Source organism: Podarcis erhardii, assembly GCF_964252035.2.
Source record: "Podarcis erhardii genome assembly, chromosome: 1".
Taxonomy (NCBI): Eukaryota; Metazoa; Chordata; class Lepidosauria; order Squamata; family Lacertidae; genus Podarcis; species Podarcis erhardii.
In genome coordinates this window covers 84,203,953-84,265,288 of record NC_138497.1, presented here as the reverse complement: position 1 = coordinate 84,265,288, position 61,336 = coordinate 84,203,953, and the positions used below count along the sequence as shown (strand labels likewise).

The following is a 61,336-nucleotide window of genomic DNA, read 5'->3' as shown; positions in this document are numbered from 1 at the left end:
CCTAACCCACATGTAGATTACTTGGCTGATGACTGATCAACCTGCTTCTGAGCAAAAGGTTGCTCTAGCAGCTTCTACCCCGCCATCAAGAAATTACCTGGGATATCATTATTTTCTTTCTCCAGTGGAAGTTTCTACTGGTGCAACTGCTCCAATTTAAGTTCAAGAGTGGACTGTATTCCTCCAAGAACCTATAGAATGCATCTTACACTGTTTGATAAGGAAGTATCCTCTTAGCTTGAATTGCTACAGACAAAGTGGAAGACCTGAAGTTGCTGCATTGACAGAAAAAGTTCAGCATGTACAGCATGACATAGTTCATAAAGCTCAACATCATCTGATACAAAATGGTCTAAGAACATTGACTTCCAGTGTAATAATTTGCATTGGGTCTAGTTATATACGAAGGTGCCATGAGACCAAGATGCCAACAACTGTTTCCCCTTCAGGTAAACAACCCCCTTAAGGGCTAATTAGGACTCAATAAGAAGAGGAAAACTTTCAAGGTCTTGCACCTGGTAAAAATATCAGGCCTGTCAAAATGGAGCAAGGCACTCAAGTGAGGTGCCTGAGTAGCTCCATACATGCTATGGATACTATGGAGTTTATAGCTTTCTGAATGAGTGGTGCTTCTTCCCATGGCACCTGTCCTTCTGTGATACCTGTTGCTCATCTACTATTACTCCCAGAATGCCATGTGTCTTATTATCTGAGAACAGGACCATCTCCTTCCCTTGGGGCACAGCCCAGTACTTTGCTGCCCTCTCTATCATTCTCGTCTCTTACATCTTATCTGTCCTTACAGTGAATCCATGGAATGTCAGGCTTCGGGAGAGCAGCTTCCTCCTCCCTTTTTCTGTGGATAAGCCGAACAAAGCAAAAATAGTCTCTTATCATTCAAAGAGATTTTAAGGAACCCAGCTCAAGAACAATGTGTCTATCTCAGAGGAAAGGTGCTCCCAGTTAAGGTTTCTACCCACTTCCCCCATAGTCACTTCCGCTGCTTGCAACCACCGTGCCTTTTGTGCAACTACCTTATTTAATCTCCTGGACAACTGGACACTTTCCAGCAAACCAGAGTCTGTTAACTCTCTCTCACACACACTGTTCTTCTTCTTCTAGCTGTCACCCACAGTTCCTCCCAACCTTTGTCTTCTGAACTATGTCCCTCTGCAAACCACTGTTCCAAATCTATACTGTCCCACTGCTCCTGGGAAGATTCAGGATCCTGATCAGCAGCGGGGGGGGGGGGGGAGTTCCCACCATTCCTCATCTGTGCAGCCCTCCTCAGCACAGACCCTGACATGAAGCCTTCTTCTGTGTATGTCTTTGAGCAAGACAAATAGGTGTCTGCGTTCTACACTCTAACGCTCTTCATGCTCTTCATGCAGTCCCCTGATCTGCAGTCTGAGGAACAAAAGCATTACAAAAGCTTTCAGAAAACTCATGAACAAGGAGCAGAATTCCATCTTAAACTGAGATCCAGTGTTACTACTGATTCTCTTTTTGTGAGCTCAGTTATTACAGTGAGACTAATTATACAGTTTTCCAAATGATTTCCTTTCACTTGTAACTGAATAAGAAAACAAGAGAGTTCACTCACAGAGTTTTTGTATGACATTCAGTGAGCAATTTGGTGCAAATTAAAACCAACTAAAATGTTGGATAGTTTATCAAAACTCAAGTCCAACGTACAATGTAAATCTACATGGTAGCAGGCAATTTTAAAAGGGTGTTGTTGCCAGTAAATAAAATAAGCAAGTAAAATCTATTTATCTTTTTTCAGTAGCATTGCTAAGATTGTGTAAACAGAACTCCCTCACAGGGATAACTGCAACAGAAAACTACATAAGGTTTATTGTGTCGTAGAAAAAAAACCATGATTCCTGGTATTAACAATGTTTTTGACTCCCAATTTAATAATCTGTCCTGGGCTTTGTTAAATGCACTGGTGCCATGAGAACAACATGCCAAAAACTGTTTCCCCCTCTTCTTGTAAATAAACTCCTTAAGGGCTATTAAGGACTCTGTAAGGATATGAAAACTTTCAAGCACTGGTATACAGTGTTGTATTCATCTAACATATACCAAGAGTAGACCCACTGAAATATATAGGCCTAGATTCTTAATGCCCATTGATATCCATGGGTTTACTCCAAGTAGGACATACACTGGATGCAATCTACACCTTTTCTATTGTACTCTTGATCATATTTTCATAAATGGTTTATGTACTCCATACATACTTTTCGGTTTAATTAGATGAAGACTCATTCACCCCAGCATTCTGTCTCCCGCTTAGAGGTGCCAACTTCCAAGGGAGAATGGGGGCAGAACATCAGGTCATTGGGAGGAATCAGGAGGTGAAGCTGAACATAGCAGCAGCAGACCCTCAATGGCCAGTGGCCATTCCTCCTCCTCTTGCCACCACAACTGCCTGGGAGCTGCTTCCCTGCTCCTTCTCCTCCACAGCAGTAGAAGGAAAAGGTGCCAACCACTGATATCATGTCCCACTCGGCTCTGCACTTAGCCTCCTGCACCCCCTTTGAATATTGGGGACCTGGCCCCCTCCCTAAAAATATTGGGGGGGGGCTCAGCCTCTGGGAGATGCCCTCCCACATGAGCCAGCCTGCTGCTTCTGTTAACAGGGAATGATAGTGTTGCACATCTTCCTGTTTCTTGTCCTTGATGTATATTGCTTCTGAACAAAGAGGATTGATTTAGCTATCCTGGATAAAAGTAATTAGGGTTTCTATCCTCTATTCACGACCCAACTTTACCCAGTGATTAGATACCCTCCATGAATTTACCCAATGTTAGGAGAATAACACCACATTACTTTACATGATTGTTCCACAATACCAGAGAGAATGCATGTGAAGGACTGTGAATATCTAGTTATTTATTTCCATTTATTTAGAATCAGTATATACTGCTTTTCAATGACAAATGTACAGTACTTAACGGAATTTATGCTTTAAAAGTGGACAACAAATTAACACATCCTAAAACATATTACTCCACTGTTATCTTTTCCCTTACTCAAAGAGGATATTCCTTGAGACTTGTAGGCTCTACTGGATAGATATTTTTGGCTGTTTAATCAGACTATATGGCATATTGGAAAGAAGCCCAGGCAATTTTTCTGCAAAGGAGCCCAGTTTCTGACCCACTGTAATCCTTCCTTCCCTTTCCCTTTTGCTTTCCAGGTTTCAGTCAAACTTCAACCAGATGCCAGATACATAACTGCAATCATGCAGCAGTCAATATTTATATAAAGCTTACTGTACAAATAGTTCATATTGTTAGCGAACATACTTCTCCACTACCCGTCCCAAAGCACTCTTCACCTCCTTGTTCCTCAAGCTGTAGATGAGGGGGTTTAGCATGGGGATTACCACCGCATACAACAAAGAGGCCACTTTGTTTCCTTTGGTTGATGAACTAGGTTGGAGATACATAAAGAAAAAGCTTCCATAAAGGATGATGACAGCCATCAGGTGAGAGGAGCAGGTGGAGAAGGCTTTTTGCCGACTCTCAGCTGAACGGATTCTCAGAATAGTGACAACAATATAAGAGTAAGAGATAAGGACTGTCAAATGAGTGACCACCAGGTTAAAGCCCACAAATGCAAACATCGCATACAAATTTACACTTGTATCAGAACAGGAAAGTTCAAAAACTGGGGGACCTTCACAAAAAAAATGGTTGATGACATTAGGGCCACAGAAGGATAAACGAGTTATACAACCTGTGTGTATCATAGCATTGACAGATCCAGCAATGTATGAACCAGCCACCAGGCAAACACAGACTTTCTGAGACATGGTGATTGTGTAGGTGAGTGGGTTGCAGATGGCCATGTAGCGATCATATGCCATAGCAGCCAGGAGGTAACACTCAGTGGTGGCAAAAGTTACATAGAAATAGAATTGAACTAGACACTCAGTATAAGTAATCACTTTATTTTCCCTTAAAAGGTCTATCAGCAGCCTGGGACTGATGGTGGTTGAATAGCAAAGGTCTAAGAAGGACAAACTACTAAGGAAGAAATACATGGGGGTGTGAAGGCAAGCATCGGCCCTAATTAAGAAAAGCATCCCGAGATTCCCCACAATTGTAATGCCATAGTTCATGAGAAACAATGCAAACAAGGTAGCAGCCAACTCTGGACTGTCAGTAAATCCCATGAACACAAACACCTTCACTCTACTGCTGTTCCTGTCAGCCATCTCCCCCCCCCCCCCGACAGAATCAAGGAAAACAAATGAGGATGAGTGAGGAATGGGACAATTCTTATTAGTTTGCTATCAGAAATAAGGGAATCAGTCTTTTCAACTATATGTATTTTCTTACAAATAAATAAAAGACAGACAGAGAGATTTTAACCCCTGAAAGATGTCAGGACTATGAGATTTAATGCAAACAATGCAAACTAGATTGCAGCCAACTCTGGATGATCATTGAATCCCAAGAGCACAAACACCTTCCCTCTGCTGCTGCTCCTGTTGGCCATCTTTTTCTCCCTGATGGAATTAAAGAGAAACAAAATAGGAAAACTGCTTAGTAGTTTTCTACCTGAAATGAGCTGAGCATCCTTCACAGTTATATGGGTTTTTAAAAAGAGAGAGGTTTTAATCCCTAGAAGACGGCAGGATGGTCTTAAAGGATGGTCATTAAAGGATGGTCATTGGTGGAGAACAGAACTTCATGTAGATGAGTAGTGTAGAATTTCCATCTCTCCAGCCTCAGAAATAAAACAGAGTCACTACATTACTTGACATAGTGTTGCAATAAATAGCCTTACACAACATAAAAGCTTGTAACTTTAGGAAGGGCAAAGTGGGACTCAGCCACACCCACACCCTAACCCACATGTAGCCAACTTGGCTGATGACTTCAACCTGCTTCTGAGCAAAAGGTTGCTCTAGCAGCTTCTACCCCGCCATCAAGAAATTACCTGGGATATCATTATTTTCTTTCTCCAGTGGAAGTTTCTACTGGTGCAACTGCTCCACTTAGGTTCAAGAGTGGACTCTGTATTCCTCCAAGAACCTATAAAATGCATCTCACACTGTTTGATAAGGAGCTTGAATTGCTACAAAGTGAAAGACCTGAAGTTGCTGCACTGACAGAAAAAGTTCAGCATGTACAGCATGACATAGTCCATAAAGCTCAACATCATCCAATACAAAATGGTCTAAGATGGTTGACTTCCAGTGTAATAATTTGTATTGGGTCTGGTTATATACAATGGTGCCATGAGACCAAGATGCCAACAACAACTGTTTCCCCTTCAGATAAACAACCCCCTTAAGGGCTAATTAGGATTAGGCAAGAAGAGGAAAACTCTCAAGGTCTTGCACCTGGTAAAAGATATCGGGCCTGTCAAGTTGGATCAAGGCACTCAAGTGACCCTGACCTCCCTGCCAATTTGGATACAATAACGGAACTGGAGGCCCCTCGACTGTCCTCGGGTCCAGTATGGGGCCACTTTGGCCGGATATCCCCAGCCGATGTAGACAGACTCCTCTGAACTGTAAAGCCCACAACCTGTCCTCTTGACCCATGCCCATCCTGGCTGATTAGAGCGTGTCCAGACGAGGTGCGGGCCCCCCTAGGGGATATCATCAATTTGTCCCTTGGCACTGGGACATTCCCAGGGGAATTGAAGGAGGCAGTGGTGCACCCGCTCTTAAAGAAAACATCATTGGATCCTTTAGATCTATCCAATTACCACCCGGTTTCGAATCTTTTGTTCCTTTTTTTTAAATAATATTTATTACTTTTAAAACTTACAAAAAAGAAAAAGAAGAAAGAAGACAAAAGAACAAAAAAGAACAAAAAAGAGAAAAAACAATACAATACAATATATAAACTATACAAAACACAACCTTAACACATTAAACTAAACACAATAAACTAAACAAAACAATACAAAAACAATTTAAAAGCATACATCATACCTTTTCCATATTCTATCTTTCATTCCCTTGTTTCATCGACCTCCTCTCACCTTCCTTTTTGTATTCTACTTCTATTAGTTGTCTCAGCAATTCCTTTCCCTCTTTCTCTATTTTCTGTCATATAAATGTCTTAACATATTTTTAATCTTATTTTCCATTAAAACTAGTATACTTATTTAAGCTTAACTCCTTAAAACATTTCCACTAAGGCCATAAAATTGCATTCCAACATTTTTCTATCACTCATTCATTTTACAATATTTCTATATATAAACTTTAAATTTGCCAGTCACTTCCGTCAACTCCATACAGTCCATCAACCTGGAGATCTTATGTCCGAGGCTCTTAACTCTTTTCCACGTCCCTTCTGCAGGTCTTCTTCATATTCTTTGATGCTAAAGAGCAGATCTCGGGGAAACTCCGACCTAACAATGCTTTTATTCCTTCTCGACAGGTCAGCCAAATTTCCATAGTTAAAGCTAAGATCCATAAAGTATTTCAGGGCATGTTTCAAGATTCCTCCAAATCCAAAGGCCCCCAGAACTCCAATCTCCTCCTGACCCAAGTCCATGTCCCAAAAGTCAGTTAATCCCTGCATGGAGGGATCTTTCCAACTTTCCTTTTCCAGTCCAAGCCGGGCTCTGATCCTCAAAATCTGACTTTTTCTAGTTTCAATCATAAAAGGCCTCAACTTATAGTCCTCAATTTGCCTCTGTAAGGCTGAGGCTCCCACTTGTATTACTTTAGGTTCGACAACAACAACTTTCTCCTTTTCCACAATTTGTCCTGCTAAAGTAAATTCCTGTACCAAATCCTGAATAATTTCTGTATTGGTGCTCACTTTTTGTCCCAAATTAATCACTTTTTGTCCCAAGTTATCAATTTTAGTAGTCAAAACATCCGTCTTCTTTTGTTCCTGGGTAAGGTGATTGAGAGTGTGGTTGCTGAACAGCTTGGTGGGTTTCTGGATGAAACATCGGCTCTGGATCCATTCCAATCCAGCTTCCAGTTTGGACCGACTCTCCTGGTATGTCCCACGGAGGACCTTACGGTCTTCAAACAAAAACATCTTGGAGGTCCCAGGCCACAGGGAGGTTAGGCTGGCCTCAACCAGAGCCAGGGCTTTTTCGGCTGTGGCCCCGATCTGGTGCTAATTAAAGCCCACTAAAATGTTGTCTACTTTATCAAAACTAGAGTACAAGTTACCATTTAAATCTACATGATAGCAGGCAATTTTAAAAGTGTGTCGTTGCAAGTAAATAAAATAAAGCAAGTAAAATCCATTTATCTTTTTTCAGTAGCATTACTAAGATTGTGTAAAACTCACTCACAGAAAGGAAGGAAGAATGGCCTATCACTGAAGGCAGTTGATTCAGCAACTATTGCCACTACCTAATCAATAGCCATTCTTCACTCCCCATTCCCAGGGGGCTATCTGAAAATAATATCCCACCCTCCCCAGCCGAAGCTGGGCTCAGAGCGGCTAACATCAAATGTATAATACATTAACATAAAATCAGACAATCAATTAAAATACATCTTCAAATCAGATCAGGATCAGAATAAAATCCAATTTGGATGGCAACCCGCAGATTAGGGTTGGGGACCTTAAATGCTCACCAGGTCCAATTGTTTGTGCTGAACTTAAATGGGCCTGTGAGAAAAATTGGGAGGCCACTTTCATGCAAGTTCTTATGAAAGGGGAGAGGGAGTCAGACTGAACCCCGACCAAAGGCCTGGCAGAACAGCTCTGTCTTGCAGGCCCTGCAGAAAGATGTCAAGTCCCGCAGGGCCCTAGTCTCTTGTGACAGAGCGTTCCACCAGATTGGAGCCACAGCCGAAAAAATCCCTGGCTCTAGTTGAGGCCAGCCTAACCTCTCTGTGGCCTGGGACCTTCAAGATGTTTTTATTTGAAGACCGTAAGTTCCTCTGTGGGACATACCAGGAGAGGCGGTACCATAGGTACGAGGGTCCTAGGCCGTATAGGGCTTTAAAGGTTAAAACCAGCACCTTAAACCTGATCCTGTACCCCACCGGGAGCCAGTGCAGCTGGTATAGCACCGAGTGAATGTGATCTCGCAGCAAGGACCCCGTAAAGAGTCTCGCTGCGGCATTCTGCACCCGCTGGAGTTTCTGGGTCAGTCTCAAGGGCAGCTCCACGTAGAGTGAGTTACAATAATCCAGTCTGGAGGTGACCGTCACGTGGCTCATAGTGGCTAGGTCAGGGCGAGAGAGGTAAGGGGCCAACTGATTAGCTTGGCAAAGATGAAAAAATGCCGCCTTTGTTGTAGCTGCAATCTGCACCTCCATGGAAAGGGAGGTGTTGAAGATTACACCCAAACTCTTAACGGACGGTGCTGGCACTAATTGCACCCCCGCAAGAGATGGGAGTTGCCCCCTCAATCCCATATCGTCCCTTCCCAGCCAAAGGACCTCTGTCTTTGAAGAATTTAACTTCAACTGGCTCCCACGTAACCATCCAGCCACAGCTTCCAAACATCTGATCAGTGTGTCTGGGGCCGAGTCAGGATGGCCATCCATCAACAGATAGAGTTGGGTGTCATCAGCATACTGATGGCAGCCCAGCCCAAAACTCCGGACAAGCTGGGCGAGGGGGCACATAAAGATGTTGAAAAGCATCGGGGAGAGTATTGCACCCTGAGGCACTCCATACATCAAGGAGTGGCGCAATGACAGTTCCCTCCCAAGCGCCACCCTCTGTCCCCGACCAGAGAGAAACGAGCGCAGCCATTGAAGGACTGTGCCCTGGATCTCCACGTCGGCAAGGCAGTGGTCCAGGAGTTTGTGATCGACCATGTCAAAGGCTGCTGGCAGATCTAGAAGAATCAGCAGCCCCGACCTGACTCGATCCGGCTGCCTACGGAGATCACCTGTTAGGGCGACCAGAGCCGTCTCGGTCCCATGACCAGCACGGAAGCCAGACTGGAATGGATCCAGGCCCGATGTTTCATCCAGAAACCCACCAAGCTGTTCAGCAACCACTCTCTCAATCATCTTACCCAGGAATGGAAGATTTGAAACCGGGCGGTAATTGGATAGATCTAAAGGATCTAATGATGTTTTCTTTAAGAGCGGGCGCACCACTGCCTGCTTCAATTCCCCTGGGAATGTCCCTATTTCAGTGGCTAGTGCTGTAACTAAGAGGAACTAACCACAAATATCCATCTGGAGCCTGTTAGCAAAGAGAACCTACTTCATGAGCTAGAGGGAGCGTCAGCTGATGAAGCATCTTGACCCCACCCAGGTGACAAAATGTCAAAGTGAGTTAAGCAGATGTGCTAGTTCAGCAGCACAGTTTTCTTTTTCCCTACCATTGCATGAGGTCAAATGGGTTTTGTGGGGTTGAAATAATAAAAAACCTGTTTATCAAAATCCAGGAGTTTACAATATGGGCAGCAAGGTCCCCTTCATAAAACCGTCAATGCTGAAAATAACTGTAACAACAGATAACAACATAGGGTTTATTGTGTCATAGGAGAAAAAAGATTTCTGGTATTATCAGTGTTTTTGACTCCCAATTTAATAATCCGTCCTGGGCCTTGTTAAATGCACTGGTGCCATGAGAACAACATGCCCCAAACTGTTTCCCCCTCTTATTGTAAAAAACAAAACAAAAACAACCAACTCCTTAAGGACTAATTAGGACTCTGTAAGGAGATGAAAACTTTCAAGCATTGGTAATATCTGAAATATATTGGTTGGTATCTGAAATATACTCAGAGTCGCAAAGTGATTTCATGCTCTTTATTCAGCTCATAGTGATGAGGAGGAATGAATGAATGTCCCCTCAAAGTATCTGCTTTATATACATTATTTACACAATGGGCTGCACATGATTGGCTAATTCCAGAATTCTACTGTAAGCCAATCAAGTTGTGGATTCACTTCTATCTGGAGCATGATTGGGTGGCTCCTGCCAACCAATCATAATGCTGCATTGTTCTAGGACCAATCAGACTGCTGCATTCTGAATCCTATTGTTCTAGGACCAATCAGACTGCTGCAGTTTGGATCCTATTCAACTCAGTACATAACAGTATCCATCCAACATATACCAAGAGTAGACCCACTGAAATATATAGGCCTAGATTCTTAATGTCCATTGATATCCATGGGCTTACTCCAAGTAGGAGAGACACTGGATGCAATCCGTGCCTTTCATATCATACTCTTGATCATATTTTCATGAATTGTTTGTCTGCTGTCATGAATACTTTTGGGTGGAATTAGATGAAGACTCATTCACCCCTGCATTCTGTCTCCCACATAGAGGTGACAACTTCCAAGGGAGAATGTGGGCCAACATTGTGCGCATAACATCAGCACTTTGGAAGGAATCAGGAGGTGAAGCTGAACATAGCAGCAACATGCCTTCAATGGCCAGTGGCCATTCCTCCTCCTCTTGCCACCACAACTGCCTGGGAGCTGCTTCCCTGCTCCTTCTCCTCCACAGCAGTAGAAAGAAAGGTGCCAGCCACTGAAGTCATGCCATGCTCGGCTCTGCACTTGGCCTCCTGTACCTCCTTTGGTTTTTTGTTTTTGTTTTTTTCAAAAAAAATTATTAGTTTTCCAATTTTACAATAAACACAAAAGAAAAACAGACAGACAAAACATATAACTTAACTGTTAAAATCCCAATTTAAATAACATTGTTGGGTGACTTCCTCAGATCCCCCCTAACTGTGTTTCCATAATAATCATTTTAGCAGTTTTCCGATATCCACATTCAAATACAACTAACTTATTCCATTAACATCTTTCTTTCTTTTCATAATGTTCTCACTCCATAATGTTATTCAGTTCCACCTATTTTATTCCTAGGCCAATTTGGTACTTACAAGTAGTTCTACTTAAATTACGTTAGAGTATCTAGCCAAATAGTCCTTAAATGTCTTCCATTCTTCTTGATGCTCCTCTTCTTTCTGTTCACAGATTCTTCCAGTCAGGTCGGCCAACTCCAAACAGTCCATCATCTTCATCTGCCATTCCTCCACTGTTGGTATCTCTTGTGACTTCCAGTTTTTGGCTAACAAAATTCTTGCTGCAGTTGTGGCATACAAAAATAATCTAACATCTTTTTGGGGGCAGTTCCAAACCTATTATTCCAAGTAGAAAGGCTTCTGGTTTCTTAATAAAAGTATATTTCAACATTTTTTCCAATTCATTATATATCTTTTCCCAGAAGTCTTTCACCTTTGGACACATCCACTACATATGGTAAAAGATACCTTGTTTTTCTTTACATTTCCAACATAAATTATCACTCATATGGTAGATCTTAGCTAGTTTCACTGGGGTTAAGTACCATCTATACATCATTTTCATTATATTTTCCTTTAACATCGTACATACAGTAAACTTAACCCCTTTCTTCCACAACCTTTCCCAATCTTCAAACATTATATTGTGTCCAACGTCTCTTGCCCAATCTGTACCTCCTTTGAACACTGGGAACCCGGCCTCCTCCCCAAAGATATTTTGGGAGGGCAAAATGGCTTGGCCCCTAGGAGATGCCCTCCCACATGAGCCAGCCAGCTGCTTCTGTATACAGGGAATGATAGTGCTGCTCATCTTCCTGTTTCTTGTCCTTGATGCATACTGCTTCCGAACAAAGAGGATTGATTTACCGTATTTTTCGCTCTATAAGACACACTTTTTCCCCTTCAAAAATTAAGGGGAAATGTGTGTGCGTCTTATGGAGCAAATGAAGGCTCCTTGGCTTCAGCGATAGCAACACGAAGCCTCCGAAGCGCAGAGGGAGAGCTCCCCCCGCGCTCCGGAGGCTTCACATTGCTTTCGCTGAAGCCGCCTGAAGCTGCCGAAGCACAGCACGAACTCCTGCTGCGCTCCGAAGGCTTGCGGATAGCCGCCTGAAGCCTGGAGAGCGAGAGGGGTCAGTGCACACCAATCCCTCTTGCTCTCCAGGCTTCGCTTCGCTGGAGAGGCGCTGCACAGTTTTCCCTCTCTGCGCAGCACCCCTTCAGTGAAGCGGGGGGAGAAATGGAAGGGGCTCTGTTTCTCCTGCTGCTTCACTGAAGGGGTGCTGAGCAGAGAGGGGGAGAATTTTTTCCCCCTGTTCTTCCCCTCTAAAACAAGATGTGTCCTATGGTCCGGTGCATCCTATAGAGCGAAAAATACGGTAACTATCCTGGCTAAAAGTAATTGAGGTTTCTATCCTCTATTCATGCCCTGATAAAATTACCCTCCATGATTTTACCCAATGTTAGGAGAATAATGCCACATTACTTTACACGATTGTTCCACAATACCAGAGAGAATGTATGTGAAGGACTGTGAACATCTAGTTATTTATTTCCATTTATTTAGAATCAGTATATACTACATTTCAATAACAAATGTACTTAACAGAATTTACACAGGAAAACTAGACAACAATTTAAAACATCTTAAAGCATATTTCTCTACTATTATCTTTTCCCTTACTCAAAGAGGATATTCCTTGAGTCTTGTAGGCTCCACTGGATAGATGTTTTTGGCTGTTTCAGACCAGATGGCAGATTGGAAAGGAGCCCAGGAATTGTCTCCACCTAACTCAGTTTCTGGCCCACTGTAATCCTTCCTTCCTTTCCCTTTTGCTTTCCAGGTTTCAGTCAAACTTCAACCAGATGCCAGATACATAACTGCAACCATCCAGCAGTCAATATTTATATAAAGCTTACTGTACAAATAGTTCATATTGTTAGCGAACATACTTCTCCACTACCCGTCCCAAAGCACTCTTCACCTCCTTGTTCCTCAAGCTGTAGATGAGGGGGTTTAGCATGGGGATTACCACCGCATACAACAAAGAGGCCACTTTGTTTCCTTTGGTTGATGAACTAGGTTGGAGATACATAAAGAAAAAGCTTCCATAAAGGATGATGACAGCCATCAGGTGAGAGGAGCAGGTGGAGAAGGCTTTGTGCCGACTCTCAGCTGAACGGATTCTCAGAATAGTGACAACAATATAAGAGTTAGAGATAAGGACTGTTAAATGAGTGATCACCAGGTTAAAGCCCACAAATGCATACAGCACATACACATTTACACTTGTATCAGAACAGGAAAGTTGAAGAACTGAGGGAGCTTCACAGTAAAAATGATCAATGACATTAGGGCCACAGAAGGATAAACGAGTTATACAACCTGTGTGTATCATAGCATTCAGTGACCCGGCAATGTATGAACCAGCCACCAGGCAAACACAGACTTTCTGAGACATGGTGATTGTGTAGGTGAGTGGGTTGCAGATGGCCATGTAGCGATCATATGCCATAGCAGCCAGGAGGTAACACTCAGTGGTGGCAAAAGTTACATAGAAATAGAATTGAACTAGACACTCAGTATAAGTAATCACTTTATTTTCCCTTAAAAGGTCTATCAGCAGCCTGGGACTGATGGTGGCTGAATAGCAAAGGTCTAAGAAGGACAAACTACTAAGGAAGAAATACATGGGGGTGTGAAGGCAAGCATCGACCCTAATTAACAAAAGCATCCCGAGATTCCCCACAATTGTAATGCCATAGTTCATGAGAAACAATGCAAACAAGGTAGCAGCCAACTCTGGACGATCAGTGAATCCCGTGAACACAAACACCTTCACTCTAGAATCATAGAATCATAGAATCATAGAGCTGGAAGAGACCACAAGGGCCATCGAGTCCAACCCCCTGCCAAGCAGGAAACACCATCAGAGCACTCCTGACATATGGCTGTCAAGCCTCTGCTTAAAGACCTCCAAAGAAGGAGACTCCACCACACTCCTTGGCAGCAAATTCCACTGTCGAACAGCTCTTACTGTCAGGAAGTTCTTCCTAATGTTTAGGTGGAATCTTCTTTCTTGTAGTTTGGATCCATTGCTCTGTGTCCGTGTCTCTGGAGCAGCAGAAAACAACCTTTCTCCCTCCTCTATGTGACATCCTTTTATATATTTGAACATGGCTATCATATCACCCCTTAACCTCCTCTTCTCCAGGCTAAACATGCCCAGCTCCCTTAGCCGTTCCTCATAAGGCATCGTTTCCAGGCCTTTGACCATTTTGGTTGCCCTCCTCTGGACATGTTCCAGTTTGTCAGTGTCCTTCTTGAACTGTGGTGCCCAGAACTGGACACAGTACTCCAGGTGAGGTCTGACCAGAGCAGAATACAGTGGCACTATTACTTCCCTTGATCTAGATGCTATACTCCTATTGATGCAGCCCAGAATTGCATTGGCTTTTTTAGCTGCCGCGTCACACTGTTGGCTCATGTCAAGTTTGTGGTCAACCAAGACTCCTAGATCCTTTTCACATGTACTGCTCTCAAGCCACATGTCACCTATCTTGCATTTGTGCCTCTTATTTATTTATTTTTACTGCTGTTCCTGTCAGCCATCTTTCCCCCCCTGACAGAATCAAAGAGAAACAAATGAGGATGACTGAGGTATGGGACAATTCTTAATAGTTTGTTATCAGAAATAAGGGAATCAGTCTTTTCAACTATATGTTTTTTCTTACAAATAAGAGAGAGAGAGAGAGAGAGAGAGAGAGAGAGAGAGAGAGACTTTAACCCGTGGAAGATGTCTATGAGACTATGAGATTTAATGGATTGCCATTGGTGGTGAACAGAACTTAATGAATTATAGGAGGGTGGTATTGAATTTCCATCTTTCCAGCTTCAGAATTCAAAGCACTGCCACTACATTACTTAACAGAGTGTTGTAATACACAACATTAAAAGGTGGTTGATGGAGGGAGTGCAGAGGTTTCCTCAGAAACACCTGTATCTGTGGACAACTTGCTGGTTTACCAACCCTGAGTCATTATTACGCACAACAAACTAAACCCGTCTATAAGGTGTGGTCACCATAGGTGCAGATCTTATTCCTTTAAAAATAGCTTCTGTTTGAAATATATTGATAGCACTTTATTTTTGAGAATAGTTAAGTCCAAGCATTTGCATGCACATTCATGAGCACACACTGAAATGTATTTGCTGACGCATTCCAAATATGCAAGTCTGAGCATGATGTTGTCCTACAATATATTTCTGTTTTGTAAATAGGTGTGTGTATCTATAGAAAAAAACATTCTGATTGTTTTGGTTATAGTGTCCAGACAGAAAATATTGCCACTATTAATTGCCAATTGTAAGTTAAGTTTGAGCTTTCTGCCCTTACTCAAGAAGGAGAATAAATTATCAGCTTCTTTTTAGGTATGAGTATGTTGTATGTATTGTGACCTTTGGGGTATACAGTGGTACCTCTAGTTGCGGACTTAATCCATTTTGGGGTGCCGTTCGCACCCCGAAAAGTCTGCAACTAGAGCGCCTCTTCTGCGCATGTGCATGGTGCGATTGAGTGCTTCTGCGCATGCATGGGTGGCGAACCTAGAAGTAAACACTTCTGGGTTTGCCAAGTTCATAAGCTGAAAGTCCGTAACAAGAGTGGAACGCAACATGAGGTATGACTGCACTGTTCTGTGAGAACTCCTAGATGGAGAGCCCTCCAATTAGCCGATATGGAAAGCCCTGAATAGCCTTTTGGTGAGCTGTAGAGACCTGGGATCCCAGAACCTACAGACCTTAGGGTAGCTGCCCCATGCAACCTTTAGACTGCACTCCATTCTTTGTCTTTCTATCAGATGGGACCAGCCCTGCTCATCATGAGGAAAAGTAGATAACCCAGCCCACCACCTCAACTTCAACCCCAAACCCCACTGGCCCCTTTCTCCTCTATCAAGAAATGGCCACAGTCTTCTTCCACACTCTCTTTTTCCCTGACTTCCATTCAGGCTTCGAAGCCATTGAAAGGAGACTGAAAGTTTAGAGACTTTTAGCACCAGACCCACCTTACCCAACTGCAGCCCATATTGACTGATTACTAGTCAAGCTACTCGTGTACAAGTTGTCAGTCTAGCATCTTCTACTCAGCAATTAAGTTACCTGTCATATCATTTTTCCTTTACTTGTAGCATCCAGTGGAAGTGCCTACTGGTGAATCTGCTGTTTTTTGGGTTCAAGAGTCTTCCTCCAAGGTCCTCTAAAATGCACTTTACACTGTTTTATATCCAAGCACAATGTTAGCTCAAATAGCTGCACACATAGTGAAACATCTGCAGTTGTTGCATCAGTGGAATGAGTTCCACAGGCACAGCATGGCATAGTGCATAGAGCTCTACATCATCCAATAAGAAATGGTCTCTTGTATACTTCTGGTGCCTTATATCTCTGAGATCTGTCTGCTGACATCTCGAGAGACCACTAGGTAGGCTATAAACAATTACATGGGTGGCAATAACTACACAGTTTTCTATGATAAACATGTTTTCCTTAAAACAGAAGTAACAACCTAGTCCCAGAGGATCAATTCATATTTAGCAGGAGCTTATCCAGGCAAATATCTGCCCACACTTCTTTTCTACATGCAACAATCTAGCATACCCTTTGGTTGCTCACACTATCAGATCATAAACATGTTTGTTGAGAAATAGGACTTGGAATGCACATTGTGCTTCCACCTCCTCTGGATACCATTATGACGGAGGAGAACATGAGAATTTATTTACCCTCTAGCCTGTAGTCTAATCTTTTACAGACTCTGTCCCATAGCTTCCAGCCTGTAAAGAAGTTGTGGAATTGTTTACACAACATGTGAGGCCATGGTGTGTCTTTGGACAGAGAGATGGTCACCCTTGGATCTGGACCACTGGACCAAAGTGGTTCCCCATGCCTTTCTTAAAGTACAACATTTGGAGAAGTTGTATGAACAGCAAGTGTTTTGGAAGCAGGTGCCTTTATCTGTTTCAAAAATAGCTTTTGTAAAACACAATATTTATTTATACCCAGAAGGCACTTTTGACCTCCTGGTTCTTCAGGCCTATAAAAGTGAAGCAAGTTCATCAACTGACGCAACTTACTAGTTCCATGCTGGAGTTTGTAGCTTTCTGAATGTGTGAGGCTTCATACATGCATGCATATACAAATGCTCACCTGAGGCATAGGAGGCCAAAGCCACTGATTTCTTGTGACAATTTTTTGGATGCCACCATGTTATCATAAAATGTGTCCGAATAAAAACAGCTAGATTACTGTTTTATAATGTTAATTGCTATTATGGGGTTGTTTCCAACTATCCTATACCCAGAGTAGATCCACTGAAATGTATGGGCCTAAGTTAGTCATGTCCATTGATTTCAATGGGTTTGCTTTGAGTTGGCCTGACATGGGATACAACCCCTGGTTTTTATGTCATTTTCTTAGTTATATTTTCATGATTTTTGTGTATTGCCCTGGGTTCCTTTGCATTGAAGGGTGGGTCATAAACACAACAACTATGATGACGTTTTTCTATTGTTATGAGTTGGGGGGATGTGTTGTGTAGTATGCCTGACTCCGCTTCTAATTCCTGGATGGATTCAATTTCTGGAATAGCCAGGTTAGCTTTCTGGAGAGGTAATTGCCCACTAGGTATGGACCATTAAGGTAACAAAGGAAGTGGTTTTGTGCCAGACAGAAAATGGGTGGGGCCCCCTCCCTCAATGGTTGGGTGTGTGAGTTAGAAAGTAGAAGCTGGCAGGCTGGACAGCTGGGAGACAGAACCATGCCTGATTTCTGCTGGAATTCAAGGCTCTGGCTATGGAAGAAGCAAGACCATCTTGGGGTGTTAATGCTGTGTACCCCTCCATCATAGGCTCAGATTGTGTGTGTATATACACACACACACACACACACACACACACACACATATACACACACCATATATCATAAAGACACTACAGTCCCCAATGTTGATCATTCCGAAGGAAATCACACACTGAGTAAGTGCCTGGAGCCCCTGGAATCAGAGATTGGGGTGGCATGAAACAGAATCTTTTATTGGAAATCAACCATAACAATGCAATTTCCATGACATATTGTCAGTGTTGTGCAGACTCTGCTGTCAAAAGCATCAAAAGCCTATCCCAAAGTAACTCAGTTTCCATACCAAGGGAATAAGGATTCTGCAGCCTCCTCCAATTCTCTCCAGTGGCGTTTGTAATTTCACAAGACTAAGGAGTTAAGCTAAGTTGCACTGATATCTGCTGTGAACTGTGGCCAGAACAACTGGATGCAAACATAGGAAAGGGTGGACACTGAGTTATGTAGTGGCGGCTGGCTCTCTCACCCCACAGCTAAAGAACGTTAATAAAGTCTGCATTGGCATTAGGAGAGTATTTTTATCACAGTTATCTATTAAGCCTTATTCCACACAGAGAAAAGTGAACCCTCCTTGCTCTCACCTAGCAGTTTCCTCCTCTTCCCCCAGCCTCCCACGCAGAGAGATCCTTTCTATGCTGCCTCTCACACAGCTTACTTCATCTTGAATAGTTTTATTTATTAATGTTTGCTAACCTGAAAATGTGGAGTTGTCACCTTTTTCATGTGTGAGAGAAGGCATGAACTAGAAAGCTCATGAAGCTCAAGTCTTTGTTGCTTCCTTTAGTTCTTGAGTTGACGCACTCTACTCCCCACTCATGGCCCCAGGAAACTTCTTCTCCAAGATATTGACTGCTTTTCAACAAAGGGGTTTCATTGATGGTATTTTTCCGTGTATAAGACTATGTTTCTTTCCTTAAAAATAATGTCAAAAATTAAGGGGCATCTTATACACAGATACATCTCCCCCATTTTCTTAAATCTGAGTCCCGCAAAATAGGGGGCATCTTATATATGGGGGAGTCTTATAGACGGAAAAATACTGTAGTTATCCTGGTAAAAAGTCACTGGCGGATCTGTCCAAGATAAATGTGCCCAATCAAATTTTTCACCACGGATTTCTCCAGCGTTACTAGCTTACCTTATATGGCTGTTGTATGATACCAGAGAGAATGTATGTGTAGTACTATGAGCATTTATTTAGAATATGTATATGTTTCTTTTCCATTACAAATGTACTCAAAGTAATTTACACAGTAAAATTGAACAAATATTTTAAACATCTTAAAGCATTCTTCTCTACTACAGTATATTCTGTTCCCTTTCTCAACTAGGATGTTCCTTTCCTTGAGTCTTGTAGGCTTTTCTGGGTAGATGCCTTTGACTCTTTCATGGGAGATGCTATATGTCTCCACCCAGCCCAGTGCAATCTCCTTCCTTCCTTCCTTCCTTCCTTCCTTCCTTCCTTCCTTTCTTTCTTTCTTTCTGTGTTTCAGTCAAACATCAGTCAGATAGCAGATACACAGCTCCAACCTTCTAGCAGGTTTATATAAATATTAAGTGTTAAACTGTTACGAAATATATTTCTCTATCACCCGTCTCAAGGCACTCTTCACTTCTTTATTCCTCAAGCTGTAGATGAGAGGGTTTAGCATGGGGATTACCACTGCATACAACAAAGAGGCCACTTTGCCTCCATTTGTTGATGTATTAGGTTGGAGATACATAAAGATCAAGCTGCCATAAAGGATGATGACAGCCAGCAAGTGAGAGGAGCAGGTGGAGAAGGTTCTGTGCCGGCCCTCAGCTGAACGGATTCTCAAAATAGTGGCAACAATATAAGAGTAAGAGATAAGAACTGTCAAATGAGTACTTATCAGGTTAAAGCTAACAACCACAAACATCACAAAGATATTGAGGCTGGTATCAGAACAGGAAAGTTGAAAAATTGGTGGACCATCACAGTAAAAATGATCAATGACATTAGGACCACAGAATGATAAACGAGTCATACAACCTGTGTGTATCATAGCATTCAGTGATCCAGCAATGTATGAACCAGCCACCAGACAAATACAAACCTTCTGAGACATGGTGATTGTGTAGGTGAGCGGGTTGCAGATGGCCATGTACCGATCGTATGCCATAGCAGCCAGGAGGAAACACTCAGTGGTGGCAAAAGTTGCATAGAAATAGAATTGAACTAGACATTCAGTAAAAGAAATCACTTTCCTTTCCCTTAAGAGGTCTATCAGCAGCCTGGGACTGATGGTAGTTGAGTAGCAAATGTCCAAGAAAGACAAATTACTAAGGAAGAAATACATGGGGGTGTGAAGTCGAGCATCAAACCTGATTAGCATAAGAATCCCGAGATTCCCTACAATAGTGATGAGATAGTTCACTAGAAACCATGCAAACAAGGGGGCAGCCAACTCTGGACGATCAGTGAATCCCAAGAGCACAAACTCCTTCACTCTACTGCTGTTCCTGTCAGCCATCTTTTCTCTCCCTGATGGAATCAAAGAGAAACAAGATGGAGATGGGTGAGGAATAGGTAGGTTCTTAATAGTTTGCCAAAAGAAACCATAGAAATTTGGTAATCAGTCTTCACAGCTATGTTTTAAAAAACAATAGATTTTAACCTCTTGAATATGGCAGGCCAGTGAGTTTTAAAAGATTTTTAAGAGGATGGTGTTGAATTTTCATCTCTTCAGCTTCAGAATTCAAAGCACTGCCACTTGCCATCATATTGTGATAAATAGCCTTCTGCAACATCATGTAGTGGGAGTAGAGTGGGATTGGACCCCCATTCAGACCTCACAAGAAGATTCCACAGAAACACTTACATCCATGACCTACTTGTTTGTATTCATCATTTGGTGATTATCAACAATAAACTACATTTGTCTGCAAGGTGTGTTCACCATAGGTGCATATCTCATTCCATTAAAGTGGGTTCCGCTTGACATATAGTGATAGTATGACTAGGGATGTTATGATATACAAAAGAATAGGACAGAAACACCTGGACAACCTATGCTCATATATTACACTAATTATTTTCAGTTCAATTTTGAGAATATTTCAATTCAGGCATTACCACACATATACATTCACAAACAATAAAAAAAAATTCCTGACTCTTACTGAAATATGATACCCTGACCTGCAGTTCTGAGCATAACATCTTCTTAAAATATATATATGTGTTGTACTTAGTTGCATTTATTAAAAAAATATTACTAGTCATTAGGTTTAAAGTGTCCATACAGGAAATATTATGACAATTTATTGCTATTCATAATTGAAGGTTAAGTATGGGCATCCTCTTCTTTTTCAAGCACACCTACATGACAGGGCAGTCCCATCATATATGGTAGAAACTGCCCCACCAGTTGCAATTTCTCTTTTGATTGGTTTTAACAGGAGAGAAATGGAAGATTATTCTGAGCATCATCTCTCTAATGTGAGGTGAAATTTCAACTTCTATTTAATGTACTGTAGGTATGAGTATCATGCACATATTGTGACCTTTGGGCTATTCTGTTCTGTGATAACTCCTAGGCTGAGAATTCTCAAATTAGCCCATATTTAAAGCCCTGAATCGGCCTCACAGTCCTGGGACCCGAGACCCTTCAGAACTTAGGTAGCTGCTCCTTGCTATTTTCTCCATCTTCCTGTTAGACCAAACAAGCCCTGATGATAGTGTTAGAAGGTAGACAACCCATCCCACCACCAGCAGTTCCTTTCTCTTCCCCCAAGAAATGACCTCTGCCTTCTTCCAGCCATTCCTTTGCCATGTCTTTCTTTGGGCTCATAAGCCATCAGGAGGAATCTGAAGTCTTGGAGACTCTTATCAACCCCAGGCCCTCCTTACCTACCTGCATCCGCTCCTGACTGATTAATGGTCAGGCTACTTGTGAACATGTGGCCAGTCTAGCACATTCTACTCCACAATCAAGAAGTTACCTGGAATATCATTCTGTTCTTTACTTGTGCCCTCCAGCCAGTGTGTCCTCTGAGGCATCTGCTCTTTCTTAGGTTCAAGAGTGGAATCTGTATTTATTCAAGGTCCTCTACAATGCATCTTACACAGTTTGATAAGCAAACATACCATTAGCTTGAATAGCTACAGACATAGTGAAAGATCTGCAGTTGTTTCATCAATGGAATTAGTTCAGCTTGTACAGCATGACATAGTGCATAGAGCTCTACATTATCCAATAAGAAATGGTCTCTTGCTTACTTTTGGTGCCTTATATTTCTGATAATTCTCTGCTAACATCTCCAGAGACTGCCAGCAGACTATAAACAATTATACTTGTTGATTAATTACTTTGCAGTAACTGCAAAGCTTTCTATGAAAAGGGTTCCTTTTGCTCAAAACAACAGTAGCAGCCTTGTCCCAGAGGATCCTTGTCCCAGAGGAGTCCATGCACTGCAGAGGCTTTTGATGCATTACTGTATTTTAATATTGTGTTGGAAGCCGCCCAGAGTGGCTGGGGAAACCCAGCCAGATGGGCGGGATATAAATAATAAATTATTGTTATTGTTGTTGTTGTTATTGTTATTTTGAGGGAAACAACTGCTCACAATTCTTATCTACATGGATCCATTCACCTTTCTATTTAGGTGGCTTTACTGTCTGATTGAAAATGTGTTCGTTTAGTAGAATAAGCTGGAATGCAAATTTTGCTTGCCACCTCTTCTGGATGCCACTGTAAAGGAGAGGGATGAAAAATTACCCTCTAGCCTACAACATTTCACAGGCTGTGTCCCACAGCTTCCAGCCTATAAAGTGTGGGATCACTAGCCCATATAACCAACATGCTTAATGTATGAATGGGGATAAGACCATAGAGTATGCTGTCTGCAAGACTTAGCTGACATTGGGAAGGACTAGGTATTCAAGCCTTTATTTCCCTCCAGTCTACCTCAGAAGCTTGACATGTGAAGTGACTCAGTTGGTTGCTACAGCTTAGCCTCCATAGCTCTAACAAGTCTCTCTTGAGTTCCTATACCATTAATTTAGAAACGTTCATCACTGTAACTAAGCCAAATTTTACTGCCTGCACAACTTTTTCTGAGTACTGTATGAAAAAGCACATGAATCTGACCTTTGGGAAGATTGTAAGTAAACCATTTTTAACTTACAAAACATGTGGTCTTCTTCTATGCTAGGGAAAGATGTACATTTTGGAACTCACAGGGGCATATTTTAAAGGTCTAACAACCTATATTTCTATTCTTTACTTTGCTGCATGTTTTGTTTTAATTCTCTGCTAGGGTTCTCTCACCAAAGCATACCTGCCCCCAACCTTGATATTGATATCTTTCCTTGAAGCAACATAAAGAAGTTGTGGAATTCTTTAGAACAGTCCCAAAATAACCCAGGGAATATGAACCCTGCCAGTAGCACTCCTACCACACCTGTGGTCCCCTAATACTGACCAAGAGAAACACAGGCTGCTTTTGAACATCCTTGAGATTCACAGAGACTATCGTCAAGCAGTCCACTCACTGTCTTTTGAGCCCCAAGCTCACAGGTTACTCAGCAATGTATGGTCTAGCAGCTAAATGCCAGATATGCAGCCAAAGCTTATTGCAAGAAGCCGTATCAAGATAAATGCAAATACTTAATTTTTTATTTTTTGTAATAATTTTAATTAAATTTTCTGTTTTACAATTTCAAATAAACATTTTACAAACTTTAGAATATCCAGTGACTTCCGTTCTTCTCTTTCCATGGTTCATTTTGCATATCATACATCTCTGCATATTTTACTATAAACAATTCTAATCAATTTTCCACTTTTACATACATCAAAAATTATTTACTCTGTTGAATTTATCTTAATGCTGCCAGCATTTTCGGTTGTATACAGTTTTTTACAATCTTCTTTAAAAATATGTTCTTCTTGCTCTCTTATTCTATATGTTAAAGGTAAAGGGTAAAATCTGCAAGTTAAATCTACAAGTTGTGCATATTCTGTCAACTTCAGTTGCCAATCCTCTTTAGCTGGGACCTCGCTCACTTTCCATTTTGAGGCTAACGAAACACGAACCGCAGTTGTTGCATACATAAATAACCTTTTCTGACACCTGGGAATTTCAGTCTGGGTTATTCCCCAACAGAAAGGAATTGCTATTTTTGGAAAAGTAATTTTGAACATTTTTTTCCAATTCATTATAAATCATTCCCCAATACTCTTTTACCTTTTTACATCTCCACCACATGTGGAAGAACGTTCCCTCCACTTCTTTACACTTCCAACACTCAACTTGAATCTGTTTTATAAATCTTATCCAACCTACTCAGAGTTAAGTACCATCTATGAATCATTTTAAATAGTTCTCTTTCAATGAATAGCATGCTGTAAATTTCATGTCGCTTTTCCAGAGTTTCTCCCAGAGGTTAAGATCTATATTGTGTGCTATATATATTGCCCAGTGTGTCATTGAAGTTTTAAGAAGCTCATCTTTTGTTTCCAATTCTAATAGAAGATTATACATATAAGACAAAGGTTTATCCCTATTTTGCAATAGTTCTTTTTAAAAAGGTGTGCTTTAATCTAAAAACCCATTATTTCTATCTAATTTAAACATAATTTTTAACTGATGATATTGCAACCAATCCACAAATTGGCTCCTTAGGTTTTCCATTGGTTTCAGCTTGGGTCTGTCCCCCGTCCCCCCACACCTGTGGAATCCATGAGTTCCTGGTAAGTCACTTACTGTCTGTCCATATTAACTCTCTCAATTATAATTGCTTCGATGGGAGATAGCATATTTCGGCCGAAAGTGGCTCCCCATCCCTGTCTTAAGTTACAGGTGTTGTAAGGAAAGCAGAAGTCCTGGAAGCAGGCGGCAGAATCTATTTTATAAAAAAGCTTTTGTAAAATGTAAGATTTCTTCCCAGGACTTTTCGGAAGGCACTCCTGACTTCCTGGTTCCTGAGACTATAAATCAAAGGGTTCAGCATGGGAGTCACCACTACATAGAACACAGAGGCTATTTTGTCAAGGTGGTGGGTTTGCCTAGAACTAGGTCTTATATACATAAGGCCACCAAATCCATAAAAAATGGTGACAACCATGAGGTGAGATGTGCAGGTGGAAAAGGCTTTCTTTCGGCTCCTAGCACAGTGGGTCTTTAAAACAGTGACCAGAACATAAGTGTAAGAAAAGAGAATAGTCGAAGTGGTTGCTATAATATTGAACCCAACAAAGAGGAACATCAAAATTTCATTGGGACTAATGTCTGAGCAGGACAGCTGCAGAATGGGAGGAATTTCACAGTAAAAATTCTGAATGATGTTTGGACCACAAAAGGATAGTCTTGATGCAGCAACAGTGTGCACCAAAGCATTTATTGTTCCAGCTGCATAGGAAAGAGCAACTAACTCAATGCACTTTCTTTGGGACATGGTGATTAAGTAGAGCAATGGGTTGCAGATAGCCACATAGCGATCATAGGCCATCACTGCCAGCAGGTAACACTCAGTGGTGGCAAATACAGCATAAAAGAAAAGCTGAGTAAAACAACCGGCAAAAGAAATTACTTTCTTCTCCTTTAAGAGATTGCTTAGGAACTTTGGGGTGACAGATGAGGAGTAACAGATGTCCAAGAAAGACAGGTTGCCGAGTAAGAAGTACATGGGAGTTTTCAGTTGTGGGCTGGACCTGATTAAGAGAATCATGCCCAGATTCCCCACCAGGGTGGTGGCATAGATAAAACAGAAGATCACAAAGAGGGCAATTTCCACCTGAGGAAGGTCTGTTAGACCTGTGAGTAGGAAACTGTTCACCAACGTGTTGTTTCCTGTTTGCATCACGGTGACGCTGTGGAGAAGGGAAGAACACAGAAGTCAGCATTGCTTGTTCTTTTAGATTCCCAGGGACTAAAAGACTGACACAAGCATAGTGGGGAAGGTGCCTCTGCTGGTGCTTTCTTGGAAAAGCAAAAGATATGAGAACAATGTTTTGAATGGGTTATGGTTTTCAGCAAAGTAAACTGAAGTGAAAAATAACTGAAGATAATTTTCAGCAAGGTTTTTATAAGCAGATAGGAGTGTTATACAAAGCACAGTGATATACAATGAAGGACCCAATGTCTATATCATAGGTGTCTCAGAGCATATCAGTGGCTACCATAATGGAGGCGTAGCAGAGCAGCCAACTTGCCCGAAGGAAACATGTACCGAAGCATAATCTACACAAAGTCTTAAAGAAGAAACTCCAGGATTATGACACCTGTATTCTGCTGACTCTGACCATGTAATACAGAGCCTTCATCACCACATGCCTCCAAATATTCTTGGGGTACAGCTACAATTAGTTTCAGCCACTGTGTTTCATTATCAGGGATGATGGGAGCTGTAGTCTAAGACAGTGTGTGGGTAGCAACTTGGGGGAAACTGCTCTATAACTGTCTTTTGCTGAGAATTAATTCCAGGTGCTTTTGTACACCATCATGGATGATGTGTCTGCAGAAGGTACGTCAATTAATTCTTCTCTGAGGATCCAAATGGTTCACCCTTTCTTATTTCCAAAAAAACAACAACTTGTTGCTAGTGAAATATTACACATGGCTAAAGCATATTCCAGCAATACTGATATGCAGTGGCAGCAAAACAGTTGTGCTAGGGTCACAATGGCCTCTCACATGACTGAAAAAATACGTCTGAACTTACTGTCTTCCTCAAAGTTCAGTTGTGTCTTTAATAGCTTGAAGCTTTCTGACTCTTTCAAGCTGACTATTCGATGCAGGTGAACCACTGACTTGTGAAACCAATAGCAAAATGCTTCTAGTGATGTGAAGAAAGCCAGATCTATCTGTGTTCTACATGACACTGGGCTTTTTATTGTCTCAGCAAACAATGATGTTGGCTTCGCTTTCTTTGGGATCATTGGGGAACTCTTAATGCTCCCTGAAGTACCTCACATCCCAAGAACATACAAGAAAATATCTAAAATTGACCTCATAGTCATGTAGTGAAACTAATGAGAGCCAATATAAAATCTCTCACACATTTTAAAGACTGCTTGAGAAATTGTACATTTTGATATATAAGGTTATAATAACTCATATAGCACTAGGTCCCTCACCCAATCTAATTCTCAAAGGCAGGGGGAAATCTGTGTAAGAATGGTCTGAATGGCTCCTTCCTTTCATCCTGGGCAAGGTCACTCCAGCTGGCCTCCATGTTCCAAAACAGGGGATGAGAGACAAAATTATCCATCACCTGCTAGAGGAAGAGGGGGTAGGAATACCCATCCTTTGCACTCCAACCACTACAGTAGAATGCAGAGCCCAGAACCAAGGAGTAACAAAAGAACCCACCAAGCTAGTCAGCAAGGGAACTTGGTTGGAAACAGCCCTTCACCCAAGGATACCTCAGGGTGTTTTCTGTTGTGATTGCTAAAATCCACCTGACTGCCCGTGGTAGGTGCCAAACTGAATAGCCTGAGAAATCCAGCTAGAGTCAATTTCAAATCAAGGCATGGTTGGGTAGGCGAAAGAAAGAAAGAAAGAAAGAAAGAAAGAAAGAAAGAAAGAAAGAAAGAAAGTCTCCAAGGACCAGTTGATAGCACCAGAAACCTCACTTCTACCCTCTGTGACATGGGAAATTCATTTACATCCTAGGGGTGGGAACACCATTATCTGATTATAATGCACAGAGGGTCATTTGGGTGAGATTTCTAAATCACAGGATTCACTGAAATTGTATTTATATCGTAAAAGTTGAAATGTATTGGAATTCATATATATGGTTCTAATAAATAAAGTGTGATATACATTTATTTCATTTTAAAGTTCATATTCCACCTTAGATTTCACAAATGGCACCTCAGTCTTGCAATGTACAATATGAAACACCAAACAGGGCACATATAACAATCAATCATCATCATCATCATCATCCCATACCTGCAGCATTGTAAGATCATCCTGAGGCAGTACAGGCCTACCTCAAAACAATCCGGGGGTGTAAAATGGTGAAGAGGAGAAGAAAGGGGAGCTATCACAAGTTGCCTATATGTGTCTCCTTCTACCTTGACTGCATGTTTAATTGCTGCTTAAAACCCTGTGGTTGGGAACACGACAGAGGGACTGAGCTCACATGGGGGAAATCAGATCTTTGGGGGCTATAATGAAAAGACAAAAAAGTAGTATCTGCACACCACTTAGATTTACACAGCAGGAGGTTTAGCGAGCCCTACAGTTTCTTGGTTGTTCTGTTCCTCAAAGAAGATGGCCCTTGAGCCTTGTAGGTTTCACTGAGCAGAGGCTAAAGTCTGCTCTTGCTTCTTTCAGATGAGGTGGTTATGGAACATGTTATATTGGAATGTAGTCCTGGAAATATCTGTTCATGGCCTTGCTTCTGACTTACTGCGATCCGCTTCCACCATGAGCTCCCCCCCACATGTTAGTGTTCCAGTCAACCATCAGACAGCTACACAGTTGCAATCACCCAGCAGCCCATAACCAAAGTTTTATATAAATACAAATCATTAACATCTTTAGGAAATATACGTCTCAAAGCAATCTTCACTTCCTTATTCCTCAGGCTGTAGATGAGAGGGTTTAGCATGGGGATTACCACAGCATACAGCAGAGAGGCCACTTTGTTTCCCTTTGTTGATGTATTAGGTTGGAGATACATAAAGATCAAGCTGCCATAAAGGATGATGACAGCCAGCAGGTGAGAGGAGCAGGTGGAGAAGACTTTCTGCCTTTCTCCTCAGCTGAGCGGATTCTCAAAATAGTGATAATGATAGAAGAATAAGAGGTAAGGGCTGTCAAATGAGTGCTTATGAGGTTAAAACTAACAAATGAAAGCCAACACACTTATTGACACTTTTATCAGAACAGGAAAGTTGTAAGAGTGAGGTACCTTCCAAGTGAAAATTACCAATAATATTAGGGCCACAGAAAGATAAATGAGTCAAACAACCTGGCCCAAAGTTCTTGCCCATCCCTTTCTTAAATTACAACATGTAGAGATGTTGTAAGGAAAGCAAAAGTCCTGGAAGTAGGAGCCACTATCTATTTTATAAAAAACCTTTGGTAAAACACAATTTTTCTTCCCAGGGTTTTTCGGAAGGCACTTCTGACCTCCTGGTTCCTCAGACTGTAGATCACAGGGTTCAGCATGGGAGTCACCACTACATAGAACACAGAGGCTATTTTGTCAAGGTGGTGGTTCTGCCTAGAACTGGGTCTTGCATACATGAGACCACCAAATCCATAGAAAATGGTGACAACCATGAGGTGAGATGTGCAGGTGGAAAAGGCTTTTCTTCGGCTCCTAGTACAGTGAGTCTTTAAAATGGTGACCAGAACATAAGTGTAAGAGGAGAGAATAGTCGAAGTGGTTGCTATAATATTGAACCCAACAAAGACGAACATCAAAATTTCATTGGGACTAATGTCTGAGCAGGACAGCTGCAGAATGGGAGGAACTTCACAGTAAAAATTCTGAATGATGTTTGGACCACAAAAGGATAGTCTTGATGCAGCAACAGTGTGCACCAAAGCATTTATTGTTCCAGCTGCATAGGAAAGAGCAACTAGCTCAATGCACTTTCTTTGGGACATGGTGATTAGGTAGAGCAATGGGTTGCAGATAGCCACATAGCGATCATAGGCCATCACTGCCAGCAGGTAACACTCAGTGGTGGCAAATGCACCATAAAAGAAAAGCTGAGTAAAACAACCGGCAAAAGAAATTACTTTCTTCTCCTTTAAGAGATTGCTTAGGAACTTTGGGGTGACAGATGAGGAGTAACAGATGTCCAAGAAAGACAGGTTGCCGAGTAAGAAGTACATGGGAGTTTGCAGTTGTGGGCTGGACCTGATTAAGAGAATCATGCCCAGATTCCCCACCAGGGTGGTGGCATAGACAGCACAGAAGATCACAAAGAGGGCAATTTCCACCTGAGGAAGGTCTGTTAGACCTGTGAGTAGGAAACTGTTCACCAACGTGTTGTTTCCTGTTTGCATCACGGTGACGCTGTGGAGAAGGGAAGAACACGGAAGTCAGCATTGCTTGCTCTTTTAGACTCCCAGGGACTAAAAGACTGACACAAGCATAGTGGGGAAGTTGCCTATGTTAATGCTTTACAGTGGTAGCTCGTGTTACATATTCTTCAGGTTACATACCTTCAGGTTACAGACTCCGCTAACCCAGAAATAGTACCTTGGGTTAAGAACTTTGCTTCAAGATGAGAACAGAAATCGTGCTCCGGCGGCGCAGCAGCAGCGGGAGGCCCCATTAGCTAAAGTGGTACCTCAGGTTAAGAATAGTTTCAGGTTAAGAACGGACCTCCGGAACCAATTAATTCCTTAACCCGAGGTACCACTGTATTGTAAAAGCAAATGAAATGAGAGGATCCCACAGAAGAACATTACATTCTGGTAGATGCTCTCCACACAATAAAAAATGTTCAGTGTGCTGCTACAGCTTCATCAAACCTCTGTCATTTCCTAAATATGTCATTGATATTGAACCATGTTTTGAATGAGTTATGTTTTTCAGCACAGTAAACTGAAATGAAAGATAACTGAAGACTATTTTCAGCAAGGTTTTTATAGGCAAATAGGAATACATGGACGCGGGTGGTGCTGTGGTCTAAACCACAGAGTCTAGGGCTTGCCGATTAGAAGGTAGGCAGTTTGAATCCCTACGACGGTGTGAGCTCCCATTTTTCGGTCCCAGCTCCTGCCCACCTAGCAGTTCGAAAGCATGTCAAAGTGCAAGTAGATAGGTAAACGACATTTCTGTGCACTGCTCTGGTTTGCCAGAAGCGGCTTAGTTATGCTGGTCACATGACCTGGAAGCTGTCTGCGGACAAACGCCGGCTCCCTCGGCCTATAGAGTGAGATGAGCGCGCAACCCCAGAGTCATCCACGACTGGACCTAACGGTCAGGGGTACCTTTAGCTTTACCTTTAGGAGTGTTATACAATGCACAGTGATATAGAATGAAGGACCCAATGTCTATATCATAGGTGTCTCAGAGCATATCAGTGGCTGCCAGAATGTAGGCATACCAGAGCGGCCAACATGCCCGAAGGAGACATATACCCAAGCAAAATCCATTTCCATGCAAGACACATAGTTCCCCAAACACTGTCAAAATGAAAAGGGTTCTTGACAGGTAGAAAGAGAGAGAACTATTGCCTCAATCAACCTTCCCCAACCAGGGACGCTCCATATATTGTTGGGCTACAGCTACAATTAGTTTCAAATATTGTTTTTGATTATCAGAGATGATGGGAGCTGTAGTCTAAGACAGCGGGTGGGTAGCAACTTGGGGGAAACTGCCCTATAACTTTCTTTTGTTGAGAATTAATTCCAGGTGCTTTTGTACAACCTCATGCATGTTGTATCTGCAGAGGGTACACCAATTAATGCTTCTCTGAGGATCCAAATGGTTCACCTTTTCTTATTTCCCAAAACACAAAACTTGTTGCTAGTGAATATGGCTAAAGCATATTCCAGCAATACTAATATGCAGTGGCAGCAAAACAGTTGTGCTAGTGTCACAATGGCCTCTCACATGACTGAAAAAATATATCTGAACTTACTGTCTTCCTCAAAGTTCAGTTGTGTCTTTAATAGCTTGAAGCTTTCTGACTCTTTCAAGCTGAGTCTTTGGTGCAGGTGAACCATTGACTTGTGAAACCAATAGCAAAATGCTTCCAGATCTATTTCTGTTCTATATGACTCTAGGGCTTTTTATTGTCTCAGCAAACAATGATGTTGCCTTCACTTTCTTTGGGATCACTGGGGAAATCTTAATGCTCCCTGAAGTACCTCACATCCCAAGAACATACAAGAAAATATCTAAAATTGACCTCATAGTCATGTAGTGAAGCTGATTGCAGCCAAATTAAAATCCCTCATACATTCTGAAAGACCGCTTGAGAAGTGGTACATTTGGTATATAAGGTAATAATAACTCATATAGTACTAAGTACCACAGCCGATCAATCTAATTCTCAAAGGGGGTAAAAGGATAGTGACAGCCAGCAGGTGAGAGGAGCAGGTGGAGAAGGCTTTGTGCCTGCCCTCAGCTGAGCGGATTCTCAAAATAGTGACAATGATAGAAGGGTGTCACTGTCAAAGGACTGTCACATGGGTGCTTTTCAGGTTAAAGCTAACATATGCAAACATCACAAAGTCATTGACACTTGTATCAGAACAGGAAAGTTGAAAGAGTGGAGAACTTTCACAGTAAAAATGATCAGTGACATTAGGACCACAGAACAATAAATGAGTCAAACAACCTTTGTGTATCAGGGAACAGAGAGAGCCGGCAATGTATGAACCAGCCACCAGAAAAACACAAACCTTCTGAGACACGGTGACTGTGTAGATGAGTGGATTGCAGATGACCATGTATATGCCATAGCAGCCAGGAGGTAACACTCTTTTGTGGCAAAAGTTGCATAGAAATAGAATTGTCCATAACTTGTCCAGAAATGTCCATAGCTTGTCCATATATCCCTGTAATTCTCTCACCTGGTATTTCCTCATGTGAATCGGACCATATGAGCCTCCACTTAAAGATGCAATAATGGAAAGGGGCTCATCTCTTGTTCTGGACCTGTTATGCAGCTTTTAAAAGGCACAGAGATTCTGTCCACAAAAACATGTGGTGTGCATATTTAGTTGTGGCCCCAGGCACAGTGCCGCCCACACTGTGTCAGTGTCTATTTATAATAACTCAGGCAGACAACAATCAGGATTAATAAGGGCCACAACTTTATTGATTACAGAATGTAGGAGGAATTTTGACTCAGGCATTGGGTGTATCCATTCCAACCTCCTGCTGGAGGACTGGAACAGCTGCAGGGTCGTGCCAGGATTGTAGCTTCCAGAAGATGTCGATCTACTGAGTCAGCCATCCTAAGGCCGCCACTGGAAGCCCTATGGCCCATCTGCCACACACTTGGCTTCAGGACAGGGACATCCACCGAGACTTCTTCAACAGGGTATCCTGAAAGCACCACTGGTTCATAGTGGGTGATGCGCCACATCACCTCACGCTTGAAGGCTAGGATTCAACTCAATGCCTTAACCACCAGACGGTTAAGATGCCTCACCACCAAGCCACCTACAACTGCAAGCAATGGGAGATGTCCTAAAACACATCTGCTATCCAGCACTCATTCCCTGCAGGAGTTAGGTGGATGCTGTTGGGTCTGTTAGAGTCCTACTTATAACATTTTATATCAGCATGGGAAATGGCACGTCCCCCGCAACACTTGGTCAGATGCTGCAGTGCCTTGTTGATTTTCGATGACTCATTCTTGTGCATGGATATTGCTGTCTTGCTTATATAAGGATCAACATTCAGAGAAGGAGAGTCAGAAAATGTTAGCTGTCCCATGGTGCAACTGGATTCAAGTACACTCTCGGTTTCAGTTTGCAATTGCTCTGCTAATCTCAGTTCAACAAAGTCCCCTTTTCCTGTTCTCCACACTCAGAAGCCTTTGATTCATTTATCTTTCCAGCTTGGTTACTTCTGGAGATGTTCCAACTGCTGACAACATAGTGTTGGAAAGTCTTGGTGTAATGCTTATTCATTCTTAGATTTCTCCCTCAAGTGTGGCTAGAATATCATATAAAATTCTATATCAGATTTTAGCCAGAGAAACTATTTCATCTGAGGATTTAAAGCTGGCTTTGAATTCTAATGATCTTTTTGCACAGCAGAATAGTTTTATTTGCATATTATGAGACTAAAAATTATGGACCATATTCTATCAGAGCTGCTTTTACCTGAAGTGTTATCTCCTGTGATCTGGAGAAGGTCTAACTTATATGGAAGGCATCATCCTAGACTGAAAAGCAGCTTTTCTTCCCAGGATTTTTTGGAAGGCACTCCTGACTTCCTGGTTCCTCAGACTGTAGATCAAGGGGTTCAACATGGGAGTCACCACTATATAGAACACAGAGGCTATTTTGTCAAGGTGGTGATTCTGCCTAGAACTGGGACGTGTATACATGAAGCTAACAGAGCCATAGAAAATGGTGACAACCATGAGGTGAGATGTGCAGGTAGAAAAGGCTTTTCTTCGGCTCTTAGTGGAATCGACTTTTAAAATAGTGACCAGGATGTAAGTGTAAGAGGTGAGAACAATTGTAATGGTTATTATTATATTGAACCCAACAAAGACAAAGAGCAAAATTTCATTGAGACTGATGTCTGAGCACGCCAGCTCCAGTAGGGGAGGAATTTCACAGTAAAAATTATTAATGATGTTTGGTCCACAAAACGATAGCCTTGATGCAGCAACTGTGTGCACCAAAGCATTTACTGTCCCAGCTGCATAGGAAAGACCTACTAGCTGCATACACTTTCTTTGGGACATGGTGATTAAGTAGAGCAATGGGTTGCAGATAGCCACATAGCGATCATAGGCCATCACTGCCAGCAGGTAACCCTCAGTGGTGCCAAATGCAGCATAAAAGAAAAGCTGAGTAAAACAACCAGCAAAAGAAATTTCTTTTTTAACTTTTAAGAGATTGCTTAGGAACTTTGGGGTGACAGATGAGGAGTAACAGATGTCCAAGAAAGACAGGTTGCCGAGTAAGAAGTACATTGGGGTGTGAAGTAGTGAGGTGGACCTGATTAAGAGAATCATGCCCAGATTCCCCACCAGGGTGGTGGCATAGACCGCAAAGAAGATCACAAAGAGGGCAATTTCCACCTGAGGAAGGTCTGTTAGCCCTGTGAGTATGAAGATGTCCACCAATGTGATGTTTCCTGATTGCATCACGGTGACGCTGTGGAGAAGGGAAGAACACACAAGTCAGCATTGCTTTTTCTTTTAGAAACCCAAGAACTAAAATACTGGAAAAAGCCCAAATTCCTCTCTGATGTTGTATCAAAGTGTTGGAGAAGGCGGAGAGATGGGAGTATTCCTCAGAAATAGCTTTCATTCTGATAGATGTGCCCACACGGTGAAAAACATCCTGTATGATTTTACAGCATTAACACATCAATATTGTTTCCTAAATATACTGGACATACATTGATGGTGATAAGTGTTTGAATGGGCTTTGGTTATAAGCAAGATAAGCTGCAATGAAATATAATAACAGATTGTTGTCTACTAGGTTTTTGTAGGAATGCTTTTAGTAGGAATGTTAGACATTGCAGAGTCATGTGTTATTATACAACCAAAATACAAGTACTGTATATGCAAAGTCTCAAAGAGGAAGAAACAGCCAAGAAGCCAGTTGACTGCAGACTTTGACCATGTACATAGAGCCCTCATAACCAAAGTGTGCCTTCCATTTCAATGCAGATGTGCATACTTCCACACACACCATCAAAATGAAAAGGGGTTTTGACCAGTAAGAAGACTGAATACTATTGCTTAGAGCAGCCTTTCCAAACCTGAGGCCCTCCAGATATTCTTGAACTATCGTCATTTCCAGCCTACATGTTCAATGATCAGGGATGGTGAGAGTTGCAATCTAAAATTCTGATGGGCACCACCTTGAGTTAGGCTGCCCTAAATCTTTCCTGTTTTGAGAATTAATTGCTGATGCTATGCTGTATCTGCAGAGATTTCACCAGTGAATGCGTCTTTCAAGTTCCCTACCGTTCTCCTTTTTCCTTATTTGCCAAAATGAAGAGAGAGAAAACTTGTTAAGATCTGCGGTTGGAATGATGTGTGTGTGTGTTTGTGTCTAAAGCATATTCAGGCAATAGCAGCATAAAGCAGCAGTCAGATAGTTGCACTAATAACCACAACTCTTTTTTCACATAAACTGAGAAAATGCTCCTGAACTTACTCTCTTTCTTGAAACTTCATTGTGCCTTCAATAGTTCAAAGCATTCTGTTTCTTTCAAGGCGATTTCTCACCTGAATGCAAGTGAACCTGAATCCTTGTGAAACCAATAGCAAAATCCATCTAGTGGTTTGAAGGAAGCCAGATATACTCCAACGCTTCATGGCTCTAGGGCTTTTTTTTTTTTGCCATAATGACAAACAATTATGTTAACTTGGCTTTCATTATGACTAGTGGGGAAATCTTGATGCTCCCTGAAGTACCTCAGATCCCAAACACATGTTTACAAGACAATATGAAACATTTGTCTAATATTTACCCAGTGAAGTCAATGGAGGCCAAATTGCAGTTGCCCCCATACTCAGAAAGAACATTTGAGAAACATAACTTTTTGTATATCAAGTTACATTTAATGAAGCATCAGGATCTTTATTCAATGCACCTAACTTTCATAGTGCAGGCAGGCAGAGTCTGAGTAAGGAAGGTATGGTTGTTTCCTTCCTTTTGCCCAGAACAGGATCACTCTAGTGGTGGCATGTAGGTATGTGTGGATAATTGTTCAAAAAGTACATATGTGTAATGTGTATTACTTGGAGAAAAATGTGTGAGGACTATAAAGATGGAAATATATCCTCTCTGTCACTCACACACAAGCATTTCAGTTGCCACTCGCTGAAATCGCCCACCCTCTGCCATCCAAAATATTTACACTCTCTCTAGACCCCATCTCTGGGGTTGCCTTCACAGTTTAATGTTAAACTACCACTTGCTATGCTTGTGACTAAAGCTCCATTTCTGGCAAAGTGCTGTCTCATTTCCATTGCTCTCTGTGTACCTTACGAGGACACTCCACTAGCGAGACCAAATGAACAGATGTTAGTATTGCTGTGTCCCTGAGTATTGTGAACAGCATGCTAGTTTGGGGCTAGCTCTCCCAGGCAGACAGCAGTCTGTCCTCTGGAAGGATAGAGCAAGGGTAACCATGGGAAACCCTGACCTTGGCATAATTAAAGTTCTCATAGTCGTTCATGTTCTGGATGAGCTTATTCCTGGAAGATGGGGAAGTAATCTACAAGTGTGTATCGAGACACTTGCCCCAAGAAAATCTTGCAGCTTTGAATGTTGCTATACCATGATGTAGCAATATTCCAAAGGCATTGTTGAAGAAGAGGAGGATTTGCTGGCATGCTGGTGGAGCAGCAGCTACATGTACTTAACTGTAAGTGTTGGAGTAAACGAACAGCAGAGCAGTTTTATATGCATGTTATGAGACAAAATGTTGTGGACCATCCTTTTACGTGTAGTGCTTTCTCCTGTGATCTGGAGAAGGTCTAACTTGTATGGAAGGTATCATCCTAGACTGAGAAGCAGCTTTTCTTCCCAGGATTTTTTGGAAGGCACTCCTGACTTCCTGGTTCCTCAGACTGTAGATCAAGGGGTTCAGCATGGGAGTCACGACTACATAGAAGACAGAAGCCATTTTGTCAAGGTGGTGATTTTGCCTAGAACTGGGACGTGCATACATGAAGCTAGCACTGCCAAAAAAGATGGTGATGACCATGAGGTGAGATGTGCAGGTGGAAAAGGCTTTCCGTTGGCTCTTAGTGGACTTTATCTTTAAAATAGTGACCAGGATGTAGGTGTAAGAGGTGAGAACAATTGTTATGGTTATTGTTATATTGAACCCAACAAAGATAAAGAGCAAGATTTCATTGAGACTGATGTCTGAACAGGCCAGCTCCAGTAGGGGAGGAATTTCACAGTAAAAATTATTAATGATGTTTGGTCCACAAAACGATAGCCTTGATGCAGCAACTGTGTGCACCAAAGCATTTACTGTCCCAGCTGCATAGGAAAGACCTACTAGCTGCATACACTTTCTTTGGGACATGGTGATTAAGTAGAGCAATGGGTTGCAGATAGCCACATAGCGATCATAGGCCATCACTGCCAGCAGGTAACACTCAGTGGTGGCAAATACACCATAAAAGAAAAGCTGAGTAAAACAATCAGCAAAAGAAATTACTTTCTTCTCCTTTAAGAGATTGCCTAGGAACTTTGGGGTGACGGATGAGGAGTAACAGATGTCCAAGATAGACAGGTTGCCGAGTAAGAAGTACATGGGAGTTTGCAGTTGTGGGCTGGACCTGATTAAGAGAATCATGCCCAGATTCCCCACCAGGGTGGTGGCATAGACAGCACAGAAGATCACAAAGAGGGCAATTTCCACCTGAGGAAGGTCTGTTAGCCCTGTGAGTAGGAAGCTGTCCACCAATGTGATGTTTACCATTTGCATCATGATGACGCTGTGGAGAAGGGAAGAACACACAAGTCAATATTTCTCTTTTTAACATTTCAAGATAGGCATATTGGATAAACATTAACAACCAGTGTTACTTCTCTTTTCCTAAACTGAAATTTTTTTATCCAGATAATGCTTGGGGCTCCTTCTAACTTTCTGTCAAAGGAAATTGAAGAAGCAGATTTCTTCAGATTTAGCTGAAGTGGTAGCATAATGCTCTGTCTGCAGCAAGAAACTTTCAGGCTGCTTCAGCATCACTTATAACATTATGATACCTAGATAAAAATATTTTGGTAAAGTATGAGAATCACATAGTTTACAGTAAATAACCCAGAGTTATGAATTGTAGACTTGACTGGGGTTCTAGACAAAGGTCTAACCATGGAGTCATGGCAAGGCAATCAATTGTCTAGGACACATTGGGCATCAGATCTCAGCTCACAGTGGTTCATGAATAAGCTTCTCTAATTTACTGCTTAAGAGTCATGGACAGAGGTGAGAGAACTATGATCACTACCATGTAGCTCATGAAACCTCAGAATAGACAGATGATTTGCTCTGAACCTGAATACACATCAAATAAGGGCAAAATTAGCTGTGTTGTGGAATTGTCTTTTCCCAAGACAGTTTTAGGACTCCTTCTTTAGCAATATCCTTTAGTCCAGAAATATTTCATGATTCATTATTTGTCAAGGGATGTAGTACTTACATTTAAAATATGATTGCTGATCTGCTTACCCTTGCAGTTCTGATGGACAGAAGCTCCAGCACTAGTCCTGCTTAAACTCATGACCATTGTGGTTTTTAAGGCAGTTTGTGCTACAGAACATAATGTGTGCATGCCAACCAAAAGCAAGAGACAGACTTTTAACAGATGAGCAAGTGTTGTTCTTTGCTAGAATTCAAGCCCAGCTGTGCTCATCACTAGCACTCAGCCTGTGTTAGTATATATCTTTCTGACGGTAAGAGCTGTTTTACAATGGAATGGACTATCTCTGAAAGTGGTGGGTTCTGCTTCATTTGAGGTTTTTAAACAGAGGTTGGATGGGATTGTTTTAGCTGTGATTCCTGCATTGCAGGAGGTTGAAATAGATGACCCTTGGGGTCCCTTCAATTCTATAATATGGAAATCAAAATAGCCTGGGGTTTGAAAAGTTCTACATAAAAAAAAAAAAATCCTGGTCTGAACAGAATGAAGTCCCTCAATACTTCAACCACTTAAACTCATCCTGAGTTGGACACCTCACATTTACTCTCATTTCACTAATTTTAATAATGCTGTATACCTTACTCTTTTGTATCTAATTAAAATACCTCTTCAGCAAAGAACCCCCCCCCAAAAAAAAATAGTTTAATTCCTAAAACTGAAATCTTGAGACCATTTCTTTTGAGGTTCCACTGATGTAAATAAGACTTACTTCCAAATAAACATGGTTTGTTTTCTACCTGGTGATCTTTTGCATTTTCATATCAGTTTGCAATCTTACCTAACACTGCCTAAGTAGATAATTTGTTTCCTTTCATCTCAATATTCTAGCTGCATCTTCATGTAGATGAGTGGTTTTTCAGTTATATTCCATAGAATCCTGGCATTTCTCAGTTAACAACAAGCAATGACATACAAGCTTCTTTCCAAGGCGGCTTTTCCACCATTACACACCTTCCCAGTGAGCTCCAGCCAGGTATCCTTGGGTACATTTCAAAGCTGCATTTTCCGTTAATTTGGAAAAGCAGTACAGCCCAACTCACCTGGTCCCTGAATGAATTTTGTGTGGATTGTTCTGCAATGTTTCCTTGCTACAAATGCACACATGGGGTCAGCAACAAAGTGTTGCAGTCTGCAGTATTCCTGATCAGCATTCCATCACCCAATTTCCTTCCCCACCTCACCCACCCGGTTTTTTGTCTCCCCCTCCCAACAGTCAGTCAGCATTCCATGTCCACCATGCATGCCTATATCATTGGGTTGTTTGGAAGGGCTCTGTCCCCCTTAGTTAGGGACGTTTGCTAAATATTATTTGTCGTTCACAAAACTTTGGGGTTTCCTCAAGTCTGCCAGTATCTCCCTCATGTTTCATGTGGTTCTGTTTTGGATACCAAAAGATCCACACTCTGGGAATGAGCTCTCTATAGGATGACGATTCATCATCAGGCAAGCATTGCAGGAAATTTCAAAACTACTGTGTAGGTCGTATATCTTCCCCTTAACAGCTATTTATTTAAACTGGTCTTGTGAAGTATCATTTGTGCTATTTCTGCAGACTTTTGTTCAGTACTTCTCTAAATATCCAATCAGTTCATTTCAGTTCATTTTTTTATATAAAAAAAATGCTTCTCTCACAGCTGCTTCTGGAGGGATATTGATAACAAAAGCATATTCCAGCAAGCAAAAACACAGAGCTGCTTAAAAATTAGACTGCTAGTAACCACACTGTCTAAGCGATGCAAGCATTTTGTCATTCTGTTTCTTTCCAGTTTAATGCTGATCACTTGATGGGTTTCTCTGTGTGGGGCACACAGCAAAATGCTTCTGCCAAAGTAAGGAATTAAAATTCCAACCCCCCCCCCCAAAAAAACCCCTCAAAATAATATAGAAGCTTCCTATAATCACAGAAAAATGATGTTGTTTCTTTTGCTCTCTTTGGAACTAAAAAGGAGAAGACGATCCCATCGAGGAAAGTCTTGGCTTTGGGACCTTATCCCTAAAGGATTTCAGACCCATATGAACATTGATTCCTACCAATTACATGGTGAAGACAAATGCGAGCCAAATTACAACTATCTGAAAGATTTGTCGCTGGGGAATGTGAAGCACAACTGGGATGATTTTGTGACACTCCCCAAATCTTTATTTATTTATTTTGGGTTGTATACAACTAACCTGTCCCATCAGTGCAACGATTTCTGCTCATGCTCTTCTTCCTGTCTCTTATATGCCATTTGCCCTCCCCCAACATGCTCTAGAGGGTTGGGGGAACCCCCAAAACAATTTGGGACAGCACGGGGGAAGAAGAGGGGGGATAAAGTTTCATTGCACAATCAGAAATCCTTGCACTAATAGAATGTTCGTTTAGAATGTTGGACTCCACCTATTACGTTGATCCTATATCTTCAACACAATCATGCTTCCCACCTGTTTGACACTGTCAGGGCAGCTAATGAAAATGTAATAAAAACAATGTATGGTAAGATAATATTGCATTCTACACAGGGCTTTTTTTTCAGCCATTACTCACTGGAACTCAGTTATGGCACCTCTCAGGGGGGCACCATTGCCATTATAAGAGAACAAGCTTTTTCTATATAGAAAAATAGCACTGCACAAAGCCAAGGATTCTTGACAGGGGCCTAATTCACATTTTAAACTATGGAAGATGGAAGGGACATGTGTTAGTCCAGCACCAGGCTATTGCTGTTGCAGCTCAGTGGATAAAAGCGGGGTATCGTACATGAAGTGTGATTGGTGTGTGGGGGGGGTGTTGTTTGCTGAAGCACAGCTTGCAGAAATGATAGCAGAGATTTATCTAAAGCCAGCAATTACACTTATCTGTCCCAACACTTGAAAATCGTCTTTGTGTAACCATTATCCTGGACAGTTTCCAATCTGCCCTAGGACTGAATGAGTGGGCCCAGTATCCCTGAAGGAGCATTTCCACCCTCATCGTTCAGCCCAGACACTGAGGTCCAGCTCCAAGGGCGTTCTGGCAGTTCCCTCACTGCGAGAAGTGAGGTTACAGGGAACAAGGCAGAGGGCCTTCTCAGTAGTGGCACCTGCCCTGTGGAATGCCCTCCCATCAGTCGGCGGTTTGAATCCGCGCAATGGGGTGAGCACCCATTGCTCTGTCCCAGCTCCTGCAAACCTAGCAGTTCGAAAGCATGCCAGTGCAAGTAGATAAATAGGTACCACTGCAGCAGGAAGGTAAATAGTGTTTCTGTGCACTCTGGCTTCCATCACAGTGTCCCATTGTGCCAGAAGTGGTTTAGTCATGCTGGCCATATGACCTGGAAAGCTGTCTGTGGGCAAATGCTGGCTCCCTCAGCCTGAAAGCAAGATGAGAGCCACAACCCTATAGTCGCTTTTGACTGGGCTTAACCATCCAGGGGTCCTTTACCTTTACTTATGCTTTTTTAAAAAAAAAAATGTAGCAATTAGATGGAAAACAGAAAGAAATTGAAAGTAGACTGATTCATCCATCCCGAGTCTATTTTTATGTGGTACATTCTCTCTTAATGGTGGAATGTTCTCAAATTCCTATGTATAAGTAGCATCACAATGCATTAGGAACACACACACTGGTTTTGCAAGTGATCACTTATCTAAATAGTTTTTAGTACCTAACAGCACATTGAGGGCAGCAGTTCAATATAATATCACCAATACAGTAGCAGTACCTCTAAAACAGGCAGGCAAACCTGTGAGCCTCCAGATAGAACAGGACTACATCTCCCATCATCCCTAACCATGGCAATGCTGGCTGGGGCTGATGAGAGTTGTGGTCCAACAACAACCGAAGGACGAAAGGTTCACTACCTCTTTTCTAAATTAGGTACTTGAATTGGCTACCTGCTGTTAAACATCCTTTATTCACTGCTTTGTATTTATTAATTTTAATTGCTATGTATCTTATAAATTGCTAGGAAATGTGTTCACTTCTTTAAAAACAGTCTTAATGAAACTTTTTATACAGTTGGTTAGGTTTTTTTGTATCATTTGGTATAGTACTGCCACACAGTGGTTGCTGGTTATATTATTGTTGGCATGCTGGAATGTTTATCATATTTGTTATTAACTGATAGTTTATTTATGATGACTTAAAAAATAAAGTGTTCCTAGTACTTAAACTGAGCTATTTGTTAGCTTGCTGTTATGCTTTGAAATGATTTTGTATTTGCTTTGCATTGTAGTGATGTAATGATTTGCATTTTTGTTGTTCTGTTGTGAACCACCACCCCCCCCCCGCCGGGCAGATTTATATGAAGCAGCGGCATACAAATTTAAATAATAAATGCCCATCCAAGACAGGTTAGAACAATAAAATTTTCAAAATACCAGCAATAAAAAACCATCAACCACCCCTCCTCACAAGAGAACAGCCAATAAAAATTTTCAGTCAGTCGATTAAAACACCTTGTAGAACAATAACAAGCCACAATCCAGAGCATTAAACATCAGTCATAAATATGTCATGTCATGGTCTTTTGAAAGGCTTGAAGCATGGGAGCCTGTCCACTGAGAGGGAGTTTGAAAGTCATGAGGCCACCACAGAAAAGGCCCTTTTCCTTGTAGATCAGCCTCACTGATCTAGGTAGTGGGCACACAAGGAAGGTCTCTGTTGTAGATCTCAGCATGCAAGCAGGCTGATATGGGTGCAGGATGACCATGAAATAGCTTGGGCACAAACCGTTTTATTTATTTATTTTTTATAAAAAATTTTATTGCATTTTCAATTTACAAGATCAGAAATATAGAGACTTAGAAAAGAAAAAAGAAAAAGAACAAACAAAAAAAACAGAAAAAGAAATAATCCAACTTTCAAACACATTTTTACATTACTAACTGGACTTCCCCACATCTCCCTCACCCTGCGTTCTTTACAATAAAACATATCAGCAAATTATTACCTTGTTTCGTACCTTATTTATAGCTTTCAAAATATTATACTTCTAAATCTAAAGTTCCTTTTATCAGCCATTGGGCACAAACCGTTTTAAAATGTGAAGATAAAAACCAGCACTTTGAATTGGGCTTGGAATTAAAGCATCAACCAGTACAGTCATGGTGTCAACAGAATCTAAGGACCTCAGTCCCCTCAGAGTTCTGGCAGCTGCAGTCTGAACTAGCTGAAGTTTCCAAAATCAAACCTGGACATTTAATTTGTTTTGTTTTCATCTCCACATAAGCAGACTAATCATTGACTTGCACTCAGAGAGTTTTGCCCCTGTGTGCTTCTAAGACCAGAAAATCCCCAGGGAACAGATCCCCACGCTGCAAATTCTCAATATAAAGACTCCTGTCTGTGGGATGCAATGCCATATGTAGGAAGCAGCTTGCTTTGCATGCAGAGATTTCAGAAATTTATGACTGGGTAGAGGTAGAAAGGCATGGAGCAAAGGGAGAATTTCTTTCCATAGAAGAGGCAAAGATGCTATGCCCAGAACCAGAACCCAAAATCAGTGCGGGAATAACTAAAACACTCAGCCCATAAGTGAAGATCTCAGAACCAGACAAGAACACAACCTGGTAAGTTTAAATATCTCTGATACTGGCTCTAGAATAACAACCTAATGTAGTCTGAAAATATTTCTTTAGCAAGACCAAAGAAAACAGCAATTTGCCCTTACACAATCTGCCAGGTGATGGAAGCAGAAATCTGAGGAAAGTTAGAGCACCAATTCTAGTCAGATTAGTGAGTGACTCTGTTCTGTTATGTCTAAGTATCTTCCTTAGAAAGCAAAGTTGTAGATTTTGGGTAGAACATTGCACTAACCTGATTTTCTGATCAGTGCAAGCACTTCCGCTTGTCCAAAGGAATGTTCTCCCCCTTTCCCCCCCCCCATACACTGTTCTGAGTGTTCTGTCAACCCTGCAAGGCGAATTAGAGGACACCCATGTGGGAAGGATAGGGGGAATAGCTTCTGTTAGCACATCAACCTATTACAGCGCTACCTCGGGTTACAGACGCTTCAGGTTACAGACTCCGCTAACCCAGAAATAGTACCTTTGGTTAAGAACTTTGCTTCAGGATGAGAAGTGGCACAGAGGCAGCAGGAAGCCCCGTTAGCTAAAGTGGTATCTCAGGTTAAGAACAGTTTCAGGTTAAGAACGGACCTCCAGAATGAATTAAGTTCTTAACCCGAAGTACCACTGTATCTCATTCAGCAGTTAAAATGGACTCCAGGGTTGACTTTCCTCACTGGCACACTGCAAAGTCATATGCATGCATTTGTTTCATTTGCTCAGACTAGAAACTGTATGGTATAACAGGGAAAATTGAGTTCCCAAATGTTCCCTTAAGAGTAGAAATTTGTTTCCTAGGTTCTGAGTAACAGATTCTTACAGAGGGAATGTAAGAACTGAAGGGGAGGAAATAAGTTGTAACACAGGGTTGAGGAACTGGATCTGGCCAACAAATTTTAGTGTCAGTGTTTTTATTATATATAGATATCATTGCAAACTGCTTTGAATTAAATAATATAGCAGCATATAATTTTTTTAAAAATAAATAAATAAAAATCCAGAACTGAATCTCCCCGCATGAGCCACATTCAACCCACATGCTTTGAAAGTAAGCCTTTCAGGTGCAAATCATGAAGCCCCCATGATCAGATGATAACCAGGACTCCAAAGCTCAGCACAGAGCCCTGTGTGGTGCTTTGAAGCCCTGACGACCAGGTGGTTGTTGGGGTTTCAAAGCACCGCACTCAGCTCTAGGCAAGGGCTGAGCTTTGTGCAGATGCCTGCAAACCCAATTTTTTGCCCAGCCACTTCTTTGCTAGCTCCACGCTCAGTTTCACATATGACATCAGATAAAGAGCAGGTGAGCATGGGTTGGCAAAAATTACCTTGCAAACCAAATGGTGTAAACATGTTAAATTTGCATACTGATACTGAATATTATTGCCCTAACAATGTTTTAAAAGATTAAAGGTAGCATCCAACTTTAATCAGAGAGCAGATGACCTATGGAAATCTATGGCTTAGCTGGATAAAATCCTGAAGGTTTTAATGGCTGATCAAGCTAGAATTGAGTCCTTTGGTCTTTTACACTTAGGAAGTGTATCTTTATGATCCTGATACTTCTTAGTGCTTTATGATTGTGTGTGTTAAGGTATATTTTGCTCTTGCTAGTTCTAGTTAGTTGTGTTATTTTTTTGTACTGTAGTTTTATTCTGTTTTCTTTTAGAGTTTCTTGTTGGTCATTGTTAACTTTTATTGTTAACCATCCAGAGGACATTGCTAAATGGCTGGTATGCAAATGATGTAAAATAAATAAATGAATGCACACACAAGCTTAGCATGTTGTTTCCTGCCTAGGGAAATGACAGGCACCTGCCAACATTTATGCATCACTTATCCAATGTTCATCTAAACTGATGTAAAATACTCAAGAAATATATTATATACACATTACTTTTTATTTTTCAATAAAGAATATATACATTTTTAAAATCCCGAAATGTGCATATCCATTTCCCACATTTTCCATCATACGGGATGATTAGGAGGATGACAGGTACGGTCTGTTGCGACAATAGTTAAGTTAGTGTTAGTTTTCAACCAAGTTTAAGACATCACCATTGTTTCTCTCCACTGTTTTACAGGTTTTGTATTCTGTTATGATGGCCCAATGGAATCAAACCACAGTTTCAGAATTTATTCTTGCGGGATTCACAAACAACCCAGTGCTTCGCATTTCCCTCTTCGCAGTGTTTCTGACCATCTACGCGATCACTCTTCTGGGAAATCTCGGGATGATAGCACTGATTCACCTTGACCGCCACCTTCAAACACCCATGTACTTCTTCCTCAGCAACCTGTCCTTCTCAGATCTTTGTTACTCCACTGTCATCGTCCCCAAAACGCTGGCAGATTTCTTGGCTGAGAAGAAAGCCATTTCGTTCACTGGCTGTGCTGCCCAGTTTTATTTCTATGCTGTCTTTGCCACTGTAGAGTGTCTCTTGCTAGCAGCCATGGCCTATGACCGCTATGTAGCAATCTGCAACCCATTGCTTTACCCAGTTGTCATGTCTAGGAAGGTCTGCATTTGGCTTGTACTGGCTTCATACCTGGCGGGGTGTGCCAACGGCATGATACACACAAACACCACCTTCCGTCTTCCTTTCTGTGGCTCTAATGTCATTAACCACTTCTTTTGCGATGTACCCTTAATACTGAAGCTTGCTTGCTCCAACACAATGCTCAACCACATCCTGCTATTCGTGATCTCTTCCCTGATAGGTCTCTGTTCATTCCTCACCATCCTCATCTCTTACATCTACATCCTCATCACCATCCGTCGGATCAGCTCATCTGAGGGACGCAAGAAAACCTTATCTACCTGTGGCTCCCATATGATGGCTGTCACCTTGTTCTACACCACCATCCTTTTCATCTACCTGAAGCCCACCTCAAGTGACGCTGATGCCCAAGACCAAGTTGCTGCTGTCTTTTATACAGTGGTGATCCCCATGGTGAACCCTTTGATCTACAGCCTGAGGAATAAGGAGGTGAAGGCGGCTCTGAAAAGGATCGTGAGGAAGAAAGGTATTTCCGCTGAGGCATAAATTATGCACTTTGGGTGCTTCCAGGTGGGTGATAATTGTGAGATCGGTGCTCCTCTTACATGCAAGTCTTTGGCAGGGCTAGCATGACATCATTGTCATCAAAACAGCACGGACTAAGATCCTCCAGCTGAGAACTTCTGTTGGTTCCCCATATCCCTGAGGTTTGGTTGGTCACCACTAAGGGTAGAGATTTTAATGTGGCAGGCCCTGACCCATGGTATTACTTGCCTGCAGAGATTCAACGGAAACCATCCCTCCCTTCATTCAGATGTCTCTTGAAGTCTTCCTTGTTGGGCCTGCCCTTTGCAACATTAATTTCCTTTATAATCCGATCAGTATTTATTGATGTTTTAAATAATGCTTTTAAATGGATATCTTTGTTAACCTTGCTTTTACATGTTGTATTCCACCTTGTTATGTTGTTTTATGAATGTGTGCCCTATAAATTCATGAATTAAATAAATAAACTCACTGCCTCACCTCTTCATACATGATGAAGTGCCTACTTCCCTTGAGCTCTGTGATATGTTCTTGAGGGATCTGCAGAAGGGCCTATGGGGTGTTATAGAGATGCTAGGCTAGGTTAGCTTCCTCTTGTGGGAAGAAAAGTGCAGGATATAGTGGTTAGCACCCTGCGGCATCAGATTATGAAGAGATTCTTACCCAATCCTGCCACTTGTAGCTTTCCAGTATGAGATGTACTTGCCTAGACTTTTCACCTGGTTCATCTGTGTGGGATCATTTCCTGCTTGCATGGTTTCCAGTCAGTCCCTTGTAATACTACCCCTGACTATCAGCACAGTTTCCACCTGTCACATGCAGCACCCTGGTTTGCAAGAAGAATCAGCTCAAAAACAGCCAGCAAGGTCAGGTTATCAGTTCCCTTAGGGAGTCACCATGGCTTCAAACAGGGCAGACGCAAAGCTTTCTCTCCTTGCTCAACGCACCTCACGGTTGTGTCAATCTTTTATGGGACATGCTTCTTCATATATGTGTGTCCCAGTTCTGGTTCCAGCTCATCAGTTGATGTGGACAAGATGGTCTTTGTGTTCTACACTATGATGATCCCCATTCTGAACCCTTTGATCTACAGCTTGAGGAACAAAGAGGTGAAAGATTCTGTGAAGCGGCTGATCAAGGGGAAGGGCTTTCTACAGAATGGGGGGGGGGGAGCATAGATTCAGTTATGTAAAAGAAAGAATGAATCATAGGTAGCCAACGTTGTGACCTCCTATTGTTACTGGTTTGCAGCTCCCATTACCCCTGACCATTGGCCAGGCCAGCCTGGCAGAATATGGCAAGAGTTGGAGCTAAGATAACTCAGTTGATGACATGTATTCTGTTACTCTCTTCAATTAAATTTATAAGGTAAAAGGAAGAGTGGGAGGTTTTTAGGAATATAAACAAAGCCCATGAGGTTTTGAGGTGCTAAAACAATGATTTTCAAGGTTCCTCATCTAGGGCTTGCAATTAGATAAGAGATAAACCAGAATTTATAGCAGGAAGGTAGCATGTTACATGTGCTTAATAGTTAGATCAGGATGAGGAAATGAGTCTGTTATAATGTTATGGGGCTACAATCTGGTTTAAACATTCAAGAAGTGGTGATTTAAGATTAGAACAAGCTTTGGGGCGATTGATTTACGTGGCACTGAAAGAATTTGAAAGGCACTGAGAGCTTCATGAAAAACTGTTGGCTAGAAACCAGGACGCGTAAGGAAAAAGGCAGTTTAGGAAGCTGGCTTGTGTTCCTAAATCAGGGGTGGGCAACACTTTTCAGCTCAACAACTACATTTCCCTGTGGGCAACCTTCTGGAGTCCATCTGCCAATGGTGGGCAGGGCTTAAAGGAAAAGTCGACAGGATGACCTTTATATAGTGAGCTGTATTATCCAGCAATGCAAAAGTCAGAGACAGTGCATATCTCGCTATACATTATACAGGCAAGCAAGAGGCATTATCATACTTCAAGGATGCATTCCATCAAGACAAAAGCATTTGAGAAGGGCACATGTGGAACAGGGTGAAGCCCAGGGGAGAAAGGGTGCATCCTGGAGAGAGTCTCAGGAGCCAGACTGAAAGAATTTGGTCTCTGGGCTAAAGGCTCCTGTCTGCTTCCCCAAACCATAGCAGAGTGGTTTAACAATCTTATCCTTACTCCCATGGAACTTTGATCATAGCTCTGAGAGAGGAATAGGGGGTCTCCTAAGAACTCTCAGCATCCTTAACAAACTGCAGTTTCCAGGATTTTTTGTGGAAGCCATGACTTGTTAAAGTGGTATGGTACTGCTTTAAATGTATAGAGCAATGAGGTCTAAGAGGAAACTTCACAAATGTTTAGAGCAGATTGAACATCAACAGATGCCAGTCACCTGACAACCCAGCCATCTGGGTCCACAGGGCTGAGGGGATGAGGGATCCAACCTGCTGACTCGATCTAGTTCCCCACCCATGGTTTATATGAAACCCCCAATTCTGCTAAAGTTTGTCACAACTTGGTCCCATCGCAATGGGTTTTGAGCTCCTTGTGACTAACTTGGTCTAGTAGTTTCAAGGAACTGCTTGTGAACAACTTTAAATTTCATGTTCCTGTTCTTTCATACCACCTCATCAGTAGAACTCAAGATAGCATCCATATTCTACACAACAGGAATGTAGGCAGCTGATCAGAATATTTCTCCAAATGGTCCAAGACTGTCCGCTTTAGCAGGCAGGGTCTCTCCGGGGTCTCATGGAGATGAGAGATGAGGAGAGTCAATGTAATTGTGAGAGGGGCTAACAAACCAATCAGTTTGGAAATTCCCATGATTAGGCTGATTTTGTTGAGAGCACTTTTGAATGTCTACATTTTAATGTTTGCTGAATTTGGGGATTGATTGTTTTATGTACACATTGCTGTTGAAACAGTAGTGAAATGCACTATGTTGTGAAAGTAATTGCTACTGAAATTGCTGGTATGGTTTTTTTAAAAAAATATTTTATTAATTTTCCATTTATGTCATCACATCATTATGTAATCTAATAATAATAATAATAATAATAACAACAACAACAACAACAACAACAACAACAGCAACAATTTATTTGTACCCCGCCCATCTGGCTGGGCCTCCCCAGCCACTCTGGGGGGCTTCCACAAAGACCAAAAATACACTAAGATGTCACACATTAAAAACTTTCCTGAACAGGGCTGCCTTAAGATGTCTTCTGAATGTCAGGTAGTTGTTTATCTCTTTGATATCTGATGGGAGGGAGTTACACAGGGCGGGCGCCACTACCGAGAAGGCCCTCTGCCTGGTTCCCTGTAGCTTTGCTTCTCGCAATGAGGGAACCGCCAGAAGGCCCTCGGCGCTGGACCTCAGCATCCGGGCAAAACGATGGGGGTGGAGACACTCCTTCAGGTTATTATCCACTTTCCTTCTTTGGCTCTTTAGAGCCTGTTGACTTCCTTCCCTCCCACCTCTTGGCTTTCAAAAGTAACCTTTATATCACAGCACTTTATATATTTTCCAATTCTAATAAAACTCACTACAAAATACCTCAAAGTTTAAATAAATGTAGAAAGGTAAAAGAAATTCTCCTTACAAGTCTTCAGGCAACCCTACTAGTGTTAATTGCTTACAATGGTCTTTCAAATGTTGTATAAATTTACTCCAGTCTTTTTGGAATACTTGATCGTGCTGGTTTCAGATTTTTCCCGTCAGCTTCACCAGTTCCGCAAAGTCCATCATTTTCATCTGCCACTCTTCTTTTGTTGGTACTTGTTGTTTACATTTGGGGGCTAAAGGGATTCTTGCTGCTGTTGTTGCATACGTGAACAGTCTTTAATCATTTTTTGGTATCTCTTCACCTACTATACCCAGTAAAAAGACTTCTGGTTTTTTAACAAAAGTGTTTTTAAACATTTTCTTTAACTCATTATATATGGGAAATGAAATTGCTGATATGTTGTGACGAAATGCTCATTGATGTTTACATTATGTGTAACGTATTGTGGTTTCTGTTTTGTGCCTTTATTGTTGGCATATACATTAAATTTTAATCTAACTTAGGTTTCTTCCCATATTTTCTTTGATAATCAAATGCAGAGGCAGAGGATTCAGTGGGCAGTGGAAGACAACTTTGGGGGGTGGGACTTGCCTAACCCTTTCACCTCTGAAGAAGTGTGCATGCACACGAAAGCTCATACCAAGAACTGACTTAGTTGGTCTTTAAGGTGCTACTGGAAGGAATTTGTTTTGTTTTGACTATGGCAGACCAACACGGCTACCTATCTGTAACCTTTCACCTCTGACAGTTTTTCTGATGAAAATTTACCCCAACTATTTTTCCAAGGAGGTAAAGGGAATCTGGGTTTTTGCTCCTGCAGGGTGTAGAGCATCTTCAGGGGACAACAGCTTTGGAGAGTGGCAGATGCTACAGCCACTGGATGACTTTGTCCCATACAGTGAAATGGACCTGTATCTGGAAGCCTAGGTTGCAGCACCATAATCCAGCAATAGAAGTCACACTTCTACTTACACAAGCAGAGAGATGGCTATGGACGCATGTCTTGCTTATGGGCTTTACATAGCCCTCTGGTTGGCCACTGTGAGAACAGGAGGCTGGACAGAGTGGATCTTTGGTCTGATCCAGCACAGACGTCTTACATTCTTATTATATCAGTGGGCTTAAGTGTACTATGCTCTCTACTGGATTGTAGTCTAGATCTGCTTTTTATACTACAGTGGTACCTCGGGTTACATACGCTTCAGGTTACATACAATTCAGGTTACAGACTCCGCTAACCCAGAAATAGTGCTTCAAGTTAAGAACTTTGCTTCAGGATGAGAACAGAAATCGTGTGACAGCGGCGCGGCAGCAGCAGGAGGCCCCATGAGCTAAAGTGGTGCTTCAGGTTAAGAACAGTTTCAGGTTAAGTACGGACCTCCAGAACAAATTAAGTACTTAACCTTAGGTACCACTGTATTTGTGCTGGCACTGTGTGCTTAGAATGTAGGTACAGTATTGTTTTTGCTTTGTAAGGACATTTGCAGTGGAATTGACTTCTTCTACAGAGAGCCATTAAGATAATTGCAATTCCCACCTGATATCTGATCCTTCCAGAGAACAAAATCCCCAATTTCAATATCTCAGAATAGGAAGTCCCTTCTGAACAGCAGTTTCAGAAATACTAAGCTGCACACAACAAGTAGTTCTGCGATACATAAGAATTTGTAGGCATCGTAATGATATTCAGCCATCTTTTCATCTCATCATTGAAAGCTGCTCCTGTGGTGGTGAGTGGAGTAAATAGTGGAGGTTCAACTTGATGCACAGGACAAACCAGAGACAAGAATTGCAAGAGGAGAAAGTGTTTGAAGGTCATAAGAGAATGGGTAGGTTAAAAAGTATTTCTAGATTTTAGTTTTCAAATTAGGCTTTGGCCAGATTGCACTTCCTAAACATTGCCTGTTCCAGGGATCCTTTCATTCTTGCCAAGTCAGATGAGAAGAAAAGGGAAAGATCTTTTCACCCTTCTGGCCTCTCTTTCCTCTCTGCTCTTCCCATTCGGCTAAGATGCGCCAGGTCAACCAGATTATAAACACAGGAGGGTAATTCTCTATGAGGATACAAATGCAAACTTCTTTCTCTGTCAAGATTCCCTCTCTAGGAACCCAGCAGCTACCTATCAGACCATGTTTACACTCTCCCCAAAGAGTCATTGAAACAAACCATTTTTTAAATATTTGTTTAGTAGCAGCCACTGATACTGAAAGCATGATTCATGATGCTGAACCCTTGTCTACAACTAACTCAAACAAAAAGAAGTCCAGGGCTAATTTTGAGTTAACCAAGCAAATGGTTTATGAGTGAAAATGTTTTCTTCATAAACAGGCATAAGAAAGAGATCCTTTGAAGAAGGGCAATGGAATTTTCTCCAACATATTAGTCATCCTCCAGCAGGGCTAATAGCAGCTTCATTGGGAGAGGTGGGAAGCTTGTCAAAGACTACAATGTGGGAAGAAAGGGGTAACTCCACACACTGTGGTCTTCACCTTCCTTTCCTCCTTTCTTAGCTCTGCAGCTGCAATTTTGCCTTTAAAAATAATGCATGAAACATAGTGATACCTTTAGTATCACATATAGTTGGGCCCTTAAACAAAAGACTGTGCTGTTGTTCAAATACCAGGGAGGACATCACACTGCATATACCTATTAAGCAGTTCAAAATGCTAGCTGTCCTAGCATGGAAAGCAGAATGAGTCTGTTGCATGTACTAGAAAGGTACTTTAAGGTGAAACTAACCCCTCAGCTTTAACATTTCAACATTTTCCCCAATATGCTGCTGGTGTCACTTTCTTTCTTTTTACACAAAGCCACTCCCGACCTAAGGAGGGGGGTTGCGGGCTCACGCCCCCGTCTACATTCTCGCGGGGCTGGCTCCAGCCCCGTGTGACTCAGGGATTCCCCACTCCGATTATTATTCATTACCCACAGCGCCAGCCAATCAGCTGGCGGTAGGGGCGGGGTTAACAAAGGGCATTTAAGGTCAGGGCAGCCCTGGCTCGCCCCTTTCTTTCCTTACAGCAGCTGCGGTTTTCCCACCCACCCGCCCTTTGGGTTGTCATTCGGACTTTGCTATGGGCTTCGGCTGGTCACCGCAAGGGGCCTGGTAGGAGTTTTTCCATTTGGCTAATTGGCTGTATTTTAAAAGCCACTTGGTTTTTTCGCCTACCTTGTAGCAAAACGTCACAACTCCTCGGTTTTGGTGGTAGGCATTGGCAGGGGTATTGTTATGCAAATGAAGTTGGAGGGGAGGAGCGCCATCACCTTCCCCAAATCTTGAAGGGTAGTTCGTTAAAGGACTCCGGGGGGCGTCGCCTCGTCCGAAACCTACGGAGGCTAGGGCCTAAAGCGCGCTCCCGAGCGGTAACCCCTTGGGGAGCGCCTAGGGATGTGCATCTTGGGGGCTCCCCCTGTTGGTGCTTAACCCTTCCCGGTTAGACCAGATAGTCTGTTAGGGCCAATGCCTAAAGCCAATACCACTCTTTCCTGTAATCAATAAAGTTGTGGCCATTTTCGCCCATTAACCTAAATTCTGGTGTCTGGTGTCTTTATTTACTTCATCTGTGGGAGGGGGTGGGAATTGCCATGCAAGCACAAATACTTCTCTTACACTAGTATTAAAACCACCCTCCAAATGCAGCTCTAAAATCATGCAGCTTGCATTGTTTGCAACAGGGATGTGCACAACTTGTGGCCCTCCAAATCTCCAGTCACCATAATCACCTCACCACTTGGCACACTGGCTGGGGCTGATAGAAGTCCAAGGAGCAATAGGTTTTCCTCCTCCAGTTAATAGTAGTAGTAGTAGTAGTAGTAGTAGTAGTGGTAGTAATTAATTAATTAATGAAAAGGGGAGTCCTGATAATACAATGGGAAGAGGCGAGAGATCCACATAATACAATGTTGTTGTTTTCCACCGCAGTGCAGGAGGAAGTGGCTGTGGAAAATCATACCACAATACATGAATTCATTTTTTCGGGATTCACAGACTCTTCAAAACTTCAATTCCCTCTTTTCACTTTTTTCCTAGTCGTATACCTTATCACCCTGCTTGGCAACCTTGGGATGATCATTTTAATCAGGATTAGCTTGCAACTCCACACCCCCATGTACTTCTTCCTTAGCAACTTATCCTTTGTAGACCTCTGCTACTCAACTGTCGTCACTCCCAAGATGCTGATGGATTTGGTCATGAAAAGAAAAGCTATCTCATTGACTGGCTGTGCTCTACAGATGTGGTTTTTTGGGCTCTTTTTAGCCACTGAGTGTTTCCTCTTGGCAGCAATGGCATACGACCGATATATGGCCATTTCCAATCCACTTCTTTATACAGTAATCATGACACGCAGAGTTTGCACCCAGCTGATCATTGCCCCCTACCTTTTAGGAGTACTGAATGCCACAACACACACAACCTTAACTTTTCAACTCACCTTCTGTCACACCAATACGATCAACCATTTCTTCTGTGACATCCCTGCAGTCATATCCCTCTCCTGTTCAGATACCAGACTCAACAAGGGGGTGCTTTTCGGTCTATCGTGTACCTTTGGCATTGTGAGTACGTCATTTATCATTGTCTCTTATATCTACATCCTCACGGCCATCCTGAGAATACGCTCCAACAAGGGCAGGCGCAAAGCTTTTTCCACCTGCTCAACCCATCTCACAGTAGTGTCTATCTTTTATGGGACACTCTTCTTTATATATGTGCGTCCCAGCTCTATGTCTTCAGCTGATGAGGACAAGATGGTCTCTATGTTCTACACAGTTATGATCCCCATGCTGAACCCTCTGATCTACAGCTTCAGAAACAAAGAAGTGAAAGATGCAGTGAGGCGACTGGCCAGAGGGAAAAACCTTCCTATGCAATAAAAAGGCATGCATTGTGTTGGCTTTCTTTCCTTGATGGTTAATAAATCTCAAGTAACTAAAAGAATGGGTCCTTTCTGGATTTCACAGAGAATATTGTTTCCACACAGCACAATGTTTTAAGATTTTATCTTAAAGAGACTCATTACAGCACTGTGTTTTGTTATCTGGGCTATCTTTTAGAAGAGAAGATGCTAAAGTCTAGCATCTTCAGGAATACAGTGGTACCTCGGGTTAAGTACTCAATTCATTCCGGAGGTCCGTTCTTAACCTGAAACTGTTCTTAACCTGAAGCACCACTTTAGCTAATGGGGCCTCCTGCTGCCGCCACGCCACCAGAGCACGATTTCTGTTCTCATCCTGAAGCAAAGTTCTTAACCTGAAGCACTATTTCTGGGTTAGCGGAGTCTGTAACCTGAAGCGTATGTAACCCGAGGTACCACTGTACTTGCTTTTTGTTCCTTAATTTATTGGGATAAAGATTATGATCACAGCTCAGTGTAAGAGCATGGTCCCATTTCAATCCCTGGCATTTCTAGGTAAGCCTGGGGATTTCCGTTCTGGAAACCCAGAGAGCTACTGTGAGCAAGACAGAGTGATAATCTGAGGTGATATAAGGAAGCTGCCTTTGTTCCTATGATTCTATATCTAATGTGCTTAAGTTACAGAATATTTTGGATGAACTTTACTCCCTGGCACTGATGTATCTTTCAATTTTGCATTGCTAAATTTCACATCATCACAGATTTCAGTAAAGTATACATGCAAGAGTAGGACTGCAACCTTAATTAACAAGATGTGTTTTTGTGTGTGCATTTTATTGATATGTTTTAAGGTTGAATATTGGTATGGATAGTAAGAATAGAAATGCATCAAGTTCAAGGAATAATTTTTTTAAAATCTAAATTTATTTATTTATATATTTTATTTATGATTTTCAGTTTTGTACATTTCAATAATTTTACAGTCATTTTAACATTTCAAAATTTGACTTCCTTCCCCCTCTTTCTGCAGTTTGTCGAATTTATTTTTAATGTTTTCTGGATATCCAAATTAACTTCATTTGCTCATTTGCTACTTCAAATATATACTCTTATAAATCTGCAGGTTATTACAATAATCCTGCCAGTGTTCTTATCTGTTTACAGTTTGTTTGTAAATATTCAAAAACCATTTCCTTTTTTTTAATAAAAAGTTTGTTATCTTGATTTCTTCTTTTTCCAGCAAGTTTTGCCATTTCTGCATATTCCATAAATTTTTGTATCCATTCTTCTTTTGCTGGGACTTCTTCTTCTTTCCATTTCTATTTCCATAGGAAAGATGGTAAAAAAATCTTAATTTAAGATTCTTTTAAAAACATATGTATAGCTGTAGTCTCTAACTGCTGCTTAAAATGCAAATCATTTTCCCGACCACATTGCTATTAGCCCAAGGAACACCCCAATGGCTCCCATAGGGACATTCTTCTGAGGCATATAAGGGATTTTTGTTAGACACACAATGGGAAGGAAATGGTTAAACCTCCCTACATGCTATAGTCAGAGGCCCCAGTTCCTGCTGTTAATTATGATGGACTTCCTAAAAGCATAACACATCTGGTTTAGAACTTAGTACATTTTGCTCCAATAACTGCAGGAAGCCAACTTGACTGGCAGGAACTGAGGCAGAATACATGACTGGGGAAAACGGCTGTCTCAATTATGGATCTTTGCAGGCCTAGCATCAATATGCAGTATCCTCAGGCAGGGACCCAGCAGAGCCCTGAACACCAGGTGGCCAGGTCTGAGCCAACATTTAAATTTCCCACAGTACCACTGAACTACCATTGCTCCAGGGCATTGTGGGAAATTTAAATGGTGAGTCAGATCCACTTTCCTGATCCTCATCATCGCATTGGTACCAGACACTAGTCCATTGTGGCCAACAGGTTAGCCTTCTAGGAGACACCAGCAGAGGAAGAAGACAACCAGAGGGCATTCTGCCAAGGAAGGATCCAAACCTTGAGCCAGCCTTGTGCCTCTGTCATGAAAGCCAAGAATCTGGCTGGTGGGTGTTTGCCCATCTTTGCCTTTCAGCAATGCTCCCTATAGATTTATCCACAACTTTTGATCTTAGATCACCAGGTAATTGTCTGTGAAACAGGTGAAGTGAGTGAAGAGTTCCTGAAAAAGAGCAGAATCATTTCTCAGCTCACTTCACCCCATAATTAATTAGTATCAGAGCCTGAACCAAGTTGGGGCCTCATTAAGGAATGGTCTTCAAAAACCTTTCCACTGAGAGGTAAACTATACATTGTACAGCAGAGCTTTCCAAACTGTGTGTTGTGACACATTAGCATGTCGGCCGCAGTTTGTGGGTGTGTCACACGAATGCTCCCCGCTCTCCTCCTGGGGCTGGAAAGGGGTTAGTTGAACCTCTAGTTTGCTAGTAAAACTGAATTACTGTGTCCAGAAATGATGCATGTCTAATGGTGTTACCAACATGAAAAGTTTAGAGAGCTCTATTGCACACTCAATGCATTTGGCAACTAGCTGCAATAGTCATTTTTTGTAAACAAAACCTGTTTGGGCAGGGGGACATTTTTTTAGCAGAGAAGCTGTGGCTGAAGACACTTGAAAGCACTGAGCAGGACACTTTCAAGCAGTGGCGGAGCTTCATGCTCTGGGACCAGGGGGCGAAGAGCGGGGGGGCAGTGCAGGGGCGTGGTGCCCAGTGTGGGCGGGGAGGTAGCCGCAGTGGCACCCCACCGGGATCACGCTGCCAGGGACGGTGCGCTCCCCCCGCACTCCTCTTCCTCCGCCCGTGCTTTCAAGCAGCAGTGTCCAGCCCAAGTGGTAGACTGTGGGGTCTCAAATTTCAGCAGTGCCTGCAATGCTCAAAATATCTGAGGCAGATATATTCATGCCAGACTGATGCCTCATCTGAGGCAAATCAGTAACCCTATAGTGGAAGCATACATTATTTCACTTGATTGTTATGTACCTTACTTTTGCTGAATTATATATGCATGAATGCTGAATTATACATATCTACTATATTTGTTCTTGTCATTTGTTTTATTATTACTATTTCTACCTGGGGCCACTGTGGTGACTGATTCCAGGCAGAAATGCAAGAACAGCTAATTGGAATTGCCACTTCAGTTTTCAAATCCTTCAGATACCATATTACAAATTCCCAGAACGAGGCATCCCTTTTGGGCAAGTCATTGGTTATATTCTCCTGTAGATACTGCTTCAGTGATACAAGCAGGAACAAGGTGCAAGATTTCAGCTGAAGAAGTAAAAGATGGATGAGGGATTAAAACTGCTGCAAAGCCATCAGGACGTGGGTAGGCTCTCTTAGCAATTTCTGGTTTATACTGTACAGTGGTACCTCAGGTTAACTACTTAATTCGTTCTGGAGGTCCATTCTTAACCTGAAACTGTTCTTAACCTGAAGCACCACTTTAGCTAATGGGGCCTCCGGCTGTTGCCGCGCCGCCGGAGCACAATTTCTGTTCTCATCCTGAAGCAAAGATCTTAACCTGAGGTACTATTTCTGGGTTAGCGGAGTCTGTAACCTGAAACGTATGTAACCTGAAGCGTATGTAACCTGAGGTACCACTGTACATTGCATTATGTCAGAAGGAGGGAATCCATATATCACTGAGGGTCATCGTCAGGTGGAGGTCAGAAGTTATTTTACGTATTTCTTGCATGCAACTAAGCAGCTGGCAATAATAAGAAAATATTATTTATTGACTTCATAAAAGATAAAGGATTATAAAAATGCAAGCTTTGCCTAGTCATTGAGACTGAGTGCTGAATCAGAATCCAGAAGATGCCCTCAAAGGTAAAATTTCACCAATAACAATAGAAGGCATGAGAGCCAGTGGTACTCAAAGATTCAGTTTTCTGTGATATATAGTTCAATGTATGCTCTGTCATTTCAGAAATTGCTTCTTTTCTTCTCTACATTCTCTACAGAACTAAAAGGCATGTCAAGGAAAAATCACAGCACCATATATGAGTTCATACTTTTGGGCTTCACTGACTCACCAGAGCTGAAAATCTTGCTTTTCCTATTCTTCCTTGTAGTCTACCTCATCACCATTGTGGGGAATCTTGGGATGATCCTATTAATCAGGATCGATTCTCGACTTCATACCCCCATGTACTTCTTTCTCAGCCAACTGTCCTTCGTGGACCTCTGCTATTCTTCCGTTGTCACCCCTAAGATGTTGGTGGGTTTTGTCATGAAAAGCAAAAGCATTACCTTGCCTGGATGTGCAGCACAGATGGCTATGTTTTGTCTCTTTGTGGCCACTGAAGCTTTCATCTTGGCAGCCATGGCTTACGATCGGTACGTAGCTATTTCCAAGCCTCTTCTTTATACAGTCATCATGTCCAGGAAAATTTGTGCCCAGCTGATGGTTGGACCCTATCTCGCAGGGCTACTAAATGCTACAACACATACCAGCTTAACTTTCCAGTTAACTTTCTGCAAGTCCACAATCAACCATTTCTTCTGTGACATCCCTGCAGTCATATCGCTCTCCTGCTCTGACACAAGTTTCAACATGATGGTGCTTTTGGGTCTCTCCTTCACCCTTGGAACTCTCAGTGGCTTTATTGTCATCATCTCTTACATCTACATCCTTGCAGCCACCTTGAGGATCCGCTCCAGTGATGGGAGGCACAAGGCTTTCTCTACCTGCTTTTCCCACCTCACCGCTGTCTCTCTTTTCTTTGGGAGCCTCTTCTTCATCTATGTCCGGCCCAGCTCTGGCTCCTCAGAAGATGAAGACAAAGCAGTCTCCATGTTCTACACTGTGCTGATCCCCATGTTAAACCCCTTGATCTACAGCCTAAGAAACAAAGATGTGAAAGACGCAGTCAAGAGGGTGATTAGAATGAAACATTTCTCCTAATATGTAATTTTATTATTTTATTATTTTGAAGAAAAGTTGATGTTTCCATCCATTCGCGTTTGGGGAATTCATGAAAGGAAGTGCTTTGGAGAGAACTGAAAAATGCCTTTGCAGAGCATATAACTATCGCAGCCCAGAGTGTGGAATAGTGATTTTCTCTCCCATTTATATAAGTGGGAGGGATAGAAACAATGGGACAAAAAATAAGGTGACTACATCTCCCACGCACCTTCTGCTCTGGAATGAGCAAGGTGAAGATTCTTCTACTATAAGAGATCTTGCCACCACCAGCAGCTGAGAAGTACTCAACCAGGTGGTAATTCTGTGCACACTCTCCTGGGCTCAGGAAGTCTTACTTCAGAGTAGACATGTACAGGACTGCTGTGTTAAATGTTTAAAAAGCTAATATCTAAATAGCTAACAGTTCTAAAAATGAATTTTGCAGCAGATAAATAAATATTGCAATATAAGATGAGGGACATAGATTAATGGATCCTGGTCTAAGTAGCAGAGAAATATGCTAAATTCAATGTGATTTGGTCAATCTTCCTTGAATGGAAATTTTTGCTCTGCACTAGCATTAAGGGGGCAGGGACTACACACTAAATATAGCAAAAGCCTGGTGGCCACCTTCCTTGGTAAAAACAGCACTGGGACTAAATTTGAGGCAAAGAAGTAGCAAGGCTTCCTAGCTGCTCCTCCATGCCAAACCCTCCTTAAGGACCAAACATGACATTAATTTTGTCACATGATTATTTCCCTGGTGTGGTTGATTTTTCTTTAACAAAAAGCTAGGGTGGGGGAAGAGAACAAAGAACATTTGTGGTGCAGAGGGGAGATTCTCATGGGGACCATGATGGGGTAAAGGCTTAAAGCTCCCTCTACTGTGATTCTGATCTTGCTTGCCCTCTGTCCAGTGACAGCTATTTGTTAAAAGAATATC

At 42.0% G+C, this 61,336-nt stretch overlaps 8 protein-coding genes across 8 annotated transcripts; 3 read left to right on the top strand and 5 right to left on the bottom strand.

The window, feature by feature from the left end:
- Positions 1-3,305: 3,305 nt before the first annotated feature.
- LOC309351008 (olfactory receptor 5G9-like) lies at positions 3,306-4,232 on the bottom strand (the record flags this gene model as incomplete). The annotated part of the gene is made up of 1 exon (XM_081878346.1): positions 3,306-4,232. The coding sequence occupies one exon, from the start codon at positions 4,230-4,232 to the stop codon at positions 3,306-3,308; it is 927 nt and encodes a 308-aa protein (XP_081734472.1).
- Positions 4,233-12,687: 8,455 nt separating this feature from the next.
- Positions 12,688-17,014, bottom strand: LOC309331227 (olfactory receptor 5J3-like; the record flags this gene model as incomplete). Its single annotated transcript, XM_081843328.1, has 2 exons — positions 12,688-13,591; positions 16,956-17,014. 2 exons carry the CDS (start codon positions 17,012-17,014, stop codon positions 12,688-12,690), a joined length of 963 nt encoding a protein of 320 aa, XP_081699454.1.
- Positions 17,015-19,231: 2,217 nt separating this feature from the next.
- LOC309331221 (uncharacterized protein) lies at positions 19,232-29,666 on the bottom strand (the record flags this gene model as incomplete). The annotated part of the gene is made up of 3 exons (XM_081843313.1): positions 19,232-20,169; positions 24,597-25,501; positions 28,717-29,666. 3 exons carry the CDS (start codon positions 29,664-29,666, stop codon positions 19,232-19,234), a joined length of 2,793 nt encoding a protein of 930 aa, XP_081699439.1.
- Positions 29,667-33,490: 3,824 nt separating this feature from the next.
- Positions 33,491-34,450, bottom strand: LOC309350700 (olfactory receptor 5J3-like; the record flags this gene model as incomplete). The annotated part of the gene is made up of 1 exon (XM_081877762.1): positions 33,491-34,450. One exon carries the CDS (start codon positions 34,448-34,450, stop codon positions 33,491-33,493), a length of 960 nt encoding a protein of 319 aa, XP_081733888.1.
- A 2,318-nt stretch (positions 34,451-36,768) lies between these two features.
- Positions 36,769-39,655, bottom strand: LOC309350627 (olfactory receptor 5J3-like; the record flags this gene model as incomplete). The annotated part of the gene is made up of 2 exons (XM_081877649.1): positions 39,526-39,655; positions 36,769-37,780 (listed from the first exon to the last, which is right to left on the bottom strand). Exon 2 carries the CDS (start codon positions 37,771-37,773, stop codon positions 36,769-36,771), a length of 1,005 nt encoding a protein of 334 aa, XP_081733775.1. The 5' UTR covers positions 37,774-37,780; positions 39,526-39,655.
- Positions 39,656-46,113: 6,458 nt separating this feature from the next.
- LOC309350749 (olfactory receptor 5AP2-like) lies at positions 46,114-47,381 on the top strand (the record flags this gene model as incomplete). Its single annotated transcript, XM_081877912.1, has 1 exon — positions 46,114-47,381. The coding sequence occupies one exon, from the start codon at positions 46,114-46,116 to the stop codon at positions 47,059-47,061; it is 948 nt and encodes a 315-aa protein (XP_081734038.1). The 3' UTR covers positions 47,062-47,381.
- Positions 47,382-54,509: 7,128 nt separating this feature from the next.
- LOC309331212 (olfactory receptor 5G9-like) lies at positions 54,510-55,484 on the top strand (the record flags this gene model as incomplete). The annotated part of the gene is made up of 1 exon (XM_081843302.1): positions 54,510-55,484. The coding sequence occupies one exon, from the start codon at positions 54,510-54,512 to the stop codon at positions 55,482-55,484; it is 975 nt and encodes a 324-aa protein (XP_081699428.1).
- Positions 55,485-59,460: 3,976 nt separating this feature from the next.
- On the top strand, positions 59,461-60,395 carry LOC309350973 (olfactory receptor 5G3-like; the record flags this gene model as incomplete). The annotated part of the gene is made up of 1 exon (XM_081878293.1): positions 59,461-60,395. One exon carries the CDS (start codon positions 59,461-59,463, stop codon positions 60,391-60,393), a length of 933 nt encoding a protein of 310 aa, XP_081734419.1. The 3' UTR covers positions 60,394-60,395.
- Between the last annotated feature and the right edge of the window lie 941 nt (positions 60,396-61,336).